Below are 72,089 nucleotides of genomic sequence, written 5' to 3'. Positions count from 1 at the left end.
CTAGAAATGTGTGAATAACATGTTAGTAACTTGTTAATCATTCTAGCAACATGATAGTAACTTGCAAATGATGCTAAAAACATACTAGCAACATGCTAATTGTGATAAAATCATGCTAGCAACAAGCTAGTAACATGTTAATCGTGATAAAATCATGTTATCAACATGCTAATCATGCTACAACATGCTAGTAACTTGCAAATAATGTTAACAATATGCTAGTAACATGTTAGTCATGTGAGCAACATGCTAGTGACATGCTAATCATGCTAGCAACTCGTTAGTAATTAGCTAATCATGCTAACAACATGCTAGTAACATGTTAATCATGCTGTAAACATGTACTCATGCTAGAAAAATGCTAGTAACTTGCTATCTATCTATCTATCTATCAAACTTTAAGTTTTTAAAACTACTTTAAACTTCAAACTATTTCAGATAGAAAACCGTTAAATTTAATTAAAACGTAACTTATTTGAAACTTTCTGGTCCGGCTTCCTCAAGCCAACTTACAGTTTGTCTTGACAAATTTTTTTTATCTAGCTGTTTTTGTAAAAATGTGATGTTTGTCCGTTCAGGAATGTCATGGTTGTAAGAGAGCGTTTGAGGAGGCGGAGAGGAAACATCACTGTCGGGCCTGTGGGGAGGGTTTCTGTCAGGCCTGCTCCACTCACAGCATGCCGGTGCCAGAGAGAGGATGGGGTGGCACCCCTGTACGAGTCTGTGATGCCTGTTACCGGCAAGGAGGACCCCAGCACACTGGACAGGGTGAGGATTTTGAAAATCTACTGAAGTGCTATGAAACACGTGCATTCTGTGTTGACGTAATTTCATCTGAAACAGGAAGACAGGATGGGACATATCGAGCAGACACAGAAAAAGAGATTGGTAAAGCCACATTTTATAATTTATGACAGCCTTTAGATTCAATATGAAACTGTTACTACCCAGTGTTACCTCTACTTCCTGTTATTTCTGTTTGTCTAACCATTTCAACTTTCAATCTCATTCATATTGCTATAAAATCTAGCATTCTGTGTAGAATTCAAATGGGTCTGATATATTTTATGATCTGCGCCGATTCGCACGTATGATCCGCTCTGTGCTATCGTGTCTTTGGACCAGAGCAGTGTGCACGCTGCAGCGGTTCATGTGGCACAACACCAAACCAGACTTCTTTTGCCCCAGTTGAAAGCATATTTACACTGTCTGTATGAATTGTTCCCTATTCCCTATATAGTGCCTATCACCATACAGAAAATACTAACACTGTAAACAAGTCTGATTTCAGCTTTCAGGGGCGGAACACTTTGGATTCTAGAGAGCATTTGATTGGGCAAAGTTTTGAATGCTTATCATCAATGCTTAAAATCATTTTAATATGCTGATTTGGTGCATTGATTATTACTAATTTTGAAAACAGTTGTGCTTTTTAACCCTCCTGTTGTGTTAAAAAAAACTGGGTACTTCTGTCTAACATTGGTTTCTGTGTGATTTGCCAATAATCTTTAAGATTCATGTAAAAACATGTAAACAAACCTTGATTGTAGCTTGTCAGAGACTAAAAATATAAAATCTGTAAGAAATTTGAATTATCTTCTATTTTATTGTTATTTGTATTGTGTTTAATGCAATCAATTTGACAGATATTTTTTAGGTTCAAAATCAACTGCACAAACGCAAAATACTCTACCAGTCAAAAGTTTTTGAACAGTAAGATTTTATGTTTTTTTTTTTTTTTAAAGAAGTCTCTTCTGCTCACCATTTATTGCATTTATTAGATCTAAAGTACAGCAAAAACAGTAAAATTTTGAAATACTTTTACTATTTAATATAACTCTTTTCTATTTGAATATATTTTAAAAAGTAATTTATTTTATGATTTCAAAGCATTTTTAGCACCATTACTCCAGTCCACACAATCCTTCAGAAATAATTCTAATGTTCAAAAATGCTGCTCAAAAATCTTTTATTATTATTATTATTATTATTATGTTGAAAACAGCTGAGTAGGATTTTTTTCAGGTTTTTTTTGATGAACAGAAATTTCAGAAGAACAGCATTTATCTGAAATGGAAATCTTTTGTAACGTTATAATTGTCTTTTTCATCACTTTTAAAATGTATTTGCTAAAAAATTATACTGGCTCCAAGCTTTTAAATGGTATAGCGTATAATGTTACAAAAGCTTTTTTTTTATTTCAGATAAATGCTGATCTTTGGATCTTTCTATTCATCAAAAAATCCTAAAAAAAAAAAATCAATAATAGTAATAATAAATGTTTCTTGAACAGCAAATTAGCATATTAGAATGATTTCTGAAGGATCATGTGACAATGAAGACTGAAGTAATGATGCTGAAAATTTTGCTTTGATCACAGGAATAATATACTTTTGAAAATATATTGTGTGTATATTCTCTCTCTCTCTCTCTCTCTCTCTCTCTATATATATATATATATATATATATAGAAAGAAGCTATTTTAAATAGTAATATTAAACAATATTACCGCTTTTGCTGCATTTTGGGTCAAATAAATGCAGGCTTGATGAGCAGAAGAGAATTCTTTGAAAAACATTAAAAATCTTACTGTTCAAAAACTTTTGACTGATAGTGTATATGTAGCTTTTTTGGTCATGACTACTAGTTGTAACTGTTTGCACACTGAGGTGCAAATAAATATGAGTATAAATGGTATCTTGCATTATTAGTGCTTGCACAATGTAGTATTTATTTCTATTTTTACTTCTTTTGCCTTTTTTTATGTCTGGTTCTCAAAAGGGTCAAATGAAATTCATTTTTCACACTTCTTTTCGGTTCTGCAACAGTCTAGTAATTGAGATGCAAATGACTAGCAGCCAAAAATAACTTTTGACAGATTTTGTTGCATTTGAACCTCAACTATTTAAAGAAACAGTACATTTTCCTAAAGTATTTGACATTCTTATGGTACAAATTGTCTTATTGTCCAGGTTTTAGTTTAGATTTCCCACATATTTTCACCAATTCTGCTTGTGCTTACTTGTCTATGTAATGCATCATGCAGAATATTTGGCCTTGTGAAAGAATATGCACTATTCTCCAGGGTTATTGAGTTTAGTTGTGTTTTCCAACAATAGTCTCAGTGTGAGATGTTGACTAGTTTGCTGAGCTGAGACGATACATTTTCTCCCCAGCAGTGGCCATTACAGAACCCCGGACACTAGTCGCCCGCAGAGTGACGGAAGTAGCTCAGTCCACACTGGATATGGTCTCCACCGCAGTGGACTACCCCCTCTGTGAGTGTTACTAATACACTGTCTGAATTTACACTAGAGAATTGTATTGTTGATACAGAGCGAGTGAGTTTATTGTCTGTGTCCTCAGGTTTCGTAAAGGGAGTTGCGAGACCAGACTATTGGATCCCGGACCACGAGATCACCCATTGCCACTGCTGTACGAAATCCTTCACCCCCAGCATGTCCAAGCATCACTGCCGGGCGTGCGGTCAGGGAGTGTGTGGGAACTGCTCGACGAAGACCAGGCCAGTGCCCTCTCGTGGCTGGGACCATCCTGTGCGAGTGTGTGACACCTGCGCTGACCGCAGGGAAGCCCTGTGAATTGCTGTGCCTCTGTAATGCTTTAGTACAGCTTGGTGCTCACACCCTGGTTGTATGCAGTTTTAAAGCCTCGGATGGTATAAGCGGGACTGGGGGAAAATATGAAACCAACTGCAGTTGCATAGACAAACACTCAGGCTCTCCAAAGCATTAGCTGCAAAATTAGAGAGTGATGGTATCTGGGTTGTATTTCATCTCGAAATCAAAAGAGAAAATATTAAATGATATGTTGCACAATGAAAATTATTTGTGTGTATATATATATATATATATATATATATATATATATATATATATATATATATATATATATATATATATATATACACACACTACCAGTCAAAAGTTTTTGAACAGTAAGATTCTTCTGCTCACCAAACCTGCATTTATTTGATTCAAAGTACAGCAAAAACAGTAAAATTGTGAAATATTTTTACTATTTAAAAGAACTGTTTTCTATTTGAATATATTTTAAAATGTAATTTATTCCTGTGATTTCAAAGCTGAATTTTTAGCATCATTACTCCAGTCACATTATCCTTCAGAAATCATTCTAATATTCTGATTTGCTGCTCAAAAAGCATTTATTGTTATTGTTATTATGTTAAAAACAGCTGAGTAGAATTTGTCAGGTTTCTTTGATGAATAAAAAGCATTTATCTGAAAATCTTTCTTAAAATAAATGTCTTTAACATTAATTTTGGTCAATTTAAAGCATCTAAATAAAAGTATTCATTTTTATGATTGAAATATTATTTATATAATAATAGTATTATATATAATTATTTTACAATTATATCGACTCCCGAGTTTTTAAATGTTATAGTGTTTAATGGTACAGAAGTTTATTTTTTTTTATTTCAGATAAATGCCTGAAAAAGATTTAATCAACTTTTTAGTATCAGCATATTAGAATGAATTCTGAAGGATCATGTGACACTTAAGACTGGAGTAATGAATGAAGCTTTGATAACAGGAATAAATTACATTTTAAAATATATTAAAATAGAAAACAGTTATTTTAAATAGTAAAAATATTTCAAAATTGTACTGTTTTTGCTGTACTTTGGAACAAATAAATGCAGGCTCGGTGAGCAGAAGATCTTAGTATTCAAAAAATTTAGACTGGTATTGTGTGTGTATTTAAAAAGAAATTATTGAAAATAAATGTAAATTTCACACACACAAAAAAAAAACTGTGGTCCTAAATGGGTTTATTGTCTAATAAATTATATATTTTTTTTTTACTTCTGACTTAGGGATGAATAAACAACCCAGGATTTTGCCATTTTTTGTGAGATTTTCTGCATTTGAAATTAAAAAGAGGAACATAGAAAATACTAATTTTAATAGATTTTGATAGACTCTAGCTATTGACTATAGTGCTGGCACTGAAAACGAATTGCCTTCTGAAAGTGCATTTTTGTAAATAATTTGTTGATTAAACATTAATATTTCTATCCCAAAGATAAGATATAACCTCTGTAACAGACTAAAAGTCAGAGAGCAAGAGCAGTAAACATTAACATATCTACTAATACACTGTAAATGAGATAAATAGGAGATGTTTCACATCTCAAATATCTAACTAAGAAACCTTTTAATATTTGATAGCAGCCTTATCTTTTATTGTTACCGTTTTATATTTTATTCCAGGAATGGATCAACAGAACTAGACAAGCTATGCCTAGAAATTACATTCCACCTCAGGCAATGCAGTTTATCATGTGAGGAATCCTGTGAGCTCATATCTCATTGTATTTTTTTAACAATATTCTTTACTACACTTTACACTTCTGAAATGACCACTGCACTTTATCTGATATTTACTGATATTATGTTGGTCAACTTTCTTTAATTGAGAGCCATATAATCTAAACCGTAAGATGCAAACTGTACATATATAATGAAAATGGAAATATTCTAGCGCATTTACAGTGCCTAATGCATCTCAACCACTATCTCGCATAGAAGAGGATGATTTCACAGTGTGGGTGTTTGACATTTAATACTCAATGCAGATGACTGAACGTTGAGCCGTTACAGCAGGATCGCTCCTAACATGTGTACAGCTCATAAAATGGCTTATATAAGGCACTTTATTCATATTTGATTGGAGAGAATCCATGTGGGATTTCTTAACCTTCTGGTTGTGTTCGGATCACACCTTTGATGTTCCCGGTCAAAAATGTCCGAACTCTAAACTATTGCTTATAAATCTCCCATTATGCTTTATTATGATTAAATATTGGGTTTAATCTTTTTGTCAACTTGTTTTCTTTTGTTTAGGACTGGTTTGTGTTTCTATTTGCATCTGATTAATCGCAGGCCTCATTTATCCGAAAGTAGGTACCTCATTTCTTGAGTGAAAAAAACATTTGTTCTGAATAATTTTCACAATATTAAACAAAGAAAATATTGTGCTTTAATGTTTAATCAGGAAGTTTGTTTTTAAATGCTTTTATTTTGTACAAAATTGCAAAAAGTCACACTTGTGGTGTTCCCGGTCAAAAATGACCGGACTCCAAACAATTGCTTATAAATCTCTCATTATGCTTTATTATGATTAAATATTGGGTTTAATCTTATTGTCAACTTGTTTTCTTTCATTTAGGACTGGTTTTGTGTTTCCATTTGCTTCTAATCAATTGTAGGCATAATTTATCCGAAAATAGGTACCTCATTTTTTGAGTAAAAAAATAATTTTTTATAAATAATTTTCACAATATTAAACAAAAAATGCTAAACATTTGCACTGTTTCTCACACTAGTGTGATTTAATGTTTAATCAGGAAGTTTGCTTTTAAATGCTTTTATTTTGTACAAAATTGCAAAAAGTCAAACAATTGCTTATAAATCTCTGATTATGCTTTATTATGACCAAATATGGGAGTTAATCTTTTTGTCAACTTCTTTCATTTAGGATTGGTTTTGTGTTTCTATTTGCATCTGGTTAATCGTAGGCCTCATTTATCCGAAAGTAGGCACCTTGTTTTGAGTGAAAAATCATTTTTTTTATGAATAATTTTCACAATATGAAATAAAACATTATTAAAATATGCACTGTTTCTCACACTAGCGTGCTTTAATGTATAATCAGGAAGTTTACTTTTAAATGCTTTTATTTTGTACAAAATTGCACAAAATCTCTTTGTCAAAAATGTCCGACAATTGAAAGTGAATGGGGAAGATCACAAAAAACGAGACCTTTATTTTGCACAAAATAAAAGCATTTAAAAGCAAACTTCCTAAATTAAACATTAAAGCACACTAGTGTGATAAACAGTGCCAATTTTCAGAATTGTTTTATTTAATATTGTGAGAATTATTCATAAAAAATGCTTTTTCACTCAAAAACGAGGTGCCTAATTTTAGATAAATGAGGCCTACGATTAATCAGATGCAAATAGAAGCACAAAACCAGTCCTAAATGAAAGAAAACAAGTTGACAAAAAGAATTAATCAAATATTTGGTGATAAAGTAGGAAAATAAAAGATTTATAAGCAATTGTTTGGAGTCCGGTCATTTTTGACCGGGAACACTACAAGTGTGACTTTCTGCAATTTTGTACAAAATAAAAGCATTTAAAAGCAAACGTCCTGATTAAACATTAAAGCACACTAGTGTGATAAACAGTGCACACTTTATTACATTTTTTGTTTGTTATTGTGGAAATTATACATAAAAAATGCTTTTTCACTCAAAAATGAGGTGCCTAATTTCGGATAAATGAGGCCTACGATTAATCAGATGCAAATAGAAGCACAAAACCAGTCCTAAATGAAAGAAAACAAGTTGAAAAAAAGAATGAATCCAATATTTGGTGATAAAGTTGGAAAATAAAACATTTATAAGCAATTGTTTGGAGTCCGGTCATTTTTGACCGGGAACACCACAAGTGTGACTTTCTGCAATTTTGTACAAAATAAAAGCATTTAAAAGCAAACTTCCTGATTAAATATTAAAGCACACTAGTGTGATAAACAGTGCACACTTTTTTACATTTTTTGTTTATTATTGTGGAAATTATTCATAAAAAATGCTTTTTCATTTAAAAATGAGGTGCCTAATTTCGGATAAATGAGGCCTACGATTAATCAGATGACAATAGAAGCACAAAATCAGTCCTAAATGAAAGAAAACAAGTTGAAAAAAAGAATTAATCAAATATTTGGTGATAAAGTTGGAAAATAAAAGATTTATAAGCAATTGTTTGGAGTCCGGTCATTTTTGACCGGGAACACCACAAAGTGTGACTTTTTGCAATTTTGTACAAAATAAAAGCATTTAATAGCAAACTTCCTGATTAAACATTAAAGCAAACTAGTGTGATAAACAGTGCAATTTTTAGATTTTTTTTGTTTAATATTGTGAAAATTATTCATAAAAAAAAATTCACTCAAAAAAACAGGTACCTACTCTCAGATGAATGAGGCCCATGATTAATTAGATGCAAATAGAAACACAAAACCAGTCCTAAATGAAAGAAAACCAGTTGACAAAAAGAATGAATCCAATATTTGGTGATAATATAGCAAAATTAAAGATTTATAAGCAACTGTTTGGAGTCATTTTTGACCAGGAAGTGTGACTAGGTGAAATAAAAGCCACAATTTATTTTTTATTTTTTTAATTAATGAGAAGTACTTATACCATTTGTGAACAAAGTCAGGAATTTTGAGTCCAATGTGATAACATTAACTAGTATTTTCGGGAAAAAGAAAATCTTTTCCGGGCCAATTTGACCCGAGCACATCCAGAGGGTTAAAGTGATAATATACCCGAAAAAAAAAATGAAAAATCTCCCATCAATTTACTTTCATAGCTACCGTCAACTGTTTGGTTAAATGATGACAGATTTTTCATTTTTGGGTGAACTGTCCCTTTAACACAATTCTGCTTCCACTCTTTATATTTTTTTTTTTATCTGGAATAGAACATTGTAGTCTTCTATGAAGGGATTTTAACCAAAGCAATGGTTTTAATTGCATATAACCGAACTTTGCATTTGACAATCCTGCGATCTTTTGTTTTGATTGGCCGGTACTGTTTTTTCAGCCTTCTGATCAGAACATTAAAGTTATTTCCAAACAGCCTGCCCTCTTGATTCACGAGATAACAGACATCTGTGGAAAAATAATGGGTTTTTGCTTTGTAAGTGAACAAACGCGAGGTCATTTAGAGGTAAAGGTCTAGATTTCCTGCTTAGGGGCCTTAAATAGATGAAACCGCCTCAAAATCTGATTTAAATCATGGAGGTTGTACTCGCATTTCCTCCATTTATAACATTACTGTCTGGCAAACAGCCTGCTGCATCACATCTACAGGAAACTGTCTTGATTGTAATGTCAGCACTCGCGTGAGTGTCATTAAGAACATCACACACACTGTAAAACAGGGCTGCTAATGGGGTCAGGTAAGTGTTGGGACTGTGGTACAGTATTACCCAGTAATTGGCCAACCGCTTCTCTAATGTCAGGCCTTTTAGTGACCAACAACATGCGTTTTTCAGTTGGATAGCTGCTAAAATGCCAGTATACAGTACAATACTGGTTAAAAGATTGGAATCATTGAGATTTCTTTGTCTTCGAGTCAATTTTGATCACCAAGGCTGCATTTATTTCATCAGAAATGTAGTTTATTCCTGTGTTGCAAAATGTTCAGCATTGTTACTCTAGTCTTCCTTTAGAAATCATTTTAAAATGCTGATTTGCTGCTCAAGAAACATTTCGATGTCTATAATGTTTTTTTAATTTTGAACAGTTGTGCTGCTTACAATTATTGTGGTTTTATTTTTCTTTGATGAATATAAAGTTAAAATAGAAATATCTGTAACTTTATAAATTCCTTTCTTTTTTTCTTTCTTTCTAGGAAATGTATCATCGTCTCTAAAAAACAATAAGCAACACAAACTGTTTTTAACATTGATGATAATAATAAAAGTATGATAAAAAATGTATACATTAATACTATTAATAATAATTCATCACTGAATAATAGTTCATCACTTCAGTTAATCTGTAATTAAATTCATATTATATTTTCATAATTATTTGTTGTTTTTATTAATTCCACATTATTTTTAGTAAAACTTTCAAAAACAAGCCATCACAAGAACATTATGGCTTTGTCTTATAATCACTGTTGTTGCTGTTAATTTGAATAAAAAAACATTTAAATACAATTTAAATAGTAGATAACAAAAATAAAAAAAAATTGTTAAAAAATGTTAGAAGTGTTGCCTTGGCAAATAACTGATATTAGTTTAAGTACTAAAATTACAAAAAACTAAATGGAAATAAAAATAAAAATAAATTAAAGCTAAACAGTAATATAATAATAAAAATAATATTAAATAACAACAAAAAAGTAACAAAATTATCAAAAATCTAAATAAACTGAATATAAAAAAATGACAATTGTAAATTAAAAGAACAACGTATTATATGAAATAATAAAAGTAATATATAAAAGATTGAATAAAATGTAAATATTAGATCATATAAAAATTTAACTTCACTAAAACTTAAAACTAAAACTGTTAAAAAATTCTAGAAATGTAAAATAAAATCAAACCTATACAGAAATAATAAGAATAATAATAACAAAACCAAAGCAGAAAATAATAACAATAATAATAATAATAAAAAAATTAGAATGAAAAATATTAATTTAAAAGCAAATTCAACATATTAGTAAATACTATAATAGTATGTCATTAATATGAAAATAACACTTTGGTACTGAATTAAAAAAAAAAAAAAAGTTTAAATAAAATGTAAATATTAGATTAATTAAAAATTTAACTTAACTAAAACTTAAAACTAACACTTTTAAAAATGTAGCCTTGGCAGCTATAACTGAAATAGGTTTAAGTACTAAAATTACAAAAAACAATATAGAAATAAAAATAAATTTAAGCCAAACATATACACAATATTAATAACAACAACAAGGCAGATAACAAAATGGTCAAAATTCAAACTAAAATACAGATGAAAATGAAAATTATAAAGCAAATTCAACATAATATATTTTAATAATACTATAATAACATCATGGTCCTGATTTAAAAAAAAAAAAAAAAAAAGTTTAAATCAAATGTAAATATTAGATTAAATAAAACTAAAACTTAAAAATGTTGCATTGGCAACTAAGTACTAAAATTACTAAAGCAAAATGAAAATAAAGCTAAACTGTAATAATATAATTAATAATAACAAAAATAATAATAAATAACAACAAAGCAGATAACAAAATGATCAAAACTTCAACTAAAATGAAGAATAAAACTAAAAAATATAATTTAAAAGCGAATTTAACATTAATTAATACTAAATACTGGTCCTGATTAAAATAAAAGTTGTAAATATTAGATCAAATAAAAAAGTGTAACTTTTTGGAAATAAAAATAAATTAATGCTAAACAGAAATGATAATAATAATTAATAACAAAAACAAAGCAGATAACAAAAAAATCTAACTAAAATGAAGATGAAAAATATAAACGAAAAGCAAATTTAACATATTAATAAATACTATAAGAGTATATAAGTAATATGAAAATAACACCAAGGTACTGATTCAAGTATTAGATTTAAATAAAAATTAAACTTAAGGAAAACTAAAACTGTTAAAAATATAGACTTGGCAACTAACTGAAATAAGTTGAAGTATACTAAAATTACAAAAACAAAATAGAAATAAAATAAATTTAGGCTTAACATATACACAATAATAATAACAAAACAAAGCAGATAACAAAATGAACAAAACTCAAACTAAAAAGAAAGATGAAAAATAAATAAATAAAAGCAAATCCAACATAATATATTTTATAATAGTTTTTAATTATACTAAAATAGCATAGTTCTGATTAAAAAAAACAGTTTAAATAAAACGTAAGTATTAGATTAAATAAAAATTAAAGTTAAACTAAAACTTAAAAAATTAGCATTGGCAACTAACTGAAATAGTTCTAAATCTAAAAAAAAAGTACTAAAATGATTAAAGCAAAATGGAAATAAAAATAAATTAAAGCTTAACAGAAATAATTACAACAACAGAGAAGATAACAAAATGATCAAAACTCGAACTAAAATTAAGATGAAAAATATAAAAGTAGAAGTGAATTCAACATGTTCATAAATGTTAGTAAACTAAAATAACACCATGGTCCTAATTTAATAAATAAATAAATAAATGCAGTACAGTTGCACTACCACACTGTAACCAACAGATGGAGGCAACATCTCTCAGCAAGAAACCCACTTAGTCACCTATATATTTTTCACTCATTGTAGGATCTTACATAGTGGACATTTGATTATTTTTTGTATTATTGATGTATATATACAAAACAAACAGAAAACTCAGGGAAAAAAAAAGAACTAAACATGACAGACCTCAATCATTCAGCACACTGCCAAAAACCTGCAGTCTCTAGCTCAGGTTCATTTAAGGATAAAAGGATGGAAGGCCTATGTTACCTGACTCCACTGTTTAATCCAAGAGTCTTTTATAATTGATATTGTTCTTGTACAGGAAGAGAAAGATTAGTGTGCCAGACAAAGATCTGACATAAATACTTCAGCATTCAATTACTTCATGAAATCTTAAGCTTCATATTGTTGCACTAGAAATGATGTAACCCACTGCCAACACTTTTCACATCTCACACCTTGACAGAAAATAATTTTAGAAAAATTCTAGTATTGTTAGTATCGATTTGGTCTTTACTGGTTTCACAAAAGCCCCTAAATCTGCACAGTACTGTTCATACACGACTTTTCAAAAGTTTTGGGTTCTTAAAGCTGCAGTCTGTAACTTTTTTTTTGGTTCAAAGTGATCCGAAATCAATTTTGGGGCAAATACATAAACAGCCAGTGTTCAAAACTATCTTTTTCGCATGGATACAAGCGTGTTGCTGTTCGTTTTTGCGTCATTTAGAACATAAACAACGTCTGTAAACTTAAAGGAACATTCCACTTTTTTTGGAAATAGGCTCATTCTCCAACTCCCCCCGAGTTCATAAGTTGAGTTTTACCGTTTTGAAATCCATTCAGACTGGTGGAAATGCAAAGCTGGGAGTTTCTAGGCTGATAAGATTAGGAACTACACTCCCATTCCGGCGTAATAGTCAAGGAAGTTTGCTGCCGTAATATGGACGAAGCAGGCGGAGTATTATCAGAAATGAGTTCCCAGCTAGTTTAGCATTTGCACCAAGGGGCAACCTCCCGCTCTCTCTATTGAAACCAACACGGAAGTGTCTTAAAATGCAATTCATCGACTGGCCGCTAGAGACTGGCTGCAAAAGAGAGTCAGTCCCATTGACTCCCCATGTTAAAATGCCCAACTTTACAGCAGAAAAAAGTATGTTTACAGCCTGGTTCAAAAAATGGTTTTGGTCTATATAGCTAGTTTTGCCCTTCATGTCAACTGTGAGGGGGGTGAATTTTTTTATAACTCATCCGTTTAAGTTATATTAAGCCTTAAATTTCAGCATAATTAAGGGCGTGGCCACTTGAGTGACAGGGGGATTGCCGCTGCTGTCACCACATTCGCGCTAGGCGGGCGTGGTTTCAGCAACCAGCTCCACCCACGTCCCGCCTTTTTGCCCATTTTTGATTACTCGGGAGTGACGCGATTCCAAGATGGCGACGGCCGAATCCCGCCCACAACAGGCTTCAAAATAGCGCTTCAGAATCCTACGGGTGACGTCACGGATACTACGTCCATATTTTTTACAGTCTATGATTTGCACATGTGCTGCGTGGTATTACTGCTCCTGCTTCGGCCATATTACGGCAGCAAACTTCCTTGACTATTACGCCGGAATGGGAGTGTAGTTCCTAATCTTATCAGCCTAGAAAAATGAAGCTTTGCAATTCCACCGGTCTTAGTACACGATATAACTACAGAAGAGTCAAGTTTTAAATAGGACAAATATCGAAACTCGTTGGTCATTTTTGAACGCAATGCTATTGGTCTAATAGGATTCAATGATCTATGCTAAGCTATACTAAAAGTGATATTGCCAGAACAGGAGAACAGCTGAATGGATTTCAAAACGGTAAAACTCAATTTATTAACTCAGGGGGAGTTGGAGAATGAGCCTATTTCCAAAAAAAGTGGAGTGTTCCTTTAACTAAGGAATTTCAGCTAGTACTACGATGTATCATATGTGAGATGCTGCGGGTGGTGGACTATTTTCACGACGCGCCATTATTCTGTCATATTGGCAGCCTTGAACATAAACAATGCTACTAAAACAACAAAACTTGCATATTTGGCTGATTATAACTGCTGAAAATGATCAATTATTGTCATGTTTTGGGCTGTACTAATCGGTCAGACCGGGAAAAACATCTGGAGTACTAAAGACTGCCAAAAGTTATGACAAATCAAGGAGAAGAGTGCAAAAAAACTGTCTGAGGAACCAAAGGCGTTTGTGGTTGGTCAAACTGAACCAGGATTTCCAGGGCAAGAATCTTGACAACATTCGTGTTTGTTCTTATCATCCAGTCAGGTAGGTGAAATATTAGGCTAATATCTTAATTAATGCTGCTCGTACGTATCTTTAACACCTACACTGTAAAAAGTTCTCACCAGATTCAACTTAAAAACCTAAATTCAGCAGCTGCCTTAAAATTTTAAGTTAAATCAGCTTAAAATTACAATTCATTTTAACTTAATACAATAAAAATGAGTTGATTTAACTTGTGAGTTGAAATGACTTATGTTGATTTAACTTAAAAATTTTAAGGCAGCTGCTAAATTTAAGTTTTTAAGTTGAAACTGGTGAAAACTTTTTACAGTGTATTAACTTGCTGCCTAAATTTTTTGTAATTTTGTTTTTCAGGATTCATCATAAATTATTCTAACATGCTGATTTGCTGCTCAAGATTACTGCGAAAAAGGCACCTTTCTCTTGTGATAACTAGCCCCTTTCTCTCCTAAACTCAAAATGATGGACTGAGGCACAAGCTCCATATAGGGTTTTCGCTTGCATCACATTTTGGTCAGTTACCCAGATGTGTGGCCACACTGGCGATACTGGGTTGTAAACAACAGAATGGATTGCATGGTTAATCTACTACTGAATATGTTGTTCAGCTAATTTATGCTGTCTAAACCACACAAAAAAAATGTGTTGAAGCTGCTAAATCATATAGAGAAGGACTTAGTAAGCAGGGAAGGGCACAATATTTTGACAAACCAATGATAATAGGTGGAATTAATTAAGATATTAGCCTAATATTTCACCTACCTGACTGGAAATGATAAGAACAAACATGAATCTTGTCAAGATCCTTGCCCTGGAAATCCTGGTTCAGTTTGGCCAACCACAAACGCCTTTTGTTCCTCAGACAGTTTTTTGCACTCTTCTCCTTGCTTTGGTGTAACTTCTGGCAGTCTATAGTACTCCAAATGTTTTTCCTGGGCCGAACGATTAGTACAGCCCAAAAAATGACAATATTTGACCATTTTCAGCAGCAATAATCAGCAAAACATGCAAGTTTTGTTCGGTTCAGTGGAACTGTTAATGTTCAGTGCCGCCAATATGGCTGATTGATAATGCATCGTGAAAACGCTCTATACATACTATGTAACTGTAGTCACGCAATGCTGTTGTTGTTATCAATAACAATTTGAGAAAGTATAACAATAATAATTTGTGTGGTTTAAATTGATATTAGCTAGGCGATTGTTAGATTTAATCACCATTTGTAGCTCGATTTATTGTAACATTTTTTTTTTTCTTCAGTTGGTCAGAACAAAAGTGGCAGACATGTTACTCACTTGTTCAGATGACAGTATCTAGTCAAAACTTTTTTTGGGTCATACTTCCAAGACGTAGAATCTGTGATTCCTAAGTAGGAGACGATTATGTCAAATTTTGGTCAGTTACCTGAATGTGCGGCCATATTGGAGATACTCGGATGTAAACAACAGCATTAATTGCATGGTTAATTCACTACTGAATACATTGTTCTGCTAACTTTTGCTGTCTAAACTATGTTAAAAACATGTGGAAGCTGCTAAATCATATAGAGAAGGACTTTGTAAGCAGGAAAGGGCACAAAATTTTGACAAACTAAAGTTAATAGGTGATAAAGATGTACAAGCAGTATTAATTCAGATATTAGCCTAATATATTTCACCTACCTGACTGGAAATGATAAGAACAAACACGAATGTTGTCAAGATTCTTGCCCTGGAAATCCTGGTTCAGTTTGACCAACCGTCTGTTGTTCCTCAGACAGTTTTTTGCTCTTCTCCTTGATTTGTTTCAACTTTTGGCAGTGTGTAGTACTCCAAAAGTTTTTCCTGGTCAGAATGATTAGTGCAACCCAAAAAAATTACAATAATTTACCATTATCAGCCGCAATAATCAGCAAAATATGCAAGTTTTGTTCGGTTCAGTGGAACTGTTTATGTTCAGTGCCGCCAATATGGCCGATTGACGATGCATCGTGAACACACTCTATACATACTATATATACTTAGTCATGAATGCTGATGTTGTTAACATTAACAATTTGAGAAAATATAACAATAATAATTTGTGTGTTTTAAATTGATATTAGTATCTAGTGAAAACTCTTTTTTGGGTCATACTTCCAAGACGTAGAATCTGTAGGCAACAATTACGTCACGTTTTGGTCAGTTACCCAGATGCGCGGCCATATTGGAGATACTCAGATGTAAACAACAGCATTGATTGCACGGTTAATGTACTACTGAATATGCTGTTCTGTTAATTTATGTTGTCTAAACCATGTTAAAAAAACACGTGGAAGCTGCTAAATCATATAGAGAAGGACTTAGTAAGCAGGAAAGGGCACAATATTTTGACAAACCAAATTTAATAGGTGACTAAGATACATACGAGCAGTATTAATTAAGATATTAGCCTAATATTTCACCTACCTGACTGCATGATAAGAACAAACATGAATGTTGTCAAGATTCTTGCCCTGGAAATCCTGGTTCAGTTTGGCAAACCACAAACGCCTTTGGTTCCTCAGACAGTTTTTTGCTCTTCTCCTTGACTTGTTTCAACTTTTCGCAGTCTGTAGTACTCCAAATGTTTTTCCTGGTCAGAACAATAAGTACAACCCAAAAAATGACAATAATTGACCATTTTCAGAAGCATCAGCAAAATATGGAAGTTTTGTTCGTTTCAGTGGCACTTTATAGGCCTACCTATTGTCTATTCCTTTATGTTGCCGTATGCCGTTTGGGTCCACTGCTCTATGTAAGTCCGAATCATTACATATTTTCACAGTAAACTTTTTGATCAGTCTCTTAAAATGCATAACATCATTTGCATGGACAGATTAGTCCGCTGCAGGACGCTGTTTATCTCGTCCAGCAGATGCACGTGCCGGTGAGCTGAGCTCCAGCCAACAAAACGAGCATCGCTTGCCAGTTCAGCGGAAAGCATTATTATAATTCCTTAATCCCCATTTCACACATTATTATTTCAGCTGGAACAGCACTTGCAGACAGACACTCTCAATTTGGTTTAAATTTAATTTTGGACGTTGTTTTATTTAAACTCGCGTATGGACTGCAAATAGCCTGCTTAGAAAACAAACAAAAAAATGTAAAACTGCGGTGGACGCATCCATGAGGAATCGTCTATACACACCCGGTGTCTTCTCTCATACAGGAAGCCATTGTAAGTTTAATTTATATCGGAGGCCAGTGTTTTTTCTGCTTACCGTGGCTTTTTTCGGATGTTTATTAATGGGTGTTTTGCTTTGGTATCTATGGCAACTCATCCCGCACTGTCCCGTTTTCTCCCTCATCCGCACAGTCACTCTGTGGGTGCAGGACAATAAGAGGAGTCACCGCTGCGGAAAGCATTCTCCCATTTTCTCACGCTTCCCCGGGGAAGACATGGCGCCTTGCTTGGGTCCATTTAACAATTCTGATCTTCAGCTTCTGCTGAGACACAAAGAGGCACTAATGGGCAGTGCTGCCAGTCTGTGTGCTTGATGGTCTGTGACGATTTCATTTTCAAAAAGTCCATTCATAAATCTTTTCAAGGGACTCTATTAGATTGTGGTGAACAAGAGGAAGCATACAGTATAATGGAGCAGCACATAAGAGCAGTCACGTTTTTTTCATTGCCCCAGGCCATTTGAAGACGTTATTAAATCTTATTTAAAGATGATAAATAAAAAATTATAGGAATGAAGGAAATAAAGCCTGTTTTTAATACAGTAATGAGAATACAATATATTATTTTACTAGATTATTTTATATATATACAGTAGTCAACATTTGAAGTGGATCACAAATGTTTATCAAAGTTGTCCTAAGACGAGAACAGATATTGTTTTGGTTTTAGGACAACTTTGATGAAAAGTTTTGATCCACTTCAAATGTTGACTGCATCTTTAATTTGTTTGTGTGTGTGTGTGTGTGTGTGTGTGTTAAAATAGTTTATTACTGTTTAAATTAAATTCAATAATTGCATCAAATAAAAGTACAATTTATATGTTATATATTTATAACTACTGTAAGTAATGTAAATTAAAATTAATAATTTATTTTCCCTGTGGTGATCCTCATCATATTCTCATTACCTCTGGGAATTTATATTATATTTATGTATTTATAATTGAGTAATATAAATAAAATCCTGTGGTAATCTTCGGCATATACTCATACATATGGGAAATTATATGAAATGAATTGTTTTTTTGTTTTTTGTTTTGTTTCTGGCCTATGGCATCTTCCTCTTCACTATGGGGTTAAGTTCAGGCGAGTTTAGAACATGAAGTGCTCTAAAACGTCCTGTATACAGCTGCGTTGACCTTGGACCTCAGAAAACAGAGTGGACCATCATTAGCAGATGACATGGCACCCCATCACTGACTGTGGAAACTTTACACTGGACCTCAAGCAACGTGGATTCTGTGCCTCTCCTCTCTTCCTCCAGACTCTGGGACCCTGATTTCCAAAGGAAATGCAAAATTTACTTTCATCAGAGAACATAACTTTATCATATCCTTATTACTTATATAAAGTATAATGAAGTTGACCACAGAAAATAATGTGGATAATGTGAACATATATATATATATATATATATATATATATATATTTGTAAATGAGTAATGAAGGGGAATAAACTTGATCTCCTTTGTATATATGCATGATGTACATGAATCAAGCCACCAACAAAGGTACCCATTGTTTATATTATATTATTTATTTATCTTTTATACAATGTAATTACAATAGAAATATGTAGGTTTAAATACAAAATTCTGTAAATAAAGATTAAAAATAAACTCCACTGGTTTGTTATCACTACACTAAAGTTTACAATCAACTTTATGAGGTAATTTAGTTCCCTGGTTTTGAAAAACCTAGAATTTGTCAAGGGGAGAGAGAGAGTGTGACAAAAAGAGCCAGGGCAATCGAGTATAACAAATTCATCCGTTTGACGCCATACAACATAACGCTTAGCCAAATTACAAATGCATTGTCTTTGGAAAAAGGACTATTTTCAGATTCATTGCGCCACAATAGACCCGCTTGACCCTGTAATAAACAATTGATAAGAAAACCGTGAGGTCAATTTAGTACACATGGCCTTTTGAAACAGTTAAAAACATTGTGCCTGCCTTGAATGTCCACTGCTATTAAATCTCCACAGGAAGAGTGTTTTCGTTCACCTCACCGAGCACAGTGTGCAGTCTGACTTTGATCATCTAGCTTTTGACACTTGCAGGCTTCCACACACTCCAGAAAGAGCATTCAACATCTTATTCGTACACTTTTCCAAAAAAAAAATACAACCGTTAAGCATTATTAAATCATAAATGTGCCTGAAGTTGGGAAAATACAAACCCTTTTGAATGAGCAGGATCTGAATCTATTTTTACAATAACTGCATGAGATCATATTATGTTGAGTGCGTGCCATTATTCGCCTGCAATTACAGACAATTATTCTTTTTCTTAGACCAGAGCGAGTGAAACAGTGGTGATAAGAAACAAAAGCCAAGACTAATATGCATATTCAATGTTTTAACATACTGTACTGTAATATGGGATATTTTAAGCATGCATGAACGGGACCAAATGACTCTGTCCCTTTAAGAGTCCATGTAGTCGTTGCTTGCAAAAAAACGAACACTATAACCTCCATCTTTAACCATTTTCCGCCTTCACAACCACCAATTCTAATACATTTAGTCATTTTACCACCTTAGAATGGTCATAGAGTTTCTGAAATACATTCTTTACAGTTGAGAAGGCCTATGAACCCATTGACGATAATGATCAAGTTGACCAAATTCATATTTGGCTGAGTGGATTATAAAAATAAAACTATAAACCTCATGTTGTTCCAAATCTCTAAAAGGTTCATCACCAAAGGTCAAGGTCACTACAGTGGCATTTCGGTCTAGTTTTTCAGGGTTGGAATGTGCTGTTGGTGGAACTTTTGGTATCCACTTGGTTCAAAGTGGATGATTCATTTGGAATTAATAAAATTAAATAGCCACATGGCAATAAATAAAGTAAACTGAACGCATGCTATTTACACCACAACGTAAACTCAAGAGTTCTACAAGATAATGTAACTCAAATTATTTCATCTATCATTTTGGTGAATCCGTTTTCAAGTAGCCAATTTATTCCACCTGTAATCCTTCACCCTGTTCAATATAAATAAATAAGGGAAAACTTAGAATCTGATTAAAAATAACCATTCAAATCAAGTAAGAACAATAAATACATTTCGACCATCCGCTAATTTCAGTATTTCCAAGCAAGGGTCATTACTGGTGAACGTAATGTGCAGGTTTTTCTTTCAAACTTGTAAGTCTTGTAAGTGCCGAACATGTTGTGACGGTCTTTCTGTTCTGTCTCCAAATCTTGAGTCTGATTCTGCAACCTAGCAACCAATGCCCTTAAACAGACCGGGAGCATAAGAACACCCTTTAGGAGACAAAAAAGGGGAAGGGGAATAGGGTATGAAATAGTTCAGTCTCCTTAGAATTATAGTTCGATCTCAAAAGTCTTCGTTAAGTCATTCGAAAAAGGGTTTTGCGCCTTCGGTTGCGATTTAGACTCTAGAGCAGCCCACTTTGCCTCAAAATGCTCTGCCTCCTGTGAACTGCATGTGGGATTCGGATTCAGACCTTCCATCGGCCAACCGTTGCCGCTTTTTACGGTAGTACCGTTGTGTGTGATGCTCATACTCGTGGTCGTTGATGGAAAGGAGTTATGCGGATGCCCGTTGGCGGTTGGAGGTGAAGCGAACGTCGTGGTTGGGAAGCCTCCGGACAGAGTAGGGAAAGCCGATTGTTGCCCTCCTCCAAGCGTACACGTCTTCGGGCCCATCCCGACCCCCATCGCCACCCCACCACCTCCTGTTCCGGTCGCAGTGCAGAATGCATTAGCCACCATCTGCGATGGTGTGATGCCCACCACGGGCACACTGGCATTGGGATAGGTCATGCTGTTGGCCAGGCTGGGCATGTATGGCTGCATAGGTACAAACGCCGGTTGAAGAGGCTGTTGGGCGAACATGCCTACGGGTGCGGGAGTGATGTCGAAGGCCATTGGGAACGGCTGCATTGAGGAAGGGAGGGAACCAGGTGCGATAGGCATGGTGGGCACGGGTGGAGGTTGCTGAGTGGGTGGTGGTGGTAGGGTTGGTGGAATCTGCTGCTGGGATTTCACCGCTTTAGCCACTTCCTCCAGCCAGCGCTCTGCTTCAGATGGGGTTCGCTTGTGGCCGCCTTGAGGAACGGGTGGAGGAGACTGGACAGTCGGCTCTGTTTGAACCCATGAGCTTGTAGCTGGGGAATAAGAGGGGTAAGAATGTTAAAATATTACTTATTCACCATGTACAGTCAATCCAAAAATTATTCAGACACCAGATATAATTTTTGATATTTTTTTTTTTACTAGAGCGTGCAGGACACTATAGTTCAGGGGTGCCCTAGTCTCAGCCTCAGACGTCACGCCCACGGAACATTGGCTAAACATCTGATGCATATGGTACACTTAACTGGAAACACTTCAGGAATGTCGAAGTCGTCGTTGAATTTGATCGGATTTCCGCTGGGAAACAAAGCGCAGACTGATTTACTCTGCGTTTTGCTAAAAGACACTTATGCAGACGCCATTGTTGTTATACACATTTGCGACGTCCGCGAACAAATTACTGACTCACTGCTTGTTCTCCCTCTTCTTCGTTAACTTTCGATGCTGGTTATTTCAGTGACTGACTTGTTGCATTTCCACGCACCGAAACGTGATGCTGACGAAACGAACTGTGATTAGTTGTTTGACATGTCGGTCAAACGGCCTTATGGGCGTTATGAAAGCTGCCTTGTGAAAGCTGCCATGAATTCCAGACCTTCAGCCGTCAGTCTGAAGGTCTGGCTACGTGAGACTAGGGGTGCCCAAACTCGGTCCTGGTGGGTCGTGTCCTGTGGAGTTTAGTTCCAACTTGCCTCAACACACCTGCTGGGAAGTATGCCTAGTAAGAGCTTGATTAGCTTTTTCAGGTGTGTTTAATTGAGGTTGGAGCTAAACTCTGCAGGACACCGGTCCTCCAGGACTGTGTCTGGGCACCCCTGCTATAGTTAATTTATGTAAGTGAGAATAGCAAAATAAAGTAAACTGTGACATTTTATACCCAAAGATTCTTCATACAGTAGAATTTGAGACCAAAAATTATTCTGACACTTTGACCTAACCATGATTTGCTTAAAGAAATAGTTCACCTAAAAATTAAAATTTGATGTTTATCTGCTTACCCCCAGGGCATCCAAGATGTAGGTGACTTTGTTTCTTTAGTAGAACACAAACAAAGATTTTTGTCTCTCTCAAACTCAAACCATTGCAATCTTTCATATAATGGCAGTCAATGGGGTCCACCGCTTTCAGAGTCAAAAAACATACCCAGACAAAACCAAATTAAACCCTGTGGCTTGTGATGATACATTGAGGTCTTAACACACAAAACAATCTGTTTGTGCAAGAAACTGAACAGTATTTATATCATTTTTTTACCTCTGACCCACCACAATGTCCAACTGTCCTGAGAGTGTTCACAACAGCCAGCGCGTGGCGCGTCAACGTGCTCTGGCATAGTAGACGCATGCATAGAAACGATCTGTCGCGCGTATACATCACTCATTGTTTACACAGAGAGATTGTGGGTACGACAGCTACTCAAAATGGTAATTATGGTGCTTATCCTGATTGTTGCAACCGATTAAAAGTGTTGTGAGTGTTGACTGTTCACGACTCCCTGATCGACTGAAGGTATAGTTGCTGTGTTGTGAACGCGCTCAGGACAGTTGGACATTGCTGTGGATCAGAGGTAAAAAGTTATATAAATACTGTTCAGTTTCTTGCACAGACCGATTTTGTTGTGTGTTAAGCACCGTTAAGAGTCGCAAGGTTTAATTTTTTTTTTGTCTGTGTATGTTTTTTTGACATGGATCCCATTGACTGCCATTATATGACTGACAGACAAACGGTTTGAGTTAAAAATCTTTGTTTGTGTTCCACTGAAGAAACAAAGTCACCTACATCTTGGATGCCCTGGGGGTAAGCAGATAAACATCAAATTTTCCTTTTTGTGGGTGAACTATCCCCTTAAGTGTTTTTTCTTTAATTGCTAATGTGACTTTTTTTTACACCACAGACTGAACAAAATTAAGTATTGCTTGGTAATTGGTAAACAAAGTATTGATAGTTGTGTAAATATTGTCATACTAACAGTTATCTGAATTTTTGGCTGATTTTAATCCATTACATACCTTTCTATCAAAGTTATCTGACATTATCAATATAAATTTGTTCTGACACATAATTACCAAAGGCCATATTTTTTTACCATTTTCTAAACTATAGCAAATAAACTGATAATGTGAGAAATGTTGAAGGTGTCTGAATGAATTTTTGGTTTGACTGTACCGATTGAAGGTTTGAAATATTAAGAATTTTTAATGTTGCTGAAAAAAGTCTCTTATGCTCTTTAAGGCTGCATTATTTGATCAAAAAAGAAAAAAAAGTGATATAATTGGATATAACTGGTTATGATTGGCTGTTATTGCTTCATGCGATAAATCCCGCCTCTTGCGCTTGTGCGCGTTCCACATTGGTGAATCAGTCTAAATGAACAATATAATGGCGTTAATGGGAAGACTAATAAAAAAGTACTAAATAAAAAGTGCTTTATATTTTCGTGATATACTACCATTCAAAGGTTTGGGGTAAGTAAGATAAAAAATATACATTTTTATTCAGCAAGGATGTATTAAATTGATCAAAAGTAACAGTAAACATTATAAAAAGTTATCATGAGTTCCACAAAAATAATAAGCGCTTTTCAATTGCTGTCCACACCAGACGCAATGCGTCACTGAAATATCACAGCCATTCAGAAGCACAGAAGTGCACTGCACTCCCAACAAAAGTTTATAATCTAATTCATAAATATGAAACCTTTCTAACATTATTAAAATTACATACTGATTGATACCATCTTTGTCATGACAAACACTTGGTTTTTATTAAGCTCACCGTTTTAACGTATATGTTTGCTTAAACATATTTTCAAGATCTGAGGTAAATTATCTATTATTGATTTCAGTATGGGTATAATATGATATTCAAACTAACATTAGACAATTATATCATTGAATATAGCACATAATCAGTACCTGTCATATTATAATTGTCATCATTTTTATGTTGTTTAAAAATCTTATTGTACACTTTTAACCACTAGTGTGTGTTTGTGTGGAATTATGCCATCTGTGTTACCTTGCAGTGGAGCAGGTGGAGGGGGAATGGCAGGTGGAGCGTTGCAAACTGGTAAGCAGTTGCTGGTGGCTTTGGCACACAGATCCTCAGATGGTTTGGTGAAAGAGCTGTTGATTTGGCTGCACAGAGCATTTATACTGTCCGCCTCTCCAGCCACTGATAGATCCATCTCTGGAACTGACACAAAACAATAGAAAAGGTCAATCACACCTGTATGGCTCATTTCAGATTTTGGTTGCTAAAATAACCTGGATATCCGATAGTTCAATATCAGTTCAGTAATGTATCCTTCCAGAAAGATAATATATCCTATCCAGGAAAATCCTTCAGGTCCCAAAATGTTTTTAGCAGCATTTTTGTGTATTTGAACCCTTTCCAACAATGACTGTATGATTTTGAGATCCATCTTTTCACACTGAGGACAACTGAGGGACATGTAAGTGTCTTCTGTAGCTTCTGAAGGACAGTACTAAATGGAAAAAAAATATGATATTAAGGCAAAAAAAAGACAAACTTCACAATCTTCATTCCATTCAAAAGTTTTCACCCCCAACTCTTAATGCATCAGTGAGCGTTTGAGCCTTTTGTAATAGTTGCATATGAGTCCCTCAGTTGTCCTCAGTGTGAAAAGATGGATCTCAAAATCACACAGTCATTGTTGGAAAGGGTTCAAATAAACAAAAATTGCTGAAAAACCAAATAATCTGTGGAACCTGAAGGACTTTTCTGAAGAACAGCAGGCAGTTTAACTGTTCAGGACAAACAAGGGACTCATAAACAACTATCGCTAAACAACAACAAAAAAAAAAAACAGCTGTGGATCATTCAGGTAACAACACAGTATTAAAAATCAAGCGTATGTAAAGTTTTGAATAGGGTCCTTTTTATAAATTCAACTATTATTTTCTCTTGTGGACTATATGTAAATGTCTTTTATGCGAAATATCTTATTCAGGTCAGTACTAAATAAAAAATAACATGCATTTTGTATAATCCCTCTTATTTTAGTTAAATAAATAACATTTTGCAGATTATGCAAGGTGCATGTAAACTTTTGACTTCAACTGTATAAAAGATTAAAAGAAATTAAAAGATTTATATTTCAAATAAATCCTGTTCTTTTGAACTGTCTATTTATAAACCCTGTCAAACATGGCTTTGTTAAAAACAACCCATAATTCCCCTTTTAGAATCTAGTCTAAGGTATTAAGCTAAAGATCAGAGACAGCAGTTCAATTTTCATCAAAACATGTTATTTATAGAGCACTACACTAGAAAGGATCAATGGGAAAGTACCTGTAAATGACATATCTACAGGTAAATGCAGCAGTTTATGGTTCTGGAATATACGCTCAAACAATTTTATGGTACAATCATAAGGTTTTATTGGAAACTGAGTGCTTTTGTACTGATTTGTTTGCAGGTTCAACATGAGATACATTTGAAATGTCCTCTGGTTGATCACGCACAGTACATATAAATGCCGGTCAGTACTATCAACGGGTAAACAGTTCTGGGTCAACATTACGGTTCCATTACGCTTACGCTGCTTGAGTACACAAAAACAACTAACCTGGGTTCTTGGTCTGGAAGTCCGTCTTGCGCTGCAGGGTTGATGGGAGATCATTCAAGCGTAGAGAGAGCTGCCGTTTGAAAGGTGAGTTCTTCTGGCTAAGTTGTGGAAAGCCGCGGAAAGATCCCTGCCGCACCAGCTGTTCAATAGGAGCGTGGCGGCGCGGGATGGCGTGAGGCCCTCCTGGCTCCGCTCGCTCCCCCGGTGAAGCCGCTCCCTCTGGAGGAGAAGCGTTTCCAGGTGGCATTGCAGAAATGCCACATGCTTCTACAGAGAGACATATTCACTAATAAGAATCATTTTTCACAATAAAGGCCTTTGGTGTTTGAGAGTGATTGTAATGAGGCTGACCTTTCTTTTTGTCCTGCAGTTGTTTCATGATGTCTTCCCGGTCACTTTGCTGTCCAGCAGAGGAGACGCGGAAGGAGCCTTCCCTCACAAACGATGTGCGGCTTGCGTCGAAGGAAGCCGTAACCCCGCACTCCTTCTCTCTGCGCTGCTTTCGCTCAAGGCAAGCGGCAAAGGCGCATCCGACCGCATGGCTCAAACGTTCACCCTAATGTTGTGGAGGATGTTACATTAGCATGTAATATTTTTAAGGCAAAAGTTAATGTTAACTTTTCAAACGTAATACAAATACATATAATTGAAGATATTAAAGACCTCTGATAATATATTTTAAATTACGCTTATTTTTTCCTATGTATGTAGACTTATCATAATAATTTAATAATATTTTGTTAACCATGATGATATTAAAATATAGATAAATACAGTTGAGGTCATACGTTTACATACACTTTGCAGAATCTGCAAAATTGTAATTATTTTAACAAAATAAGAGGGATCACACAAAAAGCATGTTCTTTTTTTATTTAGTACTGAGCTGAATAAGATATTTCACATAAAATATGTTTACATATAGTCCACAAGAGTAAATAATAGTTCAATTTTTAAAAACGACCCTGTTCAAAAGTTTACATACACTTGAATCGTAAAACTGTGTTGTTACCTGAATGATCCACAGCTTTTTTTTGTGTGTGTTTCGTAATAGTTGTTCATAAGTCCTTTGTTTGTCCTGAACAGTTAAACTGCCTGCTGTTCTTCAGAAAAATCCTTTAGGTCTCACAAATTCTTTGGTTTTTCAGCTTTTTTGTGTATTTGAACCATTTTCAACAATGACTGTATTATTTTGAGACCCTTCTTTTCACACTGAGGACAACTGAGGGACTCATATTCAACTATTGCAGAAGGTTCAAACACTCACTGATGCTTCAAAAGAAAAAAATGATGCATTAAAAGCCAGGGGTGAAAACTTTTGAACAGAATATTCAAAAGATGTGTACATTTTTCTTATTTTGCTAAATAAATATATATTTTTTCATTTAGTATTGCCCTTCAGAAGCTACAGAATATACTTACATGTTTCCCAGAAGATAAAATTAATTAAATTTACCCTTATCTTTAAATTCCAAAAGTTTTCACCCCCCTCAGTTGTCCTTAGTGTGAAAAGATCATACAGTCATTGTTGGAAAGGGTTCAAATACACAAAAATGCTGACCAACCGAAGAATTTTTCTGAAGGACAGTGGGCAGTGTTCAGAACAAACAAGGGACTCACAACTATCACTAAACAAAAAAAAAAACCCCAGCTGTGGATAATTCAGGTAACAACACAGTATTGAGAATCAAGTATATGTAAACTTTTGAACAGGACCATTTTTATAAATTCAACTATTATTTTCTCTTGTGAACTATATGTAAACATATTTTATGTGAAATATCTTATTTAGGTCAGTACTAAATAAAACAAAACATTTTGTATGATCTCTTCTATTTCAGAGTAGCATAACTAGGTTAGTCTGTGTTTGCTGTTTTGCTGTTATTGTTATAGGCCAGACAAAAACATCATATGGTCACAAAATGTTTTTGTCTAGACTAGTTTTGGGATCCTAATCAAAATTCCATTTCATTCGAGTCCTTAATGTGTTTTTCTCTGTGCCCCAAGTGCAGATAACAGTCTCTGAGCGGTTATTCCGGTTGAGATAACACTGCCATAATCCCTATCTTAATCCCACTTTGTGGGGAACAGAGGCTGAAGAATTAATCCCCGCTGGGTTCTCCTCACCGAGTCCTTCAAGGCCATGAAGCAGTGGCACATCCAGCGGCGAGTCGTTCCATCACGGCAGATGTAGGAGAATGCCTTATCGTAATTACGGTCAGGTGCGCAGAAGGACACCTTCTCAATGGTCTGGTCAACAATGAGGTCCTACAGATTAAAAAAAGAGAATGGGCAGATCGGTCACTGTGGCATCTGAAATATTGCAAAATGTCCTGGCTCTTCCAAGCTTTATAATGGCATTAAATGGGTGTTGAGATTTTGAAGTCCAATAAAGTGCATCCATCCATCATAAAAAGTACTCCAAACAGCTCTGGGAGGTTTGTAACGGCCTTTTGAAGTGAATCAATGCATTTGTGTAAGACAAATATCTATATTTAAAACTTTAGCAAACGTAATTGCTAGCTTCCGCTAACTGTGTTGCAGCGGTACTTCCAGAGTACTTTTTATGATGAATGGATGAACATTATTGGACTTCAAAATCTCAACAGCCATTCACTGCCATTATAAAGCTTGGAAGAACCAGAACATTTTTTTAACTATAACTCAAGACTGTTCTCAGCTGAAAGAAGAAAGCCATATATATACAGTCGTGGCCAAAAGTTTTGAGAATGACACAAATATTAGTTTTCACAAAGTTTGCTGCTCAACTGCTTTTAGATCTTTGTTTCAGTTGTTTCTGTGATGTACTGAAATATAATTACAAGCACTTCATATGTTTAAAAGGCTTTTAACGACAATTACATGACATTTATGCAAAGAGCCAGTATTTGCAGTGTTGGCCCTTCTTTTTCAGGACCTCTGCAATTCGACTGGGCATGCTCTCAATCAACTTCTGGGCCAAATCCTGACTGATAGCAACTCATTCTTTCATAATCACTTCTTGGAGTTTGTCAGAATTAGTGGGTTTTTGTTTGTCCACCCGCTCTTGAGGATTGACCACAAGTTCTCAATGGGATTAAGATCTGGGGAGATTCCAGGCCATGGACCCAAAATTTCAACGTTTTGGTCCCCGAGCCACTTAGTTATCACTTTTGCCTCATGGCACGGTGCTTCATCGTGCTGGAAAATGCATTGTTCTTCACCAAACTGTTGTTGGATTGTTGGAAGAAGTTGCTGTTGGAGGGTGTTTTGGTACCATTCTTTATTCATGGCTGTGTTTTTGGGCAAAATTGTGAGTGAGCCCACTCCCTTGGATGAGAAGCAACCCCACACATGAATGGTCTCAGGATGCTTTACTGTTGGCATGACACAGGACTGATGGTAGCGCTCACCTTTTCTTCTCCGGACAAGCCTTTTTCCAGATGCCCCAAACAATCGGAAAGAGGCTTCGTCGGAGAATATGACTTTGCCCGAGTCCTCAGCAGTCCATTCGACATACTTTTTGCAGAAGATCAATCTGTCCCTGATGTTTTTTTTTTTGGAGAGAAGTGGCTTCTTTGCTGCCCTTCTTGACACCAGGACATCTTCCAAAAGTCTTGGCCTCACTGCGCGTGCAGATGCGCTCACACCTGCCTGCTGCCATTCCTGAGCAAGCTCTGCACTGGTGGCACTCCGATCCCGCAGCTGAATCCTCTTTAGGAGACGATCCTGGCGCTTGCTGGACTTTCTTGGACGCCCTGAAGCCTTCTTAACAATGAAGTGGAAAGTTTTTTTTCCGGGATTAAGTTAATTTTCATGGCAAAGAAGGACTATGCAATTCATCTGATCACTCTTCATAACATTCTGGAGTATATGCAAATTGCTATTATAAAAACTTAAGCAGCAACTTTTCCAATTTCCAATATTTAAGTAATGCTCAAAACTTTTGGCCACGACTGTACACCTAGGATGGCTTGAGGATGAGTAAATCATGGGCTAATTTTCATTTTTGGGTGAATTATCCCTTTAAATTACATAAAAAGTTTAAAAATAAAAAGAAAGCAAAGTATTTTGAAAGTGCTTAAATCGATCAAATTGAACATGAAACCAACTTGCATACAAACTTTATACTACATCCCAAAATCTAGAAAGCAGGCATTAAACTAGATTCTTCCTTATTTATTCCTATTTCTCCATGACCCAACCTTATTGTACCGTTTTGTCCTTTTGATTCTTCTAACATGACTGAAGCTTTTTGTGTAGCCTGGACCTCCCACTGTAACAGTGGCTAGTGTTTCCTTGTTAGGGGGCCACAGTAAATACATAATGCATGAGCTGAACACTGTAGAAGTAGTAGGTGAGGGGTGAAGCAGAGGAAGACTGGGTCGAGGTGAGGGGTTCATTCATTGTTCGCCAATTACTGACCGAAGGGGCCCGGTTAGGGCTCTAAAAGCTTTGTCATGGATGACTGTGTTCTTGTCGGGGCAGACAGGGGGATTTACAGTGGACGGGAAGAACTTTATGGCTCCATGATTGCTGACTCATCTCAGTTGTCAGGAATAAGACAGTCAGGTCTTGAAATCAATAACACTTTCAGGGCTCGACAATAAGCACTGCCTGACAGCCCAGGACAAGTGTGAATTCAAGGAAGTCAAGAACGTTTATCCTCTGCATGTGTTTTGGCAATTTAAACATTTAAACGATTCAAGCACAAGAAGACGTGAAAATTTAGTACTTGGTCAATTAAAAAAAATTGGCGGCTGACCTACTGAGCAAACTTGTTATGTCCAAAAAGCAAAACATATGGAGCTGTAATCATAACCGTGCATGAAAGCGATTACAAGTGCTCACTGTTTAACCGGCTCTAGTGTTGATTTCCACTTATTGGTATATATTTCGCATTATACGAAAAAGTTCCCACAGGTACGTTTTTGTCATAAGATCAGGTAGAAAAATAAGTACACCATAATTAAGTTCTCTTTCGCATCTTATTGTGCTGGAACACACAAATACACACAAACTGTCAAAATATGGCAAGTATCCTCATAAACACAGTTGGTTATGTTCTAAATGAACATAAACATTTCAGAAATAAATTGGATGCGTATCAGTAGGCTATATTGGATCTGTGCATTAGGTTTTAAAGTGACAGCAGCCTAATATACCTGCTGCTGCCTGTCATTAATATTACTCAAACAATCATTGCTTTTAGCAAAAAATGTGAGTTATCTTAGTGAAAAAGTTTTCTTGTTTGAATCAGAAGAGAAATATGCACAGACCAAGCACTGTTTCAAGTGAAAACGGTCTAAAACAGTTGTAAACAAATATGTTGGTATGAGAGGACAACAAAGGATGGACTTTTTCACTGGAGGAAGTGGTATTATTGATTATGGCCAATTTTTGGCCATGTTAATGTTCTGGAGTCGGACTTGTGGATTATTGTGATGTTTTCATCAGCTGTTTGGACTCTCATTCTGATGGCACCCATTTACTGCAGAGGATCCATTGGTGAGCAAGTGATGTAATGATAAATATCTTTAGATTTGTGACCCTGGACCACAAAACCAGCAGTCAGTAATACAATGCATGGCTCAAAATGATCGATTTTCCTTTTATGCCAAAAATCAGTAGGATATTAAGATCATGTTCCATGAAGATATTTAGTAAGTTTCCTACCGTTAATATATCAAAACTTAATTTTTGATTAATAATATGCATTGCTAAGAACTTCATTTGAACAACTTTAAAGGCGATTTTCACAATATTCTGATTTGTTTGCACCCTCAGATTCCAGATTTTCAAATAGTTGTATCTCAGCCAAATAACAAACGGCGATACAACAATGCACAGCTTATTTATTCATTTTCAGATAACGTATAAATCTCAATTTCCAAAAATTGACCCTTATTACTGGTTTAGAGGTCCAGGGTCACATTTTTTTCGATGAAAAAATCCTTCTACATCTTGGATGACCTTGGTACATTTTCAGCAAATTTTTATTTTTGGTTACAATTGATCATTCAATTTCTGTACCTGAAAAATACTGTTTACTTTATCTGTCTTTATTCTATTGGTCACATAGTCAAAAACAATGAAAACAATAACTATTATATTTTATTGTATTTTATTTTATTTTGGCGAAACTAATGAAAATTTTGGCAGGGCAATGAAAAATTTGAACCACTGGTCCAACTGAGCCAGTAGAAAAATCCTTAGAGTTGAGCCCTGCCTTTTACTATTTTTAATATATTGACAAGTGAAGTTTAACACGAGAGGAAAGAGGAGGCGTTTCGGGACACACAGGTGGTGTGTAACAGTGGCAGGAAGGATTACGTGGTACTGCTGACTCATATGCATACGGGAGGATTACCAGAAGGGCATAGTGAGTGAACGACTGCGTCTGAGGCCCTTACGAGAAACAAAAAAAGAAAGCTTTGTGGCCTTCCGCCTTATACTGTGCAAGCTGAAAAGGAGGAACGGGGGATAATTGAACTCATTATGTGAGGCCTTTGACCTTTTCTGGTTAACTTTCCGGGGTTTGTGTGGGGGAAGGATGTTACATTAATCCCGAACTTTGAAAAGAAAAAGCCAACCGTGAGAGACACGGGAACCCTTGGCCTTAAAAGTCATCTCGTGTCTGAGACGGTCTAAGTGATCTCTCATGAAGCCGGATGGTCATGTGATGGGTCTTCTGGAGACCTGCCAGCTTCCTCCTACTGCATGTTTTGTGTTTCCTACAGATCTACTCTCTTTGCTTACGGACTGGGTTAATTAATGGTTTGGGAGCTTTTTGCAGCTTCAAAAAGTTTTTTTGCTTGAGTTAAAATGGAAACAAACAAAGTGCTAATACACACTTACCTTGGTTTTGTCGTCCACTACTCTCAGGCCATCGGCAGACACCCAAAGCACAGCCTTGACAGTTTTTTTCCCACTCTGAGAAGAAATATTGAAGCAAAATCAGCCTTTTGACACAACAGGATATTGGCACTACTGCAGAGGTTTTGATTTGCTCTGCAGCAAGCATTCTAGCACACGCATCTTTGCTATTTTTGACATTTCCATGACAGATTTAGCTTTTGTCAGCCTAATTTGTACTACAGCGGATCAGAGAGCTGCCCAACAGCATGCTGACATGGGATGCAATGCAGTTAGTACCAGGAACAAGACCCATAAAGGCTTGAAAACAATGTCCATTTTTATATTTTTTGGTTATTATTATAATGGAGTATTATTATGATAACTATTATTACTATATTTGCCCTTACATAAATATTATTTACCAAATTTTACATTTGTTTTCTTTATATTATACTTCTTTTTTTTATATACAGTCAAATGGGTATTTTACACTAATTGCTATAGCTATAGTTTAGAAAATGGTAATAAAATGTGATAAGAACTCAAGAGTTCATCTGTGTGAGAATATATATGTATATATATATATATATATATATATATATATATATATATACACAGTCAAGCCTGAAATGATTCATAGCCCTGGCAAATTCTGACTTAAAGTTAGTTTTTTGGACCGGAAATGACACAGGTTTCTCCTAAAAGATAATAAGACGATGTACATGAGGCATCATTGTGGGAAAAAAAAAATTTCTCAGCTTTTTTTTTTTTTAACATTTAAAGAAAAAGGGGCATGTCCAAAATTATTCATGCCCTTTGCAAACTGTCACAGTCTATGGGAAAATCCAAAGTTCTATACCATTCCAAATAGTCCAAGTTTTATAATTATTAATTGCAATGATTTCTGAATAGCTATGTGACACTGAAGACTGAAGTAATGGCTGCTGAAAATTCAGCTTTGCAACACAAGAATAAATTACATTTTAAAACATAAACATATAAAAGAGAAAGTTATTTTACATTTAAATAATATTTCACAATATTACTAGTTTTATTGTATTTTTAATCAAATAAATGCTACTTTGGTGAGCATGAACATTTAAAAAAAAAAAAAAAAAAAAAATCATACTGACCCCAAACTTTTGAACAGTAGGGCATTATTATTATTACTACTACTACATTTGCCCTTAAGTAAATTATTTACCAAATTAATTTTATATCACACTTAATTTTTTTTTATAGTTTTTAACCACAGTCCAATGTAAAATAAATATAAATAATACAATTATAAAATATATATAAATTAATATAATTAAATATAATACAAAATATTAAATAAATACAAAATAAAAAAGGTAATTGCGACTTCTTATCTCACAATTCTGCTTACTTTTCACACAATTGCGAATCACATCTAACAATTCTAACTTTATTAACTCGCAGTTGTGAGTTATAAAGTCAGAACTGTGAGATATAAACACAATTCTGAGAACATATCAGTCCCCCCCCCCACCATCAAAATTGGACTTTATTACTTTATATATTATAAAAAAAAGTTAGAATTGTGAGATACAAACACAATTGTGAGTTATAAAGTCAAAATTGTGAGATATAAATTCGCAATTGCTAAAAAGATCCAGAATTGCGAGATACAAACATAATTGTGAGTTATAAAGTCAAAATTGCAAGATATAAATTCACAATTGTGGGGAAAAAAGTCTCAATCACAAGATACAAACTAAAAATTGCGCGTTATAGAGTCAGAATTGCTAGATATAAACTCGCAATTGCGGGAAAAAGTCTGAATTACGAGATACAAACTTAAAATTGTGAGTTATTAAGTCAAAATTGCGAGATATAAACTCGCGATCTTGCTATCCTGACTTTATAACGCGTGCCTAATTTTTGAAAAGTAGGGCATTACTATTAGTATTATTAGTGTTATTTACATCGCCAAACTCAAGAAGCAAGGCAGCATCGCATAAAGACTGCAGTTACACATCAAGTGCACATTTAGGACAGGCTCAGTGGACTGCAAGGCAGCTCTCTAGGTTTTAGATCAGGGTTTAAATCTTTCAGTGAATCTGTTGTGAGTGCAAGTCTGTCTGAGAGAGTGAAGTTTAGTACACCGTGAAACGCATTTAATCTGTGAAAGACTGTAGAAATAATTGAAAGTGAAGCATGCAACTAAACCAAGAAAAATTGAGCTGACGTTACAAGCATCCCAAAAAGTCACTGTCCAAATTTGCTAAGACAGCAGAAAACTGAGGAAATTACACTGGCTGGAGAAGAGACTGGAAGAATAAGGAACAAACACAAGCTCAGAGCAGAATGAGATAAAGGCTTTGGGGGGTTTGGGGAAGAAGAGAAAATAAATGAAGTGACTGTGCAGACAGACACAGCGGGAACTGCCAACATGGGGATGAAAGAGCAGAGCATATATGAACAGATGGAGGGGCCCCAAAGACAAGGGCCACACACACAGACAGCACTAGTGGGTGAAAAGTTTTCACATTCGAAAAATCATTCCATATTACAGTTCTGCTCTGACAATTCAGTAATGAGATTTGCAGGTTCAGGATATGACTATTGACAGAGCAGCCACACTGAAGACAGCAGCCATCGACAGAGCAGCTACGCTCCATAAAGATTGATTTTTAAAATAAATGAGACTTCGTAGACTCTCAGTACATTAAGTCTTAAGTCCTCAGAGGTCCTCAAAGAGCTTATGGTCTCCCACAATGAGGAAAGCAGGATATATGGGCTTCTACAAGTGGATGTGAATTGGTCTGTGTGTTAGGGGTCAAAACAAAGACCTAGTTTTATGTCTACTTTTTAATTTTTCTTTCTGGTTATGCTGGATTCAATCTGACCTACTCAAAGATTATATACAAATGTACACTATACAGAATTTTTGGATCAATATGAAATCTTCCAGTCTAAAAAAGAAAAAACCTGTCTGATAGAGAAACTTGAAATATTTTATAAAGCAATGCTCAGACAGCAATTTCTAGGCAATTAAATATTTTACAGCTCAGAATTACAAAAACAATCTATATTCACTATAGAAATTTATTTTTCTTTTCTAAATTAATTGATTTTTTTTTTTTACTTTGAAATCTGAAAAACTGATCTAGATGGCATTTTATGCTTCTCTTCCAGCCAAAATATCTAAAAATTCTTAAATCAAGAAGGATTTTCTAGACAAGTAAAAATTATTGTCTTGTTTTCAGAAAAAAGAAGTCAAAATTAAGTGAGTTTTTGCTTAAAACGAGCAAAATAATCTGCCAATGGGGTAAAATAAATAATCTTATTTCAAACAGAAAACTAGATTATTTTTCTTACCCCATTGGCAGATTAATTTGGTCGTTTCAAGCAAAATCTTAATTTTAACTTGTTTTTCTGTAAACAAGACAATATTTTTACTTGTCTAGAAAATACTTTTTAGATATTTTTAGATATTTTGGCTGGAAACAGGACAAAAAATCTAAGTAAGAAAAGCTTTTTTTGCAGTAAAGAATAATAATAATAATAATAATAATAATAATAATAATAATAATAATAATAATAATAATAATAATAATGATAATACATTTTTAGATATTATTATTATTATTTTATGTCTGGTTTGTTTTGTGACCTACAAAGATACTGTTCACTATATACTTTTTTAATTTAATAATTTATATGACTTTGTGATTTTTATTAATAGATAGTTTATATAGAGGTTAATATATACAATATAATATATAATATATACAGTATATATATAAAGAATTTCTTGGCAAATAAATATTTTAGAAAACAATGAAACTAAAAATATATATAATGTAAATTCACTATAGAATTTTAATGTATATTCACTATAGAAATTTCTATTACTATACAATTATGACTCTCAGCTGTAGAAAACGTATGTAAATTATTTTTTTTTTATTTTATTTTTTTTGATATTTTGCCTTAACTCAATATAATTGAGTTAAGATGGCAAAATTCTGGTTGACTATACAAACATATGTGACCCTGGACCACAAAACCAGTCATAAGGGTCTTTTTTTTTTTAAATATTGACATATTATTAAAATATTAAAATACTATTTTTGGACAATATTTGGCTGAGATACAACTATTTGAAAATCTGGAGGGTGCAAAAAAAAAAAACCTAAATATTGAGAAAATTGCCTTTAGAGTTGCCCAAATGAAATTCTTAGCAATGCATATTACTAATCAAAAATTAAGTTTTGATATATTCATGGTAGAAAATCTTAATGGAATTTAATATCCTAATGATTTTTGGCATAAAAGAAAAATCTATAATTTTGACCCATGCAATGTATTTTTGGCTATTGCTACAAACCGTGCTACTTAAGACTGGTTTTGTGCTCCATGGTCACATGTACAAACAGTTTATTTGGCTGCAAATTTGCTTTATACAGCTTTGCTTTTTCACGTATGTTTTATTGCGTGGGGTTGAAAAGCACTACAGTACTCACCACTTTCAGTTTTTTCACTGCATCTTCGCACACATGCATCCCTCTGGACTCCTCTACCTCCACCAGACCGAGGTACTGCAGAAAGAAAAAAAAGACAGAGAAAAGGGAGGAAAACAGAGAGAGAGGTCAAAACTGATGAAATCCACATTTTCGATATTTCATCCACTACACCTACCACACCATTATTTCCCTGAATGACATTTGCAAAGCGTCATGAAAAAAATAAATCACCGCTCTGTAATTTTTTGCCAAGGTTATGTGAGAAAAACAGACAGGAACACAAATTTACTCAGCCTCTTTAGGGAAAAACTAGTCTTGTCCAAACAGAGCTAGTGTACAGTCGTGGCCAAAAGTTTTCAGAATGACAGAAATATTAGTTTTCACAAAGTTTGCTGCTCAACTGCTTTTAGATCTTTGTTTCAGTTGTTTCTGTGATGTACTGAAATATAATTACAAGCACTTCATACGTTTCAAAGGCTTTTATCGACAATTACATGACATTTATGCAAAGAGTCAGTATTTGCAGTGTTGGCCCTTCTTTTTCAGGACCTCTGCAATTCGACTGGGCATGCTCTCAATCAACTTCTGGGCCAAATCCTGACTGATAGCAACCCATTGTTTCATAATCACTTCTTGGAGTTTGTCAGAATTAGTGGGTTTTTGTTTGTCCACCCGCCTCTTGAGGATTGACCACAAGTTTTACGATCTGGGGAGTTTCCAGGCCATGGACCCAAAATTTCAACGTTTTGGTCCCTGAGCCACTTAGTAATCACTTTTGCCTCATGGCACAGTGCTCCATCGTGCTGGAAAATGCATTGTTCTTCACCAAACTGTTGTTGGATTGTTGGAAGAAGTTGCTGTTGGAGGGTGTTTTGGTACCATTCTTTATTCATGGCTGTGTTTTTGGGCAAAATTGTGAGTGAGCCCACTCCCTTGGATGAGGAGCAACCCCACACGTGAATGGTCTCAGGATGCTTTACTGTTGGCATGACACAGGACTGATGGTAGCGCTCACCTTTTCTTCTCCGGACAAGCCTTTTTCCAGATGCCCCAAACAATCGGAAAGAGGCTTCATCGGAGAATATGACTTTGCCCCAGTCCTCAGCAGTCCATTCGCCATACTTTTTGCAGAAGATCAATCTGTCCCTGATGTTTTCTTTGGAGAGAAGTGGCTTCTTTGCTGCCCTTCTTGACACCAGGCCATCTTCCAAAAGTCTTGGCCTCACTGTGCGTGCAGATGCGCTCACACCTGCTCAAGCTCTGCACTGGTGGCACTCCGATCCCGCAGCTGAATCCTCTTTAGGAGACGATCCTGGCGCTTGCTGGACTTTCTTGGACGCCCTGAAGCCTTCTTAACAATGCAGTGGAAAGTTTTTTTCGGGATTAAGTTAATTTTCATGGCAAAGAAGGACTATGCAATTCATCTGATCACTCTTCGTAACATTCTGGAGTATATGCAAATTGCTATTATAAAAACTTTTCCAACTTTTCCAATTTCCAATATTTATGTAATTCTCGAAACTTGGCCACGACTGTAGATCTCAACGAGGAACCCGCTGAAAACACAGCAGAGGATGTATTTTGTGGGACATTTTCTCCAGCCAAAACCAATCAAAATGTCCTCACACAGACACAATTAATAGTCATCAAGCCAGGGTTATGTGATTATGGTGGCCATGAGGACAGAGGCCATTACAGGATTACATCTCAGTCTCAAAGAGACTCCTGATGCCGCAGGCTGGAGAGTAAAATTAGGCTGAATTTAATTACGCAAGATTCACTGCAATACATCCTCCACTTTACTTAATGATACAGACCTTTTTTTAGTTTTGAGAGCCTCTTTTCATTTCAAAACAACACCGTCAAACGATTTCAGTCAAATGAGTTATGCTGATTAATTAATTAAAGTCAATATTTTGCTGTAATTATAAAACGTGAATTTATTTATTTGACTTCAATATTAATACTAGCTACATTCTGGGAAATGATTAATTCTGTTATATTTTGTGATATTTTTTTCACACTAAATTAATGTTACATTGACAACCCTGTTTCAAAGTCATTAAAATATTCACAAAACTACAGTTGAAAAGTTTGAACCATTCTACAGAATTGGTTCAAAGTCAGTCTTTTTCCACAAGGATATAAAGGATATAAAGTGCATTCAAATGAAAAACAGTCCTTTTTAATTGTAATAATACTTACAATGTTACTGTTTTACGGTATTTTTTCCAACTAAAAGCAGCCTTGTAAACACAAAAGAATTTCAAAAACATTAAACAATCTTACTGACTCTGAACTTTTGAACATTTGTATATACAGCACTCCTTAACATCCTATTTCAGCCATCAGCTTGTGTGGGTTTGATAAGTCACCCTTTAAGTGCATATCTGTGTTTGCTCAAAGCTCTATAGCTTTTGGCCCCCAGCCAGACACTGTGAGGGTGTTACTGACTTTCAAACCTTTCAAAAATCAATCTACGTCTGGATATTCCTATTATACCCATTTTCCTTTTTTTCCTCTTGCAGTAGTATTGCTTTTAAACAACTCTCCCTTAGTGATTTAATAACTTAAACAATTATATGAGTGTTAATTTTTAAAACAGCATACACTACCAGTCAAAAGTTTTCGAACGGTAAGATTTTTAAAAACAGTAAAACAGTCAAATTTGGAAATATTTTTACTATTTAAAATAAGTGTTTTCTATTTAAATATATTTTAAAATGTAATTTATTCCTGTGATTTTAAAGCAAAATTTTTAGCATCATTACTCCATTCACATGATCCTTCAGAAATCATTCTAATATTCTGATTTGCTGCTCAAAAAACCAATATTATTATTATGTTGAAAACAGCTGAGTAGAATTTTTTCAGGTTTCTTTTGATGAATAGAATGTACTCAATTCTTTCAATACTGATAATAATAATACATGTTTCTTGAGCCTCAAATCAGCATATTAGAATGATTTCTGGAGGATCATGTGGCACCGAAGACTGGAGTATGATCACTTTGATCACAGGAATAAACTAGATAAAAACGTTTGTCAAGACAAACTTTAAAGTTGGCTTAAGAAAGCTAGACCAGACAGTTTGAAAAAGTTTGAACATTTGAACAGTTTAAAGAGTTTACAAGTTTAACAAGTTTAAAAAGCTTAATGTTTGATAGCTAGCTAGCTAGATAGATAGATCATGCTAGCATGATTAGCATGTTACTAACATGCTGTTAGCATGATTAGTAAGTTGCTAACATGATTCTAACATGATTACCAAGTTGCTAACCTGTTTCTAACATGTTGCTAGCATGTTTCCAACATGTGTTTATTAGGATTAACATGTCACTAGCGTGTGTATATCATGACTAGCATGTTTCTAGCATTATTACCAAGTTGTTAACATGATTATCAAGTTGATAGATAGATAGATAGATAGATAGATAGATAGATAGATAGATAGATAGATAGATAGATAGATAGATAGATAGATAGATAGATAGATAGATAGATCGATAGATAGATCGATAGATAGATTAAATGAGTTTGATTGGATTAGAAATAGTACATAGAAGTGAGGCTTGATTGAGTCTCAAAGGATTCTGGGAGTTTGAGTTTGAATTTTGACAGTTGGAGTTTGAATAGTCTTGGCTCATTTGAACATTCCGTCAATGTAAGTCTATGGGATCTTTCCCAGTTTTAATCATCATGTTTTGGAAAACCACAAGTCCGATCAGTTAGAAAAGATATAGCACACCCACTGCCCTCCAAAGGCAAAGTGCAGTAACTACGCCAACACTGAAACTGAGAAAAATGCCTTTAAAGTTTTTACGCCAGCTAGTCAAACATGTTGACACTCTCGTTTCTCTGGGACAAAATTCAACCAGGAGACTTTGCCACAAGACAAAACAGTTGTCACAAAGTCCATTTTAAGCCTTAACTCAGTTTTGACCAAATGCGTAGTTACTGCGCTTTGCCTTTGGAGGGCAGCCCAGGCAGATCAGTCTGAAGATCTGGGCTGAGTTTGGAGTTTGTCGAGTTAAAGCTCTAAGACGAGTTACAGTCAGAAATTTTAGTCTCAGAAGAAGAAGTTTAAATAGCATTTCAGTAAGTTGGCTTTCTCTTTTGCTGTATTTTGGTTCACATAAATGCAGGCTTGGTGAGCAGAAGAGACTTCTTTAAAAAAACATCTCACAATTCCAAAACGTTTGACTGGTGCTGTATCTCTTATGGAACATCATAAACTACACTCTAGACATTTATGTCATCCGAGTTTATTTCACATTAGTTCAAAACAAAATAAAACAGACATCATTTACCCTCGTCATCCACTTCCCCAGCCTTATTGGGAATGATTCATCTGTGCTCAAGTTCCAAAGAAAAAGATTGTTTGTCTTTATAGCCTTTAATCAAAATGTCATATCCTTTCGCCAATATTAGTTGCGATGTCTAAAGCAATTCGGCATGCTGAAAGCCTGGTGTGACCGCACTTTTAGATCATGTTCATCTTATTCTAAATTATTAAAGCAAGATGTCTGTTAACAACCCTTTGGATGAATGTGGAAGCCCTGCCATTTATCTCCTCAACTTACCCGGACAGGAAAGTTGCATTTGCCCTTTCGTACAGCCTCTTCGTCTGCCTGCCATTGGTGGGGCCGGCTGGCCTCCGGCACGTAGGTGGGCTTCTTCCTGCGCAGGCTCTGACGCAGCTTATTCATCTCCACGCTCTCAAACTCTCTGTTGCTGAGAACAAGAAACAAGACACATACAGTACATATAATTAACAAAACAGCCTTTATTTCACTTTAGAATTAAAGAAACCTTGATCAAGTGAACGTTGACATATCATATCATACAGAAGGCAAAATTTCTAGTAATGCTGGACAGGCAGGATGTAATCAGTTCGATTTGGATTTTAAAAACCGCCACCAACACTTCTATTATTCCGCCACCAAATCTAAACTATTAATTTCATATTTTGAGTACGCAAATAACCATGCAATATTGGATTAACCAGAATTTGCAGAGAATGTATTCACCTCTTTCAAAAAAAACAAACAATTGCTTCTCTCCCAAGAGGCCTATTTATGCAACATAATTAGGTCATTCATTCTACCCTCAATTTGCATTGGTAATTTCAAATTCTGATGCACAACACCATAAAGCCAGGCTGCTTTGTAGAATGCAAATATCTACTATAAATATCTAATATCATTCCACTGAGAAAAATATATAGTAGTAAATAGAGTAAGACATTACAAATCAAGCACTTAAGACGGTTCAAAAATGAAAATTCTGTCACCCTTATGTCAGTCCAAACCCATAAGCATTCATTCTTTAGTAAAACACAAAAGGTAAAAGGGGACTAAGACTAAAATAAAACTACACAAATATAACTTATTTGTTATCAGTTAATATAACTTATGTGCAATTTTCAGGTTAGTATTTTTTATATATATATTTTGAATAATCTTTTACATTATTGTTTTCATTTTAATTTGAGTAATTTTGTGTCATTTTATTTATTTCAGTTAGTTGCAAGTTTTTGAAGCTTTTCTTAATTTAATATTTCTATTCACTACTTATATACAAAAATTCAGCTGAAATCACAGGAATAGATTAGATTCTAAAATATATTCAAATAGAAAACAGTTATTTTTAAAAGTAAAAATATTTCAAAATTTTAGTTTTGCTGTACTTCGGATTAAATAATAATTAATTAATAAAATATGTTTTTACTTTTAGTTTGTTAATGGTAATAAAATCAACAATTAACATAACTTAAAAAACCCTCAATAAAACAGGTTTGAATGTAAATTACAGATTTTCTTTTTTTAATTAGATTTATTTTAGCTTTATTTGAATTAACAAAATGTTTTTACTTTTCATGTATGAATGTATAATAAAATAAAATAAAACAACAGAAAGAAAGAAGAAAGAAAGAAAGAAAGAAAGAAAGAAAGAAAGAAAGAAAGAAAGAAAAATTTAGAATGACATTACCCTGAAGAAATAAATGTATTATTTTATTTTAAGTGAAAAAAAATCATCTCACTTTTTATGTTACTTTTACTATTATTATTAAAATAAATTATATATATATATTATATATATATATATATATATATATATATATTTAAATTATTTTAACTATATATTATACATTTTTAAATTATTTATTTTAGCTTTATTTTAATTAACAAAATATGTTTTTACTTTTAGTTTGTTAATGGTAATAATAACAATAAACACGTATTTAAAAATTCAAACAAAACAGAAAGAAAAGAAAGAAGAAAAGAAAGATTTCTCTGAAGAAATACAGAATTTGTTTTTTCTTTTTAAGCAAAAAAAATAATCTCACTTTTACCTATGTTACTTTTATTTAAAAATATATATTTTAGCTTTAAAATTAACAAAATATGTTTTTAGTTTTAGTTAATGATAATAATAACAATAAACATATTTAAAAATTCCTTAACAAAACAGGTTTGAATGTAAAAAAATAAATAAATAAAAAAAAAAAATAAAAAGAAACTTATATTTGGAATGACATTAGCCTGAAGAAATTACAGATTTTTTTATTTTTAAGTGGGAAAAAAAAATCATCTCACTTTTACTTGTTACTTTTAGTATTATTATAAAAAAAGATATGACAAAATATGTTTTTACTTTTAGTTAATGATAATATTAACAATAAACATATATTTAAAAATTCCTTAACAAAACAGGTTTGAATGTAAAATAAAATAAAATAAAAAAAATAAATAAAATAAAATAAAAAGAAACTAATATTTGGAATGACATTAGCCTGAAGAAATTACAGATTTTTTTATTTTTAAGTGGGAAAAAAAAAATCATCTCACTTTTACTTGTTACTTGTACTATTATTACAAAAAAAGATATGACAAAATATGTTTTTACTTTTAGTTAATGATAATAATAACAATAAACATATATTTTAAAATTCCTCAACAAAACAGGTTTGAATGTAAAATAAAATAAAATAATACAGAAATAAAGAAAGAAAGAAAGAAAGAAAGAAAGAAAGAAAGAAAGAAAGAAAGAAAGAAAGAAAGAAAGAAAGAAAGAAAGAAAGATTTGGAATGACATAATTTATTAGATTTATTTTAGCTTTATTTTAAATAACAAAATTTGTTTTTACTTTTAATTTTAGTTAATGATAATAATAACAATAAACATTAAAATAGAAAGAAAGACTTGGAATGACATTACCCTGAAGAAATTAAAGATTTTTCTTCTTTTTAAGTAAAAAAAAATCTCACTTTTACTTATTAAAAACTTTTACTTATTTAAAAAAAATATTTTTAGCTTTAATTTATTTAACAAAATATGTTTTTAACTTTAGTTAATGATAATAATAACAATAAACATATATTTAAACATTCCTAAAAAAAACAGGTTTGAATGTAAATAAAATAATACAGAAAGAAAGAAAGAAAGAAAGAAAGAAAGAAAGAAAGAAAGAAAGAAAGAAAGAAAGAAAGAAAGAAAGAAAGAAAGGTGTGGAATGACATTACCCTGAAGAAATTACAGATTTTTTTCTTTTTAAGTAAAAAAATCATTTTTTTCATCCCACTTTTACTAATTATTATAAATTTAAAAAAACTGAGAGAGTTTCAGCATCATCATTACCATCTTTTGACACGTTCAGGCATATCTTCTCGGTGAAAAGTTGTAAATTTCTCACAAACTGTAGCACTGTGTTCTTCAGTATGAACCACATGCTACACAACCACATTCACTTTTATAGCTTCACGTCAGTGGCCAAAAGCGCACGTTTCCCAAAGCCCTCAAGCTTTACGGGTAACAGGTGCCAGACATGGAGCACCGGAAGTACCACTATGAACGTCTGGCCCATAGCCCAAATGTATACACCCAAAACACACCCGCATATTCAAAAGACCACATGCTGTATATATGAGTCTATTTTTTTAATAGCCGTGGCGTCTAGTAGGTCTCTCCAGGGGCTTTACTCAGCTCTGGCACGCGCCTGTTGCTGAGCTTGACATATCGCATAGGGTTCAGGCGGGATACGCAGAAATCGCTCAGCAAACTAACACCTGCCCCGGGTATGAGGCGGGAATGAGCAGCTGAGTAAACCACATGGCATTTTTAATGAGGCAACGGGACGTTACGGTAATGTCAGAGGGTTTAAATGCTTGCAGGGTTCTTGATTGAGATGACCAAGAAGTCATTGCTTTTGCAGGAAGAGAAAAGGGAGGGGCTTCCGAGATTCTGCTCTACTTTCAGGCTTGATCTAATGGCTGAAAGGCTGCCAAAGCTACAGAACAGCAAAGAGGGAGGAGAAGACATTCGGAGACAGAGAACAGGCCAAAAGCCAGTGAGAGAGAGAGAAAGAGAAGAGACTTTATAAGGAGAAGAAAGAGGGAGCTTGAGATGTCGAAGGGGAGGGAGACTAAACTAAACCCCCTTATTGAGGTCACAGTTCTAATGTGTGTCGCTCACACTGTGGTGCCAGTCACAAATATCCTGACTGATGCAGCACCGCTGACCGTCGATGCTAGGAATGTCAAAATGACATATTTTTCAAAGCTAGTGAGTTGTCTGGACAACTAGTCGACTAATTGGTCTTAAAGGGGACATCGGATGCAAAACCACTATTCTATGGTGTTTCATAATTAATGTGTCTTAGCAGTGTGTGGACACAGCAACCTACAATGATAAAAATCCATTCACTTCTTTTTTAATTCCTAAAAAACCTAAACAGTCTCAGTTATCAAGCCGCTTTGATACTTTGGTTAAAATTCCTCAATGGTCATGTAAAACAACAACCTTTTTACCTTGTAAAAAGTAACTTAATACTAATAATCCTACCCCTCTCTTTCATTTTTGGTGCATTCGGTAGCATGTTACCATCAAAAACAAAACTAATCCAATGCGTCCACAGTGGCTCTGATGTCGGGAAAAAAATTAAGACTCTTACAAATGAAAGACTCTTACGAAACACCTGCATTGCCTACGAGCCATTGTTGTAGCTACAGTTGTGACTGTATGATTCTGAGATCCATCTTTTCACACTGAGGACAACTGAGGGACTCATATGCAACTATTACAGAAGGTTCACATGCTCACTGATGCTTCACAAGGGAAAAATAATGCACTGAGAGCCAGGGGTGTAAACTTTTGAACAGAATCAAGATGTGTACATTTTTGCTTATTTTGCCTAAATATCTTTTTTTTTTTCATTTAGTACTGCCATTCAGAAGCTACTTACATGTTTTCCAGAAGACAAAATAAGTTACTTTTACCCTGATCTTCAAATTTCAAAAAGTTTTCACCCCTAAATTATTTTTTTCCCTTCTGAAGCATCAGTGAGCATTTGAATCTGTAATAGTTGCATATGAGTCCCTCAGTTGTCCTCAGTGTGAAAGGATGGATCTCAAAATCCTACAGTCATTGTTGGAAAGGGTTCAAACACACAAAAATGCTGAACAAAAACTAAGAATTTGTGGGACCTCAAGATTTTTCTAAAGGACAGTGGACAGTTTAACAAACAGGACAAACAAGGGACTCATGAACAACTATCAATAACAAAAAAAAAGGTAACAACACAGTATTAAGAATCATTAAGAAACCTTTGAACGGGGTCATTTTTATAATTTTAACTATTATTTTCTCTTGTGGACTATATGTAAAAATCTTTTATGTGAAATATCTTATTCAGGTCAGTACTAAATAACAAACAACATGCATTTTGTATGATCCCCCTTATTTTGGTAAAATAACTAACATTTTGCAGATCCTGCAAGGTGTATGAAAACTTTTGACCTCAACTGTAGAAATTTTAACAGTGTTATTAGTGTTGTTAAAGATTACCTTTGAGTGTTAGATTATCTAAATGTAAAAATATGGAAAATGAGAATGCACAGTTAAATATCAATTATCATATCCAAAAACCAAAATGATACTAATATTATGAATCTCTAATCTGAATGTGTATAACTGACTATTGAATAATACTTGAATAATGACTGTAATAAATTGAAAATGAAAGTCAAATAATTCAATTTAATTTAATTCAATTTATATACATACATAAACAGCACAGCAAGGGAAAATTAAAAATAAATTGCAACATTTCAGTATATTTGCTTGGCCTACTAATATCAACATAAGGCAAAGAAAACAACTTGTTCTTGAGAAGTTCTTATGAGACTTGCCAGGAAAATTTCCAAAACATGCATGTGAAAGTCACACAACAGCCATAAGAGCCACCCAAGCCATTCCATGGAAATGATTTCATCACCAAATGAAAACCAGCTGGAGCAACATGGGTAGAGTGAACCAGGACCAAATCAAAACACACTCAAGACTTCACACAAAAAAAAAAAAAAACCTTTGGCAGATCACTTCTCTTTATATGTCTGTGTGATGCCGCAACCATATACCTCATCAGATTCAGACAAATGTCTTCGTAAACAAGACATAAAAATTATATATTAATATTGTGAATACTACTGGCTTCTCTGAGAAGCTACGAGAATACTATTGTGCGTCTTCATCGTGGTACTCTCATGAACATGCGTCAAAGCTTGACACAAAAGAGAAGAAATTGTCAGAAAAAGTTGTTTTTTTTTTGCACAAAAAGTATTCTTGTAACTTCATAACATTACTGTTGAACCACTAATGTCACATGGACTATTTTATCGATGTCCTTACTACCTTTCTAGGCCTTAAACGTGCCTACTTGCACTGCAGGGTCAAAAGACATAAGACACCTGCATGAGTTGAATGGACTACTTTAATGCTATTTTTAGGATGCATTTGTGTGCTTTTGAAACTTGAAAGAGAATGTGAATGCGAATAATGAATGAATTCTCATTTCTGGGTGAACTATTCCTTTAAGCTAATGGGTTTAAAGAGAGAGAAAGAAAGCGAGAGAAAGAAACAGTGCAGTGAAGGGGCTAAAAACTCACTTAGGACGCTTCACTGGGCAACGAGGCCTGTAGCGTCACCAGTAAATAACAAATAAAAAATGGCCCCCGGAGCAAAAGGCACAAAATCTACAAAAAACAATCTTAAGCTTCTCTGCGCCATCTCTGTCTGACTGTAGTGAAACTGATGAGATAAAGCCTGCAGTATGATTCGAACAACAGTAGAGAAAAGGAGGAGCAGATATAGTCTTTGTCTCATTATTGCTAAAATCAATGCTCTCAGCGCAAGGAATCAAACCGTGGCAGCTGCCTGCGTTCATTTTAGAGACACCGTGGGTGGACAGTGTAATGGAGGCTTTTTGGATGCTTTGAAAAAGGGAGTAATTGCAGCGTGACACTCTTATGGTCTTACGGCAGGCTGTGCGCAGGCCTGGTTACAGGCATTGAAAGGACAGGCAGGGAAATAGTCACTCATGATTTATTTCAGCAGGGCTTAACAGGATAGTTGAACAAAAATTGAAAATTGAAAAGAAAAAGAAAAAAAAAGTCATACAGGTTTGGACTGACATGAAGAACTGTAAATAATGACTGAAATTTTTGATTTCAGTTTGTATTACTCTACAGTAAAATCTTAAAGTTATGTAATTATGAGACAAGCAATTAAGTTTCCTCCGGCCTAAACATCTGGACCAATTCAATAATATATATATGTTTTTTTCATTATAATGACCAATAACTAAATTATTATTTTGTCTAAATTAAGTAACAATAATACACTAATTGTAGCATTTAATTTTTTTTTTTAAATCATTAGTGTTTTCAAAGTTACAAGACAGCATAGGTAATATAAATGTAAATTCTAAATATATACATATATCTAAAAGTGGATGTAAACCAATATTTTACCAATATACAGTCAAGCCCGAAATTATTCATACCCCTGGCAAATTCTGACTTTAAGTTACTTTTATTCAACAAGCATTTTTTTTTTTTGACCGGAAAGGACACAGGCTTCTCCCAAAAGATAGTAAGACGATGTACAAGTGGCATTATTGTGGAAAAAATATTACTCATCTTTTATTTACATTTGAACAAAAAATGGCATGCCCAAAATTACGCATACCCTTCTCAATAATCAATAGAAAAGCCTTTATTGGCTATTACAGCAATCAAACGCTTCCTATAATTGCTGACCAGCTTTTTGCATGTCTCCACTGGTATTTTTGCCCATTCATCTTTAGCAATGAGCTCCAACTCTTTCAGGTTGGAGGGTCTCCTTGCCATCACCCTGATCTTTAGCTCCCTCCACAGATTCTCAATTGGATTTAAGTTTCTCTGCAGACTGCCTGATGTTGTTGTTGAGAATTTTGATGTATTGCTCCTTTTTCATGGTGCCGTTTACTGTGCTTAGGTTCCCTGGTCCACCGGCTGAAAAACACCCCCAAAACATTAGGTTCCCACCACCATGTTTGACAGTGGGGATGGTGTTCTTATGGTTGAAGGCTTCTCCTTTTTTACGCCAAATGAAGGCTACATGTGGCCAAACAATTCAATTTTTGTTTCATCTGACCATAAAACAGAAGACCAGAAGTCTTCTTCTTTGTCCAGATGAGCATTTGCAAAGGCCAAGCTGGCTTTTGTGTGCCTTATCTGGAGAAGTGGTGTCCTCCTTGGTCTGTGTCCGTTGCACTGTCTGCCTTAAATGTTGCCACCAGCAGAGCCCAGATTCATCAGGATGGCCTTGATGGTGATCCTTGGATTCTTTTTTTACCTCTCTCACTACCCTCCTGACCAGCACAGGTGTCACTTTTGGCTTCCGACCACGTCCTCTGAGATTTTTCACAGTGCGGAACATCTTGTTTTTTTTAAATAACACTTTGCACTGTAGCCACTGGAACTTTAAAACATTTAGATATGGTCTTATAGCCCTTTCCTGACTTGTGAGCAGCCACAATGTGCAGCCGCAGGTCCTCAGTGAGCTCCTTTGTCTTAGCCATGACTGTCCACAAACCAACAGCAGAGAGCTTCTGTTTTTCACCTGTTGAGTTGATTAAAACAGCTGTTCCCAATGAATCAGGGAAATTAGGATGCTTTAGAACAGCTTGGACTATTTGGAATGGTATAGAACTTTGGATTTTCCCATAGACTGTGACAGTTTGCAAAGGGTATGAATAATTTTGGACATGCCACTTTTTGTTCAAATGTAAATAAAAGCTGAGAAATATTTTTTTCCACAATGATGCCTCTTGTACATCATCTTATTATCTTTTGGGAGAAGCCTGTGTCATTTCTGGTAAAAAAAAAAAAAAACTTGCTGGTTGAATAAAAGTAACTTTAAGTCAGAATTTGCCAGGGGTATAAATAATTTCTGGCTTGACTGTACAATGTATCACTAAAATTAATGTTTACTAAAATTTAAATAAAGTTTTACATTTATAAAATTAATACTTATACTCTGCAAGAATACATTACATAAAAAAACTGCAGTAAAGACTTATTTAAAATAAATGTTCTATTCATAAACGAAACCTAAGCAAAAAATAAATAACTAAAATAAAATAATAAATCACGGTTTCCACACAAATACAATTTTCTAATGATTACCAAAGAATCATATGTGTTAGATCGAGTCCCCACGTCAAGATAAATAAGATCCAGCCCGGGACACCAGATCTTGTCAGGAAATATCAGTTTTTCTGGTGACAGAACAACTAGTCGCAACGCTGTCTGTACCCAAACCCTGTTAACAGCAAGTCTTGTCTGGTATCCAAAATACCCAAAACGAGTGTGAAAGCAGTTCTCTGTCAGTCAAGTAGTTGACTGATGAAGGCCAGAAAAGAGCAGAAGCAGGAGACGAAGTGATGATGGTAAAAAGGTAGAACAAGAGTTTATTGAACAATCTTAGTTGCGTCTGTCTCAATGTTCAGACTTCGTCTGAGGAACACAGTTCAGCAAACAATGATATATCAAACTGACTGATTCATGACAACATCCCATTAAACCTTGGGTTTCCATAAACATCTCCTCTTATCTATTTCTCGTTCATGCAGACCAAACAACTCATGAAACCCCACAATCATAAAACTGAACAATAATGAAAATGCATATGCTAAAGAAAAATAATAAGAAATAGAAGTACAATAAATTGATAAATGATTAAAAATATAATGATAAATAATAATCAAATGATAAATGATAAAAAAGTAATAATAATCAAATAATAAACAATCAAACAATACATTATATGAATGACTAATGATTATAAAATGATTATAAATAATTATGTAAATTAATGATTATAAATGAATTAAAACATACAAATGTATTTGCAATACATTTAAAAATTAACATACATTTACAAATTAAAACGTCTGCATGTGAGGATCAAAGGATCCTTCATATGCAACTGAAGACTAAAGCAGTGGCTGCTGAAAATTCAGCTTTGCATCACAGGAATAAATTACATTTTAAAATGCATTCAAATGGAAAACACTTATTTTAAATTGCAAACATATTTCACAATATTACTATTTTCTCTGTATTTTTAGTCAAATGAATGCTGCCTTGAAAGTTACTGTTGATAATTATTATCAAGTCAAATAAGAATCCAGTTCGGTTGTACACACATTTGTGGAGGACAGATACAGATCCAGCCGCCCATGACCCAGTTACAGTACCTTACAGATCCCGGTTGCAAACATCATCTGACCCAGGGAGCAAAGGCGACTTGTTTCTCCGGCCATCTGCTGCAGCACGTCTAAAGCTGCACCATATCACACCTGTTCAGATTGAGGTTACACTCACACACATAAACACGACACCCGCGCACACCCACATAAGTCAAAGACTGACGTGAGTAATCGTGTTTGCAGATGACAGGGGAAAAGGGGTCAGACCCAAACGTTTACCCTAAGAGAAACTGGCCTTTGCTAATATCATCAATACCGAAAGACAGTGACACAGTGACCGTTTCACACTCACAGCTAGTGTGAATATGTGGGTCATTCTGGTTAGCAGTACATGCTGTCGATTCAATCGCGTAGGAGCTTTCGATCAGAATTCACTGACAGTACGCAAACCGAACCAATGTCCTAGTACAACAATCCTCCTATAAAATATATGTCGGTGCGCATGTTGCTTTAAAGAGTTAGACAGCCGAGGGCTCTAATGCAGTGAGACAGCTGAATCAGAGACTGCCATCAACAGGATGAGTCTTCAGTGCTCGACTGACACTCTGCCTAACCAACAAGGGCTTCTGCGGCTTTTCCCAAACCCAATTTTCTCTCAATCTGCCACAAGCTCAACTTCAGAGGCATAATTATTTGGCAAGGATATCTCCCTTGCTGTGCTGTATATTTTAGGGATAGCTGCTTATTAGAAATACACGATTGAGAAAAGACATCAGCCTCTCCTTTGCTAAGCAGCCTTGCTTGAAGTCACAGAGTAATTGATGCAGAAACCAATAATTTCTTCCATATTATGACATTTGTATATCTGAGTGTAATGATGATGGAAAAAACGTGTGGGGTGTGGACCATTGGTTTGTGACTGGATTTTAATTTGTGGTCACTGCAGATGAATGCCAGCTTGCGGTGACAGAGTTGGAATAAAGCCAAAAGTATACTTTCGTTTTTAGGTGTATGATTGTGGAGTTGTCTTCAAGTTTAAAAATAAACTGAAGAGACGGAACAACAGTAATCAACCACTGCCAAACAGACACTGTCAAATGCTTGTGGTTAAGAGATTTTTGCAAGTATAAGAGAGTACAAAGACATTTTTCGCACTTATAACTTCTGGAGAGAAATAGCACAGACACTGAACAATGACGAAACTTACTATTGTGCAGGTGTTGAGCACCTATGTTCATGAACGCCATCAAATTAAGGGTCTGCATCTGTCTATATGCATGCTCCAACTGAACCAATGAAAAATAATAATTTACAAGTAAATCCGCCCTGTTTTGACTGTCTCATTGGAACACTCTGTTTAGGCATGGAAGGATTGTAGACTTGGAAGTAAACACCCACTGGTTTGATTGGCTAACAGTTGTGTATGTTTGACAGCCTACATCCTTCACTAATAGACACTGCTGTGATTTAGGTCAAAAATGCATACATAAATATGCAGTACATATGAAACGATCAACCAGATCTCATGATGAAAACGTACCTGTCGGAACTTTTTCGCAAAACGACAAATACGTATCGCCATGTAAGTTTTGTAACATTTTCAATGTGAAATATCCACTAAATGGTGCAAAAAGAGTGTTTTTTTCTTTGACTGGAACAGATATGGTTGGTTTAATGTGACATTGGTTTGTATGTGTCACCACAGTTCAGATTTGAAATGTCTGTTAAGTGGCGCTATAACTCTGTAATACTCTGTGATGTTTTAAAATAACGTTCCATCTGCACTACACACTGTAAAAAAAACATAGTTTCAACCTAAAAAAGTAAGTGTTTATGCTGCCTTAAAATGTTAAGTTTACTCAACTCAAATATCCAAGTTGTCACATAGTACAACTTAACATTTCACGTTGACTAAACTTAAAATTGTAAGGCAGCATGAACACTTACTTTTTAAAATTGAAACTACTTTTTTTTTATAGTGAAACCTACCCGATAGTATGAACAAAAGCGAATGTGACGTAAAAACGCATTCGCAAGCATGCCATTTTAGCTTGTTTTTCAATCTCTCATCTTTCAGCCCTTTCATCATGAGTCATGTTTTCACAGGATTCGTATCCAAGGATTTCACATCCTAAGTTCAATTCCGTGCCAGATGAGCTACAAAGCTAGTTTGTTATGTCCACAAAGTGAAACATATGGAGCTGTAATCTTAACTGTGTATGAAAATGATTACAAGTGCTCGCTGTTTTACCACCTCTAATGTTTATTTCTGTTGGAAACTGCAGTGATATTATGTACTTATAGAAAATTTCCTTAGGTACATTTTTGTCATGAGATCAGGTAGCAAACCATCTGTAAAAGTAGACAAAGCAATAGTGACTACGTAATAAAAAACAGTTACTCACACTTGTGTTTTGCAACATTACTGTCGGATCCAGTATAGTTGGCACAGCATCATCTTTTAGTTTTAATATTTAGAAAAATCCTGCATCAAATTGTGCTTTGCATACTGTAAAGTAAACTGAACAAAGTACCAAGTTCTAATTGATGCGGTCTGGCACTTCATTAAAAATGAAGTTCTAATATGACAACCCTCTGAAAAGGTTAGCATGGTAATGGATATGACAAAGTTAATGTATTTGGTCTTGGCGGAATATATCTGCTATGCTGCTGAATTGCTGCTGCTGTTGGTTATTGCTGTGGTTGTAGATTTTTGCTGCTGCAAGCAAATACAGAACTTGCTACTGCCAAAGCATATGGCTAAACAGTGCTATGAGTATTTGCACAAATAGCATAAAATAAACCGTAGCAGATCTATACAGGTGGAGCTGGGGAAGGTGGAGGGTTTCAGAGGAAGTCTGAAAGCGTGCTGCGCAATGCCCAAGTGAATGCTACTAGCTGTTTAAATAGCTGACAGCTCATTGGTTGCGTACTCAACATGAACTAATGATTTTGTGCCAAGTCGTTTAACTCTGTGATATCATCAGTTACGTTAACAGCCTGTCAGCCTGTGTAATCTAGAGTTTCATGGCAGAACTTGGTATTTCATCCACTCCTTCCTAATGTTGGGATCAGTCTGGAATCATCAGACTGTGTTTCTCCACAACTTTGCGCTGCACAGCATCTTGTTGTCTTTGGAGCCATTTTTAACGCTTGGTTTGTGCGTAGACCTGCGTTTGCCTGACGTTAGTTACACTACATGCGAAAATCAGTGGGCAGGGCTAAACAGAAAGTGATGTAGAAACAGGTGTTGGTCTTATTCTGCGGAGGCGGTGTTTAGCCACACTATTACATAATTAAGTGGAACATTACACAACATTCATTTTAGCAGATTGGCTTCAATAAAACCTGTTTTTAGGATGTTTTTTTATAGTACAATGACCCAATATATGTCAAAAGATCAAGGGAATTTTGATTTTTCAGTTCACCACTGCTTTAAAAATTTAAACTCAACCCATGCTCATGAAAATACATGCCTTTATATAAATTTCTGCAACACCATAATTACGTAACTTACTGCACGCTTCGCAGCAGTTTCAAAGTGAAATGTCCAGAGAGTGGCATTAAAACAAGTGTTCAATACAAGACCATGGCATGTTTTTATTACGTTGGTACAGGTACGTATTGCTGTGTTTTTATTACGCTGCTTGAGATACATATTGTGGCTGCCTACACCAAACCTAACCCTAAACCTACACAATAGTGGTAACAAATGCAAAAGTGATGATACATAAACACAATTTTTGATGTAGCCGTGCTATTTTAACTTCCTTGTGAGCTGTTTTGTCGAACTGTAGTTTCACAGCGTACGTACTGGAGCTCTTCATCACTCAAGTGCATCACCATATCGGACAAATTAGAAAACTCATGCACATGAAGCTGTTTGTGACAACAACGCTCAAAAGTCTCAATTTTCAAATTGTGCAGGATGTTAAAACATAATATTCTGCAATTAATTGTGTGAAAATTTTATTAGGCTTTATTAATTAAAATGCTGTACCTGTAAATCATACTTTGTGTGAAAAGGAATAAAGCATGTCTGAGTTTTACTGACTCTAGTGTTCATGTCAACTGGAAACTTCAGTGATTAGTGCATATAGGTATGTTTTCTCAGTTTTGTAGAAATGTATATAGAAGGAAAGGAAAGGAGGTGACATGAGGCCAAGTATGGTGACCCATACTAGGAATTTGTGCTCTGCATTTAACCCATCCAAGTGCACACACACAGTAGTGAACACACACACACACAGCAGTGGGAAGCCATTGCTGCGGCACACGGGGAGCTGTTGGGGGTTCGGTGCCTTGCTCAAGGGACTCACCTCAGTCGTGGTATTGAAGGTGGAGAAAGTGCTGGTTATTCACCTTCTCCACCGACAATCCCTGCCGGACCTGAGACTCGAACCCTCAACCTTTGGATTACAAGTCCGACTCTCTAACCATTAGACCACGGCTGCCCCTCAACGAGACAATGTTGTTAAAATTTGCCGTGTGTGATTTGCAGAAATTGTAAAAAGAACATTTTCCCAAGGATTCATCCATCTGTCAGCCAAAAAAAATGATAGCTCAACGTCCAAAGCCAGAAGTTGGCATGCCAGATCATTTAAACAGAGCCACAGTGTTTGCATGTTACTGGGAACAGACCAGTGGATGGCGTACTTAGTTGTCACATTATGTTGCAATAAGAAAAATATTTAAAAATCCACATAAATGGCATATACAAGGTTTAACTGAATGTGCAGACAGGACAGTGCCGCAAGGAAAGAATGGTGAAGGTCTTTTAGCTCTTGAGTCTTGAATTATTGATTTTGTTTATTTTGGGTGAAGGGCAGGACATTGAAAATAGCCCTGAGGCTCCTTTTTCAATAAAATGGCAACCAAGTACACAGTTTCTCATAGATAATCCAACTAAGAGCTAGGAGACTGACATCCAGGAGATTCCAAGAGCTGAGACTACTACTAATTTATAGGCTGATTTTCCATATTAAATAACATTTCTAACTATTTTGAATGTTCATTAAATATATTTCAATAAAAGACATCAGTTGCATCAGTTATCAGCTCTAGCTGATCTATAACGACTTGGACTAGTGATGAGTCACGATGGTTGACTCATCAGTTAGTAAAAATTCAGTGTTTTTTTACCCAGACAAAAACACTTCTGGAAGTCGTTCACTGTGTTTTGGCAACTGGTACGTTTTCCCGGATCAACATCCTTGTTGGACCCAAAACAACATCCCCATCAACCAATCAGTTTGTAGGGTTCGGATTAGGGCGGGGGTTGGGAGTTGAACAACATGCTTATCAACCTATAATTTCCTTACAATTTAAGGCTCAGTTAATGAGTTAAGGTTAGGGTTACAACTTTGTTGACATGAACACTGTTCCAGGACCAACAAAAGATGTTAATCCAGGAACATGCCCTACTTGGCAAAATCATGAATGCACTGCATCAAGTAGGACATGTTCCTGGATCATCTTCTTCTGTTGGTCCTAGAAAAACAAAAATTAGTGTTTTTGTCATTTCCCCCCATAATATATCAATACAGACAGATAAATTAATCTAGAAAGCAAAATCGTAAGATAATATATCTTGAATTAGCAAATTTCTAACATTTTCATAGAAAGTTTTTAGAAATTAGTAATTAATAGAAATTAACAGTTCTTCTGTATTCAATTTTGCTTCTAGAGTAACTACGTCCTGTTTGAAGGTGCTCATATATTTTTACTGGAACATTTTAGAAATTAGATCATTTTGACATGAATGCTGCTCCAGAACCAACAACACACTGTAAAAACATTTACAAATCTAAGACATGTAATATATCTTCTCTGAAAACAAGTCATATTGTATTTCAGTTTTGCTCTCTAGGTTAATTTATTTAGATTTATGGGCTTAGGGGGGAAAGTTGTGTTTTAGTGACCTATTCTGCAAATATTGTGTGCAAAACTGTGGCCCTTTAAGGCCACCAGTAAGAGAAACTGATAGGTAGAGACATGCGAGTCCTCTCAGTCGACTGCATTCGCTGTAATGATGCCCTTCCAGGAAAGGAATATCAGACACAATCAGACAATAATTTGTTTTCTGATCATCACAACCAGCCGACATTGCATTCGATAACCGCAGACAGCGACAACAAACAAATCTAATAATAGAAAGACAGAAAAACATCAGCTAATCTGTTCAGTTTGTATATCAATTTATCTATTAATCTGAGCCATATGGAGGCTCACGCAGCTACTTCCTGTAAGAGTATTAGCCAAACACAAGCTTTCAGAATAAGCTTGGTTACTAATCTGAGAAATGCACTGGCTTTGGGGCCCATGTGTTTTCAAAAAAAATAAATACAAAACATCCCTAGCCCTCTTCCACTGAGGCTCATCCTTCATTTTTAAACAGAAAAGACTCACCTCCCATCTTCTGTCTCATCCATATCACTGCTGAAACTCATTTTAGAGCGATGTCAGAAGACCAAAAGCAGGTAAAGTATCAAAATCGAAGCTCCCGAGGATGTTTCACAGTCAAAACTGACGTTCGATGAAAAGCTTGAGGCAAAACGCTGTTGAATATTCAGTTTTGGGATCCAAAAGGAGGAGGAGGAGGGAACCACACCTCCTCTTCAGAGATTAACTTGGAGGAGGCGACAATAACACATGTGCTCAGTCTCATCACCATATGTGTCCTCGCCCACGGAAACATGCGCTGACGCACGCAGACATGCGAATTTGGCTGGATGTGCTGAGCTGCAGCCTCTGAGGAACAAATCAACTTTTTGTCTTTCCACAACATAGACAGCGAGGGGAGGATGGAGAGCGGAAGATAGAGAGACGGGGAGGGGAGGGGAGAGAGAAACAGAGGAGGAGCGCGGGCGGAGGTGATTAGACTGAGATGGTGATGACACACTTTCAGTCGCCCATCTGCAGTGCCAGTTGTCTGTGTTGTTGTGTTTGTACTTGCTATGTGCTTCCAGCACAGCTCGTCATATATACTTATGAAACAGCTCAAGCAAATGAGACATGGTTTTGTTATTCTGACATGTTAGCTGCCGCGAACAGAGCACAGTATGTGCACAGTCACAGCACACTTCCTATAAGCCTATTAATGCTATAGTTATAAAGAATGACCTCAGTGTGCTGGATACTGCTCAAGATTCTACTTACGTAACAAAACTCCTTCCAGAATTTAAAGACATACTGCCTTTTTCTATGCATTTTCCTAAGGAAATAAAAAAAAACATTTTTAAAGTTAGTTCACTCCTGGTCATCAGTCGAAAAGAAATTAAGGTTTTCGAGGAAAACATTTCAGGATTTTTCTCCATATGGGGTTCAGCAGGTTGAATGTCCAAATTGCAGTTTCAATGTAGCTTCAAAGAGCTCTACACGATCCTAGACGAGGAATAAGAGTCTTGTCTAGTGAAACAATTAAAAAAAAAAACTTAACTTCCAATGCTCGTCTTGTACTAGCTTTGCGACGCACATCTACGACTTCGCGCATTATGAAAACACTTTGAAAGGTCACGCGTGGTTAGTTCTTCGTCTGTGTACTTTGGTTCAGAAAGGTACTCCATCTCATTTTCTCCTCCAACTTCAAAATCATCCAACAATGTTGGTTCACCTTTTTGTAAAGAGTGTTTGACTTTCTTTGCATATTCGCTTTGTAGACACTGTTTCAGTACTTCCCCCTACGTCTCCAGTGTGATTTTGTAAAGTCGTGGACGAATACTGTGAAAAATGCAACTGCATATTTTTTAGTTTACAAAACAATTTACGAGTGTCAAATACCCTGTACTACAAAAATGATATTTTCTTGGAACTACATAAAAACCCTTGTTAGACCAACAAAATTAACACAAATGTTGTTCCAACTAGTTAAACACAGTTGTCTGAACAAGGAATTATATATTGTTGAAATTTTAAGGCTTTGTAAGCTCCCAGCATGCAATGCAGCAAAAAAGAAGAACTAAAAAACTATGTTAAGAGAACTCAAAAGACTTACTGCATCAAGTTTCCTTATTTTTTACAGTGCAGAGCTAGTGCAAGACAAGCATTTGTGGCCTTTTTAACCACAAACGCTTGTCTTGTACTAGCTCTGTGATGCACATCTATGACTTCACGCATTATGTAATCATGTCGAAAGGTCACGCATGGTAAGGTCTTGATCTGTGTACTTTGGTTCAGAAAGGTATAGGACAGGGTGAAAAACTCATCTCATTTTCTCCTCCAACTTCAAAATCATCCAACATTGTTGTTTTACCCTTTTTTGTAAAGAGCGTTTGACTTTCTTTGCACGTTCGCTTTGCAGACACTTGGTCAGTACTTCCATCTACGTCACACGTGACCTTTCCAATGTGATTATGTAATGCTTGAAGTCGTGGACGCAAACTGTAAAAATGCAACTACATATTTTCCAGATTACGAAACATTTTGAGTCTCAAATACTAAAAAATGATATTTTCTACATAAAAAAAACTACATAAAAACCCTTGTTAGACCAACAAAATTACCCCAATGTTGTCCCAACTAGTCAAATACAGTTGTCTAAACAAAAAATGACATTCTGTTGAAATTATAAGGCTTTGTGAGTTCCCAGCATGCATAATAAATTATGCAGTTACTGTTATAGGATTATTGTTGTTGTTTTGTCATTATCGTTCGTTATTTGCTCATCTTTTTAACATTTGTTGATTGCCACTGTTCTTGAGGATTGTGTGTCTAGTTTTGAGGCCATATCTTTTACATATTCAGAAAAAAATATAAAAAAATAAATTACCTCAATGACAGTAACTGTAGTTTCAGTTGCTATGTCAAGAATTTTTACTTTTAACAAAATAAGACAATCAGCATTGCATGAACAAACAAATTAATGTTGGCTGAACAAAGTATCTTTACTTAAAAGAACTAAAAAACTATTGTTGAGAGAACTCAAAAGTCTTACTGCATCAAGTTGCCTTATTTTTATTTTTTACATTTTCTCAACTATTTATTTTTACAGTGCAGAGCTAGTGCAAGACAAGCATTTGTGGTTATTTATTTTATTTGATTTTTTTATGAAAATGGACGATAGTTTCGCTAGATAAGGCCCCTGTTCCTCGTCTTTGAAGTTGCACTGAAACTGTAATGGACCTTCAACCCACTGATCCCCACTGAAGTCCACTATATGGGATAGGAGAAAGTATACAGTATTTTTAAAGTATTTGCCCTTTATTTGTTTGAACTAGTGCTAAAGAGAAGTCCAAAATGCAAAATCACTTGAACACACAACTTTTCTGGAGGACTTAAAGGCAGCATAACTCCTGTTCCTTCAACTTCAGCTGTCTTGTGCTGACTGTAGAATATCTCCACTTATCTTTCAAATCATGTCTCTTTTCTAGGTTGGGACAGGGGAGTCTCTTGGCCGGGCCGACTGGTGGAGCTTCCCTCTGGTGCTGAATTGATCACGCTCTGTTGACTGAATTTGTCCTAAATTCTCATGACCCAAATAAGAGTCCACCAGCAGGGCTGGATCAATGTATTCACATGGACATTTAACCAGACTAATCATGTCTAGCATTTTGTATAGTTGTTTTACCCAGAGGCAATAAACAGAAACCAGTCACAAGGGGCATTTTTTTAAAAATTGAGATTTATACATAATCTGAAAGCTGAATAAATAAGCTTTCCATTGATTTATGGTTTGTTAGACTAATATTTGGCTTGAAAATCTGGAATCTGAGGGTGCAAAAAAATCTAAATACAAAAAAATCGCCTTTTAAGTTGTCCAAATGAAGTTCTTAGCAAAGCATATTACTAATCAAAAACTAAGTTTTGATATATTTAAAGTACAAAATATCTTCATGGAACATGATCTTTACTTTACAATGATTTTTGGCATAAAAGAAAAATAGATCATTTTGACCCATACACTGTATTTTTGGTTACTGCTACAAATATGCTTGTGCTACTTAAGACTAGTTTTGTGGTCCCGGGTCACATATGTCCAATCCTCTCGAATATGAAATTATATGCTACAAATAATCAAGCATTCCATTCTAATTTATTCAGGCAAACACTCTTTCAGTTGCCAGTCTGTTAAATAAGAGTCAGTCAATGTGTCCTCTCTAGAGGGTCAGTGAAAGTAGGGTCAGATTTATTGTAGTTTGACTATATGAGCCACATACTAGAGTGACAGAGTCACAGTGATTCAGTGGCACATTGCCCTCTACCTGCACTGAGCGGCAATATGACAAAGGCCTGCGTTTCTTTACTGAGCTGTCAGAGGATATGTGACACAAGCTGTCAGTACAGCTTCATATGTACTACTAAACAGAGATCCACATTAACCAATCATTCAGTTAGGGTAAATTAATGAATTATTTATAATTTGTACATTTATTCGAAAATTTTGTTAGAAGGAAGAAATTAATCAATCTATTCGTACAATACTACACTGATTTTTAAAACCAAAAAATGACTTTTGTATTAAACATTAATGGTCATATTAAGGCTGGAAACACCATGCATCATACATTTACTGACTTTGTAAATAGTAAGGAAGAGGAATAGAGGAAAACTGGCCATCATACACTACACAACTAAGAATCATACACTAGCAAACTTTGAAATCGTTCTGATCAAAACAAACTCACACAGAAATGAGCGTGTTGTTGTTAGGAGACGCGTGACAAATGAAAAAATTATGTGTTCTAAAATCAGCTAAAAATATCAAACTTGATATCCTCCAATTGGGTGGAATCAGATTCTGAAGCTAAAAATCAGAGTCTGTGACCATCACACACTATGCAATTTTCTATGGAATCTGTTAACTCAAACCTTCAGACTGGCACTGACTTTCTGCAACTAGCGTCAGCTTCTCCAGACTGTAACTCAGTGGAAAATCAGGACAAAAATTGTGTAGTGTATTCCAGGATTTAGTTATAAAACATTTCTGTCTTCACAAACTTTGATTAAAATGTATTATGATGTCTAAATTAAAAAATGCTACATTAATTGCAAATAATAAAATATAGTCCAACTATATACTACATTAAAAGGTTAATAGAACATTAAAAGGTTAGTTCACCCCAAAAAAAAAAACTGTCATCATAACTTACCTTCATGTCGTTACAAACCCATAGGACTTCCAATATTCTTTGAAAACACTACTGGAAGCCCAAAACTGTGGCATCTCAAATAGGTCAAAAGACATAAAAGCAATGGAGGTTTAATCAAGTTTTAATTAAGTCTTCTGAAGAGATGCTATCACTTAATATGTATAATACATAGATTTAATTTAGTCTTTTTGCCCATAGAAAAAATATTAATTAATGCAGAGCATATCAAATATGGAAAATGGAATCTCAACAGTATTTTCTTGATGTGCAAGTTAAAATTTTAATTGGTTCTTGCGGAAGCTCAAGAATGTTTGCATGACACTGTTTTTGAAAATACATTTGAGCCTCATATTGATTCCTCAAGTGATTGTTTCTCTTCTGGAACACTTGAAATAAAAGGAAAGGAAAGGACATGACATGTGGCCAAGTACAGTGACCCATACTCAGAATTTGTGCTCTGCATTTAACCCATCCAAGTGCGCATACACACACAGTAGTGAACACTAGTGTTGCTTTCGTCAACGAAAATTATGACTAAATATCGTCGTCAACGAACCTTTATCACGTGACGAAAACGAGACGAGACGAAACGAAAATGCTGGTCATGTGACGATGACTATAATTAAATGTTTAATGCAATATCGTTGACGAATAAAAACGAGACTAAATGTGGTTTACAAAATAAAAGCTATGCTAAAATGTCTCTTCATTTTTGTTGACGAAAATGAGTTGAAACGAAATGTTATAACGTTAGATTGATGTGTGCATGCCCAGTAGCCAGAGCTGTATCCCTTCTAGCCTAAACCGCAGGCGACGTCACTTTCTCAAGCCCCACTCGCGGAATTATCTAGAAGACTACTACAAACGAAGTTAAGTCTGACACAGATAAACTGACCGATGGCCGGCCAGCTGGGGTTCGTCTTTGGGAGAAAAAGAAGAAACGACATTTCTTCGAAGCGTTCCCCTCAACTCTATCGTAAAAAGGTTCATTATTCAAAGCTTTTCAACACGTTGTACACTAATGACATCTTGTGGTCAAAGGTGGAAAAAGTTTCTTTTGTGTCCCAGATGCCCTAGTCTCGCGTAGCCAGACCTTCAGACTGACGGCTGAAGGTCTGGAATTCATGGCAGCTTTCATTGGCCAAGGCCCGCCCATAAAACCGTTTGATCGACATGTCAAACAACCACTAAAATGTCATCAGTTTTCGTCGACTAAAACTAGACGAAAATAGTCATGGGTAATTCTGACTGAAATAAGACTAAAATGCTCAGACTTTTAGTTGACTAAAACTTGACTAGACTAAAAAGAGTATGAACGTGACTAAAACTAATAAAAACTAAAATGACAGCTTCACACAAAGACTAGACTAAAACTAAAATTAAAACCGGCCGCCAAAAACAACACTAGTGAACACACACCCGGAGTAGTGGGCAGCCAATGCTGTGGCACCCGGGGAGCAGTTGGGGGTTCAGTGCCTTGCTCAGGGGTCTCACCTCAGTCATGGTATTGAGTGTGGAGAGAGTGCTGGTTATTCATTCACCCCACCGACCATCCCTGCCGGACCTGAGACTCAAACCCACAACCTTTGGGTTACAAGTCCGAGTCTCTAACCATTAGGCCACGGCTATTAAGAAATTAACTTTTTGGTGGAATAGGCTTTCAATGGATCAACAGAAATCTCCTAGGTTTCATTAAAAATATCTTCACGGGTTAGTTCAGCCAAAAATGAAAATTCTGTCATTAATTACTCACCCTCAGGTTGTTCAAAGCCCCTAAGACCTTCGTTCACCTCCGGAGCACAAATTGAGATATTTTTGATGAAATTCGACAGCTTTCTGACCCTGCATAGACAGCAACACAACTACCATGATCAAGTGGTTAGGACAGTGTTAAAATAGTCCATGTGACTGTGTCCATGTACCTTTCTGGGCCTTGAGCAAGGTAGTACTGTTGCTGTCCATGTAGAGTTAGAAAGTTCTTGGATTTCATCAGGAATTTCTTAATTTGTGTTCTGAAGATGAACAAAGGTCTAACAGGTTTGATACAAAACGAAGGTTAGTAATTAATGACAGAATTTAAATTTTGGGGTAGACTAACCCTTTCAGTGTTTCGAAGATGAGCAAAAGTTTAATGGGTTTGGAACAACATTAGGGTAAGTAAATGATGCCTAAATTTTAATTTTTTGGGTGAATGGATGCATTTAAACAGTGCTTCCAATAATCCCAACGGAGGTCCGGCCCATGACTTTCATCAGCTGCCCTGCATTCAGTCCCATCACCATCGAGGGGAGCCCCAGGCTCATGCGAACACGCTGGTCCTGTCTGCTTGTTCTCAAAGCCTGAAGACATAAAAAGCAGCCCATCTGACGCAGAAGCACTGATACCAGGGAGGCGAGAGCCTGCAGCTTGGCCCGAAGAGCGATGTCACTTCCTTGTTTGTTCTCTCTCACTTCACTGCATTCAATTACTAAATCTTGGTCTCAAACAACTCATTATCCCTAATGCAGTTTCTCCCTGCCCTCTCCTCTTTTCTCCCTGCCTGTTTCCTCCCTCGTTCTTATTTTCGCTCCGGGCGTGATTGCGGTCCCTGTTGGATCAGACAAGAAACCCAGAGTGTAATCACACCCAGAGGTCCGTCACGCTAAGAATCCTCACTGTTCGTCATACCTCACTCCAATCGACATCAACACCCCCCAATCACCACCTCCTTCGGCTGCCTGGCAACCAGCTCCCATGGCAACCACTCCTACAAGGGGTGTATGGGGTGAGTTCCAATGCCTGATGGAAGGAAGAAGAGGCTATGGGAGAAATGAAGCACGGAAATGAAGCGCTACTGCAAACAGGTTTTGAATAATTGTTGTCTTGACACCACTTCCTGGCAAATGGTGGGGAAAATCTGAGTTTAAGTACTCATAAGTGCGAGGAGAAAGTTTAACATACCTAATGCTAATATTTATACAAAGAATCTCTTCGCCAAATGGGAGCCTGGAAGTATTTTTGAACAATCTGGCTTTCATTGGCTGAGAGCAGGGTGTCCAATGGCTGAAATAATGCCTATCTGAAGATTAAAGTAAATGAGGCCTACACAAAATAGTGAAAACTCCTTCTAATTCAAAATTGTGGAAATTATTAGAAAACAACAAAACTGGGAGTGTTTGTTTTTCATTATTTCTTCTGGTTTCTAAACAAGAGTGGAGTAGTTTAAAATCAATATAAATTACCATTTGCAAGCCAATTTTCTTCCATAATGTGACATATCACCAAGTGAAACGAGATATTCAACAAGAAAAAAAAATATGGCACAACTTTATTCATCAGCGAATGATTGGGTCGTTAAAAGAGCCATTTCAAGCTTGCTAAAACAATGCTACAAGAGATAGTTCACCAACAAATGCAAATTCTGTCATTACTTACTCACCTTCATGTCGTTCCAAGCCTGTAAGACCTTCGTTCATCTTCAAAACACAAATTAAGATATTTTTGATGAAACCCACGAGCTTTCTGACCCTGCATAGATAGCAACGTAACTATCGAGGGCTGGGAATCAATTCCAAAAAGAATCAATTCTTCAATTCCGAGGCGTTGGGAATCAAGAGTCTATTCCAAAGATTGGAGCTGATCCCATCAAGGGGAATCGACTCCTCATTCAGAGCCATTTTCAGTTTGGAATAAAAGCTTCACAAAGCTTATCTATGGCTGCCTCTTCAACGGAAGGCTGCATATCTCGGCTGCTACACCATTAAGCGCCGCTGAACATTGATTCACGAAAATAAACTGAATGAAAAGTTGGTACTGAGAGCTTGTGTGAGTTTGAGGATGCAGCCTTTCGTTTAAGAAGCACCAATTAATTTGCCTCTTGCTTACTAATAGTAATTAGAAATCTGATTCATCTCCACGAAAAGGTTCTTTTGGAAAGATCGTTTTAATGAACCAGTTTTCCAGAAAAATGCATTTTAAAAAAGTTATAAATTGATTTGCATTTTAATGAGTGAAATAAATATTTGTCCAATTCGCAAAACATGACTTAGTACTTGGTGGCAAAACCCTTGTTAGCAATCACAGAGGTCAGATGTTTCTTGTAGTTGGCCACCAGGTTTGCACACATCTCAGGAGGGTTTTTGTCCCTCTCCCCTTTGCTCTCCAAATCATTAAGGTTTCGAGGCTGACTTTTGGCAACTTAAACCTCCAGCTCCCTCCACTGATTTTTTTATAAGATTAAGGTCTGGAGTCTGGTTAGGCCACTCCAGAACCTTAATGTGCTTCTTCTTGAGCCACTCCTTTGTTATTTCAACCGTGTGTTTTGGGTCATTGTCATGCTGGAACACCAATCCATGACCAATTTTCAATGCCCTGGCTGAGGGAAGGAGGTTCTCACCCAAGATTTGATGGTACATGGCCCCGCCCTGTCCCCTTAGCAGAAAAACACCCCCAAAGCATAATGTGTCCACCTCCATGTTTGACATTGGGATGGTGTTCTTGGGGTATTAGCCAGCATTCCTCTTACTCCAAACATGGCGAGTTGAGTTGATGCCAAAGAGCTCGATTTTGGTCTCATCTGACCACAACACTTTCACCCAGTTCTCCTCTGAATCATTCAGGCGTTGCAGGATTTTAATCCTTCACGGTGTTGTTTTCTTGGTAACTATGGTCCTAGCTTCCCTGAGATCTATGACTAGATCCTACCGTGTAGTTCTGGACTGATTCCTCACCATTCTCACGATTATTGAAACTCCACGAGGTGAGATCTTGCATGGAGCCCCAGACCGAGGGAGATTGACAGTTATTCTGTGTTTTTTTTTTTTTTCATTTGCGAATAATCGCACCAACTGTTGTCACCTTCCCACCAAGCTGCTTGGTGATGGTCTTGTAGCCCATTCCGGCCTTGTGTAGGTCTACAATCTTGTCCCTGACATCCTTTTACAGCTCTTTGGTCTTGGATTTGGATTGCTTCTGTGGACAGGTGTCTTTTATACAGCTAACAAACTGAGATTAGGAGCACTCTCTTAAAGGCTTGTTACCTGTATAAAAGACACCTGGGAGACAGAAATCTAGCTGATTGTTAGAGGATCAAATACTTATTTCACTCATTAAAATGCAAATCAATTAGGGTAAGAAAGCTCTCGGGTTTCACCAAAAAAATCTTAATTTGTGTTCTGAAGATGAACAAAGGTCTTATGGGTTTGGAACATAAGGGTGAGTAATTAATGACAGAATTTTCAGTTTTGTGTGAACTATCCCTTGTCCAAGCAGGCATATTTATCAGCTGATAATCTCAAAATGGCTAAATACCATCTAATTAATCAGTCTGTCTAATGTGTTACTCTATCAATAGTTGAGAGCGAAATGTCAACAGTGCTCACAACACTTTGTTTTTATTCCTTTCTCGCCACACACAGGCTACATTTCCCTGAAAATTTTAATTAAATGCCGCTGGGTGCACAGTTCACAGTATGCTTGAGACTGAAAATAAATAGACCACAGTGGGAAAGCAAGAAAAAGGCCAGTGACTGACAAATGTCAGCATGACAGGACCTCCAACCATATCCGGAGTCCATTTATTGAATAAACACAGAAAGTGTTTTTATAGATTAATAGTCACAATTATCAGACTGCAGACGAATGGTGCGATGACTCAAGCATGTTATATGGAGGTTTCCGTCACTCTGGTGAGAGTGAGTCAGGAATAGTGAGAGGAAAGGAGGACAGGCCCACAGATGGCCCACAGCAGGGCTGGGACATGCCACATGGCTCCTCCTTGACAGCTAGTGGCATCCAACACAGGGAGCAGAAGTGGACAACTTTGTTATGCTAATGGCATGGGACAGCTGCCTGGGGTCATGGGGCAAACTTAGAACGTCACTACAAGAGCGGAACGAAAAAACCTTGATGAACCTATCAACACAGAAGACCCTGGTTCCTATCAGTGCCTTAAACAACAATGGCTATAGTGAAGAACATATCATTTTAGAAATGCACATTATATAGGAACCATCTGTGACCTTGGACCACAAAACCAGTCATAGGGGTCTATTTTTTGAAACTGAGATTTGTACAACATCTGAAAGCTTGGTTTGATAGGATAGGACAATATTTGGCTGAGATACAACTATTTGAATATCTAGAATCTGAGGGTGCAAAAAAATCAAAATATTGAGAAAATCACCTTCAAAATTGTCTAAATGAAGTTTATGGACTATTTAAAATACGTCATGAATGACGTCTGCATCCTGCAGTTCCATTTTTGACTGACAGCAATGGCGTATGTGCACTTGTTTGACCCTGTTGTGATACACAACCAAGGGGAGTGAAAAAAAGTGTTCTTTTTTAAGAAACATCAAAAATGCAAGCCAGTCACTTTGGATTTAGCATCTACAGCTGTTGTCTGCACTGAGGAATAGAAACCATTATGCTATTAGGCCATGCCATGAAAACATCTCAAAATAAACTGCCTAAATCGAAAACATTCCAGAAATACCATAGAAAACCTGTGGCCTTTAATACTCCTGAATAAGAGGTAACAGACGGCTGTTATTTGTGGACTAGATTGATTGTGCTTTAGTAGTGCTTAGCTATAGTGTGCACGCTTTACCCAGAGCACTGGATGACCTTCACTGGGCAGTTACAATGTATTGATTCAAACTAAAAGGCAAGAATAGCCCAGCAGACAGAATGAAGTTAGCGTCCCAAGCTAGAATTAAATGATTGTTATCTCTGCCTCTCGACCAGTCAGCGAAAGTCATTTAAGCTGTGGAAGCGCACCTTACCGTGAGTGTTTTGTCTGGTTGTTAGGAAACAAAATCTTGGGAGAGAAAAGGAGGCCTCTGACTTAACAAAAACTCATTCAAGACGCTTCCTGTAAACTTTCCCCACTTGATAGAATACATGAATGGAGTTGCTGGTAGACAGTGGCTTCAATATTATGGAAAGAAATACTGTGGAAGTTAATGGCTACCATCAAATCTTTGGTTACCCACATCCTTAAGAGGAAAGAAGTTTACACAGGGTGAGTAAAAGAAATAAGGTTAGGTGGAAGGTTTGGTTTAGGGTTAGTTGCTTGTGGCTATGCATAATTTACACAAATACCAATAACAGAATATATGTATTTCAAAATCCAGAAATACAGTATCTCTTTCGATTCTTAATACTGTGTTGTTACCTGAATGATCCACAACTGTTTTTTTTTTTTGTGATAGTTGTTCATGAGTCCCTTATTTGCCCTGAACAGTTAAACCACCCACTGTTCTTCAGAAAAACCCTTCAGGTCCCACAAATTCTGTGGTTTTTCAGCATTTTTTTTGTATTTGAACCCTTTCCAAAAATGACTGTATGATTTTGAGATCTATCTTCTCACACTGAGGACAACTGAGGAACTGAGGAATATGCAAATATTTACAGAAAATTCAAATGCTTACTGATGCTCCAGAAGGAAACACAATGCATTAAAAGCCTTTTTAAAAGCAAAAAAAAAAACTTCTGAAGGGCAGTACTAAAAGAAAATAATATGATATTTAGGCAAAATAAGAAAAATGCACACATCCTTATTCAGTTCAAAAGTTTACACCCCTGGCTCTTAATGCATCGTTTTTTCCTCTGAAACATCAGTGAGCATTTGAACCTTGTGTAATAGTTGAACTGAGTCCCTCAGTTGTCCTCAGTGTGAAAAGATTGATCTCAAACCATACAGTCATTGTTGGAAAGGGTTCAAATACACAAAAATGCTGAAAAACCAAAGAATTTGTGGGACCTGAAGGACCTTTCTAAAGAACAGCGGGCAGTTTAAATGTTCAGGACAAACAAGGGACTCATGAACAAAACACACGCACAAAAAAAACAGCTGTGGATCATTCAGGTAACAAGACATTTAGAATCAAGTGTATGTAAACTTTTGAACAGGGTTATTTTTATAAATTCAACTATTATTTTCTCTTGTGGACTATATGTAAACGTCTTTTATGTGAAATATCATATTCCGATCAGTACTATGTTGTATGATCACTCTTATTTTGGTCAAATAATTAACATTTTGCAGATTCTGCAAGGTGTATGAAAACTTTTGACTTCAACTGTATGTAAACTCATCAAATACGAGATCTAACATATTCAGACTGGATTCTATGTCTAGGTTTTTAAAAACTTTACTCAGAAGAGACAGACCAAGAAAACTGGAGATGACATAAAAGGTGTGGCCCAACAAAGACAAAGATCTGAAATGGTCGGACGGGTGGGCATACAAGGATTAAAAGCATGGATCACAGATGGCCACTGCGTCTCATCTTTCAATGGGCCCCAGCAAATAATTAGCAGAGGTATGCTGCGCGGCTTTTGTCAGCACGTGCGTCTGTCAAACGCGAGCGTGTGTCAGGAACAATGGCGGGATGACAAAGGGACACGGGCCGGCCTCCTCGACACCACCACCACAATCGCTGTGAATTGCAAGGCACGCGCAACTTGGAACAATAGGGAACGGGACGAGTACTGAGTGGCATCAAGCCGACACAAGGCCCGCCCTCAAGGTATTAGGCCAAAAAGCTTCAGCATCAGCATTCTGTCGGACCCCGTTCGACAATTGTGTTGCAAACAGTTTTGCGAAAGCGCCTGTGCCTATGAGCTGTGAATGCATATGGAAGCGGGGTTAATTCAGTGGAAGGGAGGTCATGCCAAAAGAAAGGAACATAAAAAGATCCTAACAGCTGGGACAGATCTACAGGGATACAATGGAGTCGGAGTGGGGGAGGGGGAGTGGCAGAAGAGAAATGGGACAGGAAAAAAAAAAAGATGGGTAGACGGGCCACCTTTCTAGAAGCCTGACAGGGGTCCTTTGTTACGGCAGCTGGTTGCAGGGAGGTCAGACCAGCTGTGCTTCTACTGACCCCCTCCCCCCGCCCCGCTCTGCTCCCTGACCAAACACAGCCAGCTGTATAGGGGAGGAGTTAGGGGGTTTCAACGAGTTTGGGGGAGGGTGTCCACGCAGTGTCCAAATCTTAGGACCCTACATGACTCACATCTCAGCGATCTGAGGTTTCCCTGTGGAATGGATCCAGTGCTTTTGGCTCTGGACCCTAAAGTATTCAGAGTCTAATGTAATGATAGATAGTGTCAAGCCAATACATCATTTTGACTTATTGAGCATTGACAACTATGTTTGAT

The 72,089-nt window shown here is 35.8% G+C and overlaps 2 protein-coding genes across 2 annotated transcripts in view; one reads left to right on the top strand and one right to left on the bottom strand.

The window, feature by feature from the left end:
• Positions 1–9,381, top strand: part of LOC141284783 (zinc finger FYVE domain-containing protein 1) — a 28,455-nt gene extending 19,074 nt beyond the window's left edge. Inside the window, exons 9-11 of the mRNA XM_073817803.1 lie at positions 579–768; positions 3,181–3,279; positions 3,368–9,381. Of these exons, the coding sequence (XP_073673904.1) occupies positions 579–768; positions 3,181–3,279; positions 3,368–3,600 (522 nt within the window). The 3' untranslated portion in view covers positions 3,601–9,381. The remainder of the gene's footprint in view (positions 1–578; positions 769–3,180; positions 3,280–3,367) is intronic.
• A 9,438-nt stretch (positions 9,382–18,819) lies between these two features.
• On the bottom strand, positions 18,820–58,621 carry numbl (NUMB like endocytic adaptor protein). The gene is made up of 9 exons (XM_073817701.1): positions 58,264–58,621; positions 41,906–42,056; positions 37,324–37,398; positions 32,831–32,905; positions 28,121–28,261; positions 26,345–26,549; positions 25,994–26,260; positions 24,421–24,597; positions 18,820–21,434 (listed from the first exon to the last, which is right to left on the bottom strand). The coding sequence occupies exons 1-9, from the start codon at positions 58,302–58,304 to the stop codon at positions 20,629–20,631; spliced, it is 1,938 nt and encodes a 645-aa protein (XP_073673802.1). The 5' UTR covers positions 58,305–58,621; the 3' UTR covers positions 18,820–20,628.
• Positions 58,622–72,089: the final 13,468 nt, after the last annotated feature.

The sequence above is a fragment of the Garra rufa genome, chromosome 14 (genome assembly GCF_049309525.1).
Source record: "Garra rufa chromosome 14, GarRuf1.0, whole genome shotgun sequence".
NCBI classification, from domain to species: Eukaryota; Metazoa; Chordata; class Actinopteri; order Cypriniformes; family Cyprinidae; genus Garra; species Garra rufa.
The sequence above is the reverse complement of the archived record's forward strand: the minus strand, read 5'-3'. Positions and strand labels throughout refer to the sequence as shown.

Bases quoted from the DNA above. Each gene is read 5' to 3' on its own strand.
- numbl (XM_073817701.1), bottom strand. From the start codon at position 58,304: ATGAGTTTCAGCAGTGATATGGATGAGACAGAAGATGGGAG. The intron at 42,057-58,263 runs GTGAGTCTTTTC...TCTTGTTCTCAG, and splicing joins GATGAGACAGAAGATGGGAG to CAACAGAGAGTTTGAGAGCG. The intron at 26,261-26,344 runs GTCAGCCTCATT...GTCTCTCTGTAG, and splicing joins ACTGCAGGACAAAAAGAAAG to AAGCATGTGGCATTTCTGCA.